The sequence below is a fragment of the Megascapheus bottae genome, chromosome 35 (genome assembly GCF_031878675.1).
Source record: "Megascapheus bottae isolate mThoBot1 chromosome 35, mThoBot2.hap1, whole genome shotgun sequence".
Lineage (NCBI taxonomy): Eukaryota > Metazoa > Chordata > Mammalia > Rodentia > Geomyidae > Megascapheus > Megascapheus bottae.
The window spans coordinates 3712498-3774065 of NC_143543.1; the positions used below are offsets into that span (position 1 = coordinate 3712498).

Sequence of the window (61568 nt, forward strand, 5' to 3'; positions counted from 1 at the left end):
GAGCTGTGGAGCCGCTGTGCAGGGCTGTCTGAATCAAAGCCCGCTCGGGAATGGACTGAAGGCTCCAGGACTCAGCTTCTGTTCTAGAGCGCACTTTGCTATCTTCCTAAGCCAACCCCTCCACTCCATTGCATATCCACCAATCAGAGAGGAGCAATGGGTGGCATTTCTGAGCCATTACACCCTGGTGGGATAGCCACTCCCAGTGAATTCCAACTATTCTCTTCTCCAAAGCTGATCGGGGATTAAAGGTGTGTCCCAAACATTCCACCTTCTCTTTGGAATGTCAATCACGTTGCAACACATCCATTTCCCACTGGGACACCTGCATCACTCCAGACATTCCCATGGATGTTTCCTTTTTCTAAGCATGCAAAGGATCAGCAGAGTTGTTTCAGCCAAACTTTAGAGCATCCCAATGACTTCATGTATCCCTGTCTTCCAGCCTTTGTTTTCTGTGCTGGTCCTTGAACTTTCAGTCGGATCTGGAAAGTGTACCTTCGCTCTGGATAGCCAAGGTTACTGCTTTCCCTCTTGAGGCACAACAGTATCTCTGACTTTTTCCGAGGAGTTTATTCGAGATGAGAGTCTATTAGTGGAAGACAAATGCTGGTTCCTACACAACCTAATCAGTAGAGGAAGAAGTGAATGGGCACAGCCTCTAGAAATGTGGATAGCCTGGTACGATTTCCCAAACACTTCTCAGTCCACACTCTCACTGGGAATTGACTTTACTCTTTACTTAGGTGACATAGATTCAGTAGGAGTGTCAAAGATCCAGATGTAGCCCCCTGATGTCGGCCATACCCTCATGTTTGCATCCAGTAAGAGACACCAGCGATAGACTCCAAATTTCCACGATGCCAAGGTGGCTCAACAGCTGCATTTGGAATCATGGAAAATCACCCAGTCCTCCTGGAGTTGGTCACCCACCCACCCATCAGGTAATGGGGGTGCTCAAATTCTTCCATACTGAGCTGGGTATCTACAAAGCCCGGCTCCCTGTGAGTTCAGTCCCTGGGAACTGGTCTGGACCGACTCCAGTTTCAATGGAGATGGACACACCCTGTGAGCCTGACCCGCCCTGTCTCCTCAGGCCTGCAGTAGCTCCGGGGCCATTAAGCCACACCCCCATCTCACTCTTCCTCACCTGTCTGTACCCCTGGCCCTTTTCTGGTCACACTTGTGACCCCAAGAAACTCTCCCTTGCAGATTAATTGACTTTCACCCAGTGGCTTCTCTGTTCTCTCACCATACACTCTACCAAGAAGAGTTTGTTTTCTCACCTAGTTTTGTTTACAAACTCACCACATGGTTCAACCATGATAGGGCCCACTGATATCACGCCATCCCTAGAATTCCAGGAACCTCATAGCCCATTTGAAGAAAGACAACCTCAAACTTCTGCCCCAAATGACCTTGTCTGTCTGTCTGTCTGTCTGTCTGTCTGTCTGTCTGTCTGTCTGCCTGTCAAACATGTGAAACCTTTTAAATTACTTGCTTTTGAAGGTGTTATACACATAGTTTTCCAGTTTCATGACTCACATGCAATGAAATTGACCCCACAAATTAAGGGCAGTGCCTCAGGCAATCACCTAGATGCCCTTCTCTCTCCAAGGCCACGAAAATGCCTGGGCAGTTCTAAATGCAAAGCCAATCAGATGGGGGAAGAAGTCAAGGTTTGGAAGAGCACATTCAAAAAGAATTCTTAGAGCGTGGGATGTTGGCTACTTGGAACAGTGCTTGCCGTCCCTGCACCAAGACTTCATTTGCTTTCTCAGTAGCACATACAGAGAAAAAGGCTGGAAGTGCTATTGTGTCTCAAGTGGTAGAGTTGTGGAATTGTGAAGGCCCAAAGACAGCAGTCAGGCAATGAGTTCAAGGCCAAGGACTGGGAGAACAAAGAAACACACAAAGAAAACCAAACAAACCCAAACAACACAATTCAAGGCCATCTTGTTACTAGGTGGAACTTGAGCCATCACTTAGAGAGCCCTGGACTTCCCTGCCCAGTGCAGGATTTTGAGTGTGAGGTTTTGGGTGCTCGTGAAGGAATATTTCTTCTAGTACTGCAAAAGAACTGTGATTTGAATGCAGAAGGTGCATGGTTTCAGAGCTCAAGCATGGCACCTTCAGCCACTCAGATTTTCACCACTAAGTATATGGGGGAAAGTGGAAAGCATTCTTTGCTTTCTGCAGTCTATGTTGAGTTTTCCATGACATTAAACACCCACCCCCACAAAGATTTGCTATGTGCCTGTTTGAAAATGATCATGGGTTTAATGGTCTTTCCCTCATGACTCTGTCTCTCTCTCTCTCTCTCTGTCCCTCTCACTGTATCTCTGTCTCCCTGAGTCTGTCTGTCTGTGTGTCTGTCTTTCTCTCCGTGTGTGTGTGTGTGTGTGTGTGTGTGTGTGTGTGTGTGTGTGTGTGTTGGTTGCTGCCAGTATAGGATCATTTGCACCGTCCTTGAATCTTCATGCTCAAGGACAACTGTCTCCTACTGAGCTACAGATTTATTTGTGTCATCTGTGGACGTTTACCATGGATGAGACTCTAAGAGTCTTTACTGCAAAGGATGGCTTGGATGGTGATCTGACAGCTGAGATCTGAGAATATCCGAGTAGCAGGGTTTCCGGGCATGAACAAGACTGGCCCTCTTCAGTGATGAGAAATGACAGCTTTCCACACAATTTTTCCTTTTTCTATTTTTTATTTAGGGGTTGAAACAGTAAAATGATGTTTACACAGGGAGTGTCCATGCGTGGGAGGTTTTCCTCCAGTCAGGTAGGAACAGTTCTTCCCAGGCTGAATTGTCCCTATGCTGATGGACAGTGCACAGGACTCATCGACCACCAAACACACTCTTGGGCTTCCAAAGCCATCATTGAAGTGAAAATTTCAAGAGCAGAGGCTCATTCCCTTTCAACAACACTGTACAGTAGCACTGCTGTTCACGGAAGCATTGACTTCTGACCTTACTTTCGTTGCTGGAGTTCCCCAGACTGTTGCTAAGTGGATTGTGCTGCTACAGAGGCAGAGGTGAAAGGACAGGAAGAGCCTCCTGTGTGAGCACCCAGGAGCCATCAGGTGCCAGGCTGTAGAATTGGCCCCTGTCTGTGCGATGGTCAAAACGGGTACAGATCTGGACCTTGTGGTTTGGCCCCATTTCTCTGAACATCTGTGACAAGCCAGTGCGCACCTGGGCAAATCTCCAAGAGTCAGCGTGGATGTGTCGGTGCCACCAGTCTAGAACGCTGTAGCTCTCCAGCGGGGCAGGATAGATCCCTCGAGTCAAGTGGCTGAGCCGGGCAGTGTGGTTCAGCAGGTTGTGCAGGCTGGCCACGGAGAGGCGGTTTCCATAGAAACTGAAGAAGCCGAGCAGAGAGCAACGGCTCAGGGTAGGCAGGAGAGCTGAGAGCTCGGAGTCAGTGATGTCACAGTCCTCCAGGGCCAGGGTCTCCAAGGTGTGGGTGCCATTCTCCAGGAGGGCTTGCAGGGGCTCAGGACTGAAGTGGAGCATCAACAAACTCCTCAAGCGCAGGTGCTTGAGTTGGCTAGTACAAGAACACAGGGATAAAAACCTTAGGTTGTCTTCTGTGAGCAGACACGAACTCAAAGAGAAGGTCTTGAGTGGCTTCAGGCTTCTGAGGATGGCAGGCATGTTTTCAGAAGAGAAGAGCACGTCATGCAGATGAAGCTCCTGGAGATGGTGCAGCTGCCCCAGATGTGCCGCGAATTTGCAGGAATCCTTGGGGCTGCACGTGTAGCAGCTGGCACTCATCCTGGACAAGCTGAGGAGCTGTAGGTTCTTCATGTAGCCCAGGTAAGGAGCCAAAGTTTTCACGGTTCCTCCACGCGAGAACTTACTCAAGCCCAGTTCCTGGATGGAGTCGAGCCTCAGCAGAAGCAGAGCTTTCTGAATTGTGGAGGCGGAGCCAGTCAGTATCTGCAGCTTCCTTGAGCACAGCTGGACACGTTGTTTCCTCTTCCTGGCCCACTGGACCAGGTAGTCTTGCCATTCATTCTGGAAACGGTCGATGGTCAGGTCCATGAATATCCACAAGGGCTGCTCTCCACTGCTCTGTGAACGGCCGCTGCCTGTCGGCCTGGCATTCAGAAGCCCTGGGTGAGAGATGCGGGCCATGGAGTGGTAGCCCCGTGTCCAGATGTTGGGGTACACCTTCCGTAGTTCCACAACTTGCAATTGCCAGTGACTGGGGCGCTCCTTCGTGGCAAGTAGCATTTCCAGGCCGTCCAAGACAGCTTTCATGGTTCCCAGGTCTGGTGGCCTTGTCAGGTCACCCAAGGGGAGGCAGGGGAATGGCCAGCACTTCACCATGGCCTTCACTACCTCTGTGTGTCCCTGGGCATAGGCCTCCATGAAGAACTCGGGGAAGGAAAGCCTCGGCAAATCCTCCAGGGCAGAGATGGCCAGGGACTGGTTGCTCAGTAGACTTTGCATGGCTACAAGTTGCAGGGAGCACGGGGCCGTGGTGCTCATCCTGATGGCTGAGCTGTGGAGCCGCTGTGCAGGGCTGTCTGAATCAAAGCCCGCTCGGGAATGGACTGAAGGCTCCAGGACTCAGCTTCTGTTCTAGAGCGCACTTTGCTATCTTCCTAAGCCAACCCCTCCACTCCATTGCATATCCACCAATCAGAGAGGAGCAATGGGTGGCATTTCTGAGCCATTACACCCTGGTGGGATAGCCACTCCCAGTGAATTCCAACTATTCTCTTCTCCAAAGCTGATCGGGGATTAAAGGTGTGTCCCAAACATTCCACCTTCTCTTTGGAATGTCAATCACGTTGCAACACATCCATTTCCCACTGGGACACCTGCATCACTCCAGACATTCCCATGGATGTTTCCTTTTTCTAAGCATGCAAAGGATCAGCAGAGTTGTTTCAGCCAAACTTTAGAGCATCCCAATGACTTCATGTATCCCTGTCTTCCAGCCTTTGTTTTCTGTGCTGGTCCTTGAACTTTCAGTCGGATCTGGAAAGTGTACCTTCGCTCTGGATAGCCAAGGTTACTGCTTTCCCTCTTGAGGCACAACAGTATCTCCCACTTTTTCCGAGGAGTTTATTCGAGATGAGAGTCTATTAGTGGAAGACAAATGCTGGTTCCTACACAACCTAATCAGTAGAGGAAGAAGTGAATGGGCACAGCCTCTAGAAATGTGGATAGCCTGGTACGATTTCCCAAACACTTCTCAGTCCACACTCTCACTGGGAATTGACTTTACTCTTTACTTAGGTGACATAGATTCAGTAGGAGTGTCAAAGATCCAGATGTAGCCCCCTGATGTCAGCCATACCCTCATGTTTGCATCCAGTAAGAGACACCAGCGATAGACTCCAAATTTCCACGATGCCAAGGTGGCTCAACAGCTGCATTTGGAATCATGGAAAATCACCCAGTCCTCCTGGAGTTGGTCACCCACCCACCCATCAGGTAATGGGGGTGCTCAAATTCTTCCATACTGAGCTGGGTATCTACAAAGCCCGGCTCCCTGTGAGTTCAGTCCCTGGGAACTGGTCTGGACCGACTCCAGTTTCAATGGAGATGGACACACCCTGTGAGCCTGACCCGCCCTGTCTCCTCAGGCCTGCAGTAGCTCCGGGGCCATTAAGCCACCCCCCCATCTCACTCTTCCTCACCTGTCTGTACCCCTGGCCCTTTTCTGGTCACACTTGTGACCCCAAGAAACTCTCCCTTGCAGATTAATTGACTTTCACCCAGTGGCTTCTCTGTTCTCTCACCATACACTCTACCAAGAAGAGTTTGTTTTCTCACCTAGTTTTGTTTACAAACTCACCACATGGTTCAACCATGATAGGGCCCACTGATATCACGCCATCCCTAGAATTCCAGGAACCTCATAGCCCATTTGAAGAAAGACAACCTCAAACTTCTGCCCCAAATGACCTTGTCTGTCTGTCTGTCTGTCTGTCTGTCTGTCTGTCTGCCTGTCAAACATGTGAAACCTTTTAAATTACTTGCTTTTGAAGGTGTTATACACATAGTTTTCCAGTTTCATGACTCACATGCAATGAAATTGACCCCACAAATTAAGGGCAGTGCCTCAGGCAATCACCTAGATGCCCTTCTCTCTCCAAGGCCACGAAAATGCCTGGGCAGTTCTAAATGCAAAGCCAATCAGATGGGGGAAGAAGTCAAGGTTTGGAAGAGCACATTCAAAAAGAATTCTTAGAGCGTGGGATGTTGGCTACTTGGAACAGTGCTTGCCGTCCCTGCACCAAGACTTCATTTGCTTTCTCAGTAGCACATACAGAGAAAAAGGCTGGAAGTGCTATTGTGTCTCAAGTGGTAGAGTTGTGGAATTGTGAAGGCCCAAAGACAGCAGTCAGGCAATGAGTTCAAGGCCAAGGACTGGGAGAACAAAGAAACACACAAAGAAAACCAAACAAACCCAAACAACACAATTCAAGGCCATCCTGTTACTAGGTGGAACTTGAGCCATCACTTAGAGAGCCCTGGACTTCCCTGCCCAGTGCAGGATTTTGAGTGTGAGGTTTTGGGTGCTCGTGAAGGAATATTTCTTCTAGTACTGCAAAAGAACTGTGATTTGAATGCAGAAGGTGCATGGTTTCAGAGCTCAAGCATGGCACCTTCAGCCACTCAGATTTTCACCACTAAGTATATGGGGGAAAGTGGAAAGCATTCTTTGCTTTCTGCAGTCTATGTTGAGTTTTCCATGACATTAAACACCCACCCCCACAAAGATTTGCTATGTGCCTGTTTGAAAATGATCATGGGTTTAATGGTCTTTCCCTCATGACTCTATCTGTCTCTCTCTCTCTCTGTCCCTCTCACTGTATCTCTGTCTCCCTGAGTCTGTCTGTCTGTCTGTCTGTCTGTCTGTCTGTCTGTCTGTCTGTCTTTCTCTCCGTGTGTGTGTGTGTGTGTGTGTGTGTGTGTGTGTGTTGGTTCCTGCCAGTATAGGATCATTTGCACCGTCCTTGAATCTTCATGCTCAAGGACAACTGTCTCCTACTGAGCTACAGATTTATTTGTGTCATCTGTGGACGTTTACCATGGATGAGACTCTAAGAGTCTTTACTGCAAAGGATGGCTTGGATGGTGATCTGACAGCTGAGATCTGAGAATATCCGAGTAGCAGGGATTCCGGGCATGAACAAGACTGGCCCTCTTCAGTGATGAGAAATGACAGCTTTCCACACAATTTTTCCTTTTTCTATTTTTTATTTAGGGGTTGAAACAGTAAAATGATGTTTACACAGGGATTGTCCATGCGTGGGAGGTTTTCCTCCAGTCAGGTAGGAACAGTTCTTCCCAGGCTGAATTGTCCCTATGCTGATGGACAGTGCACAGGACTCATCGACCACCAAACACACTCTTGGGCTTCCAAAGCCATCATTGAAGTGAAAATTTCAAGAGCAGAGGCTCATTCCCTTTCAACAACACTGTACAGTAGCACTGCTGTTCACGGAAGCATTGACTTCTGACCTTACTTTCGTTGCTGGAGTTCCCCAGACTGTTGCTAAGTGGATTGTGCTGCTACAGAGGCAGAGGTGAAAGGACAGGAAGAGCCTCCTGTGTGAGCACCCAGGAGCCATCAGGTGCCAGGCTGTAGAATTGGCCCCTGTCTGTGCGATGGTCAAAACGGGTACAGATCTGGACCTTGTGGTTTGGCCCCATTTCTCTGAACATCTGTGACAAGCCAGTGCGCACCTGGGCAAATCTCCAAGAGTCAGCGTGGATGTGTCGGTGCCACCAGTCTAGAACGCTGTAGCTCTCCAGCGGGGCAGGATAGATCCCTCGAGTCAAGTGGCTGAGCTGGGCAGTGTGGTTCAGCAGGTTGTGCAGGCTGGCCACGGAGAGGCGGTTTCCATAGAAACTGAAGAAGCCGAGCAGAGAGCAACGGCTCAGGGTAGGCAGGAGAGCCGAGAGCTGGGAGTCAGTGATGTCACAGTCCTCCAGGGCCAGGGTCTCCAAGGTGTGGGTGCCATTCTCCAGGAGGGCTTGCAGGGGCTCAGGACTGAAGTGGAGCATCAACAAACTCCTCAAGCGCAGGTGCTTGAGTTGGCTAGTACAAGAACACAGGGATAAAAACCTTAGGTTGTCTTCTGTGAGCAGACACGAACTCAAAGAGAAGGTCTTGAGTGGCTTCAGGCTTCTGAGGATGGCAGGCATGTTTTCAGAAGAGAAGAGCACGTCATGCAGATGAAGCTCCTGGAGATGGTGCAGCTGCCCCAGATGTGCCGCGAATTTGCAGGAATCCTTGGGGCTGCGCGTGTAGCAGCTGGCACTCATCCTGGACAAGCTGAGGAGCTGTAGGTTCTTCATGTAGCCCAGGTAAGGAGCCAAAGTTTTCACGGTTCCTCCACGCGAGAACTTACTCAAGCCCAGTTCCTGGATGGAGTCGAGCCTCAGCAGAAGCAGAGCTTTCTGAATTGTGGAGGCGGAGCCAGTCAGTATCTGCAGCTTCCTTGAGCACAGCTGGACACGTTGTTTCCTCTTCCTGGCCCACTGGACCAGGTAGTCTTGCCATTCATTCTGGAAACGGTCGATGGTCAGGTCCATGAATATCCACAAGGGCTGCTCTCCACTGCTCTGTGAACGGCCGCTGCCTGTCGGCCTGGCATTCAGAAGCCCTGGGTGAGAGATGCGGGCCATGGAGTGGTAGCCCCGTGTCCAGATGTTGGGGTACACCTTCCGTAGTTCCACAACTTGCAATTGCCAGTGACTGGGGCGCTCCTTCGTGGCAAGTAGCATTTCCAGGCCGTCCAAGACAGCTTTCATGGTTCCCAGGTCTGGTGGCCTTGTCAGGTCACCCAAGGGGAGGCATGGGAATGGCCAGCACTTCACCATGGCCTTCACTACCTCTGTGTGTCCCTGGGCATAGGCCTCCATGAAGAACTCGGGGAAGGAAAGCCTCGGCAAATCCTCCAGGGCAGAGATGGCCAGGGACTGGTTGCTCAGTAGACTTTGCATGGCTACAAGTTGCAGGGAGCACGGGGCCGTGGTGCTCATCCTGATGGCTGAGCTGTGGAGCCGCTGTGCAGGGCTGTCTGAATCAAAGCCCGCTCGGGAATGGACTGAAGGCTCCAGGACTCAGCTTCTGTTCTAGAGCGCACTTTGCTATCTTCCTAAGCCAACCCCTCCACTCCATTGCATATCCACCAATCAGAGAGGAGCAATGGGTGGCATTTCTGAGCCATTACACCCTGGTGGGATAGCCACTCCCAGTGAATTCCAACTATTCTCTTCTCCAAAGCTGATCGGGGATTAAAGGTGTGTCCCAAACATTCCACCTTCTCTTTGGAATGTCAATCACGTTGCAACACATCCATTTCCCACTGGGACACCTGCATCACTCCAGACATTCCCATGGATGTTTCCTTTTTCTAAGCATGCAAAGGATCAGCAGAGTTGTTTCAGCCAAACTTTAGAGCATCCCAATGACTTCATGTATCCCTGTCTTCCAGCCTTTGTTTTCTGTGCTGGTCCTTGAACTTTCAGTCGGATCTGGAAAGTGTACCTTCGCTCTGGATAGCCAAGGTTACTGCTTTCCCTCTTGAGGCACAACAGTATCTCTGACTTTTTCCGAGGAGTTTATTCGAGATGAGAGTCTATTAGTGGAAGACAAATGCTGGTTCCTACACAACCTAATCAGTAGAGGAAGAAGTGAATGGGCACAGCCTCTAGAAATGTGGATAGCCTGGTACGATTTCCCAAACACTTCTCAGTCCACACTCTCACTGGGAATTGACTTTACTCTTTACTTAGGTGACATAGATTCAGTAGGAGTGTCAAAGATCCAGATGTAGCCCCCTGATGTCGGCCATACCCTCATGTTTGCATCCAGTAAGAGACACCAGCGATAGACTCCAAATTTCCACGATGCCAAGGTGGCTCAACAGCTGCATTTGGAATCATGGAAAATCACCCAGTCCTCCTGGAGTTGGTCACCCACCCACCCATCAGGTAATGGGGGTGCTCAAATTCTTCCATACTGAGCTGGGTATCTACAAAGCCCGGCTCCCTGTGAGTTCAGTCCCTGGGAACTGGTCTGGACCGACTCCAGTTTCAATGGAGATGGACACACCCTGTGAGCCTGACCCGCCCTGTCTCCTCAGGCCTGCAGTAGCTCCGGGGCCATTAAGCCACCCCCCCATCTCACTCTTCCTCACCTGTCTGTACCCCTGGCCCTTTTCTGGTCACACTTGTGACCCCAAGAAACTCTCCCTTGCAGATTAATTGACTTTCACCCAGTGGCTTCTCTGTTCTCTCACCATACACTCTACCAAGAAGAGTTTGTTTTCTCACCTAGTTTTGTTTACAAACTCACCACATGGTTCAACCATGATAGGGCCCACTGATATCACGCCATCCCTAGAATTCCAGGAACCTCATAGCCCATTTGAAGAAAGACAACCTCAAACTTCTGCCCCAAATGACCTTGTCTGTCTGTCTGTCTGTCTGTCTGTCTGTCTGTCTGTCTGTCTGTCTGCCTGTCAAACATGTGAAACCTTTTAAATTACTTGCTTTTGAAGGTGTTATACACATAGTTTTCCAGTTTCATGACTCACATGCAATGAAATTGACCCCACAAATTAAGGGCAGTGCCTCAGGCAATCACCTAGATGCCCTTCTCTCTCCAAGGCCACGAAAATGCCTGGGCAGTTCTAAATGCAAAGCCAATCAGATGGGGGAAGAAGTCAAGGTTTGGAAGAGCACATTCAAAAAGAATTCTTAGAGCGTGGGATGTTGGCTACTTGGAACAGTGCTTGCCGTCCCTGCACCAAGACTTCATTTGCTTTCTCAGTAGCACATACAGAGAAAAAGGCTGGAAGTGCTATTGTGTCTCAAGTGGTAGAGTTGTGGAATTGTGAAGGCCCAAAGACAGCAGTCAGGCAATGAGTTCAAGGCCAAGGACTGGGAGAACAAAGAAACACACAAAGAAAACCAAACAAACCCAAACAACACAATTCAAGGCCATCTTGTTACTAGGTGGAACTTGAGCCATCACTTAGAGAGCCCTGGACTTCCCTGCCCAGTGCAGGATTTTGAGTGTGAGGTTTTGGGTGCTCGTGAAGGAATATTTCTTCTAGTACTGCAAAAGAACTGTGATTTGAATGCAGAAGGTGCATGGTTTCAGAGCTCAAGCATGGCACCTTCAGCCACTCAGATTTTCACCACTAAGTATATGGGGGAAAGTGGAAAGCATTCTTTGCTTTCTGCAGTCTATGTTGAGTTTTCCATGACATTAAACACCCACCCCCACAAAGATTTGCTATGTGCCTGTTTGAAAATGATCATGGGTTTAATGGTCTTTCCCTCATGACTCTATCTGTCTCTCTCTCTCTCTGTCCCTCTCACTGTATCTCTGTCTCCCTGAGTCTGTCTGTCTGTCTGTCTGTCTGTCTGTCTGTCTGTCTGTCTTTCTCTCCGTGTGTGTGTGTGTGTGTGTGTGTGTGTGTGTGTGTGTGTGTGTGTTGGTTCCTGCCAGTATAGGATCATTTGCACCGTCCTTGAATCTTCATGCTCAAGGACAACTGTCTCCTACTGAGCTACAGATTTATTTGTGTCATCTGTGGACATTTACCATGGATGAGACTCTAAGAGTCTTTACTGCAAAGGATGGCTTGGATGGTGATCTGACAGCTGAGATCTGAGAATATCCGAGTAGCAGGGTTTCCGGGCATGAACAAGACCGGCCCTCTTCAGTGATGAGAAATGACAGCTTTCCACACAATTTTTCCTTTTTCTATTTTTTATTTAGGGGTTGAAACAGTAAAATGATGTTTACACAGGGATTGTCCATGCGTGGGAGGTTTTCCTCCAGTCAGGTAGGAACAGTTCTTCCCAGGCTGAATTGTCCCTATGCTGATGGACAGTGCACAGGACTCATCGACCACCAAACACACTCTTGGGCTTCCAAAGCCATCATTGAAGTGAAAATTTCAAGAGCAGAGGCTCATTCCCTTTCAACAACACTGTACAGTAGCACTGCTGTTCACGGAAGCATTGACTTCTGACCTTACTTTCGTTGCTGGAGTTCCCCAGACTGTTGCTAAGTGGATTGTGCTGCTACAGAGGCAGAGGTGAAAGGACAGGAAGAGCCTCCTGTGTGAGCACCCAGGAGCCATCAGGTGCCAGGCTGTAGAATTGGCCCCTGTCTGTGCGATGGTCAAAACGGGTACAGATCTGGACCTTGTGGTTTGGCCCCATTTCTCTGAACATCTGTGACAAGCCAGTGCGCACCTGGGCAAATCTCCAAGAGTCAGCGTGGATGTGTCGGTGCCACCAGTCTAGAACGCTGTAGCTCTCCAGCGGGGCAGGATAGATCCCTCGAGTCAAGTGGCTGAGCCGGGCAGTGTGGTTCAGCAGGTTGTGCAGGCTGGCCACGGAGAGGCGGTTTCCATAGAAACTGAAGAAGCCGAGCAGAGAGCAACGGCTCAGGGTAGGCAGGAGAGCCGAGAGCTGGGAGTCAGTGATGTCACAGTCCTCCAGGGCCAGGGTCTCCAAGGTGTGGGTGCCATTCTCCAGGAGGGCTTGCAGGGGCTCAGGACTGAAGTGGAGCATCAACAAACTCCTCAAGCGCAGGTGCTTGAGTTGGCTAGTACAAGAACACAGGGATAAAAACCTTAGGTTGTCTTCTGTGAGCAGACACGAACTCAAAGAGAAGGTCTTGAGTGGCTTCAGGCTTCTGAGGATGGCAGGCATGTTTTCAGAAGAGAAGAGCACGTCATGCAGATGAAGCTCCTGGAGATGGTGCAGCTGCCCCAGATGTGCCGCGAATTTGCAGGAATCCTTGGGGCTGCGCGTGTAGCAGCTGGCACTCATCATGGACAAGCTGAGGAGCTGTAGGTTCTTCATGTAGCCCAGGTAAGGAGCCAAAGTTTTCACGGTTCCTCCACGCGAGAACTTACTCAAGCCCAGTTCCTGGATGGAGTCGAGCTCAGCAGAAGCAGAGCTTTCTGAATTGTGGAGGCGGAGCCAGTCAGTATCTGCAGCTTCCTTGAGCACAGCTGGACACGTTGTTTCCTCTTCCTGGCCCACTGGACCAGGTAGTCTTGCCATTCATTCTGGAAACGGTCGATGGTCAGGTCCATGAATATCCACAAGGGCTGCTCTCCACTGCTCTGTGAACGGCCGCTGCCTGTCGGCCTGGCATTCAGAAGCCCTGGGTGAGAGATGCGGGCCATGGAGTGGTAGCCCCGTTTCCAGATGTTGGGGTACACCTTCCGTAGTTCCACAACTTGCAATTGCCAGTGACTGGGGCGCTCCTTCGTGGCAAGTAGCATTTCCAGGCCGTCCAAGACAGCTTTCATGGTTCCCAGGTCTGGTGGCCTTGTCAGGTCACCCAAGGGGAGGCAGGGGAATGGCCAGCACTTCACCATGGCCTTCACTACCTCTGTGTGTCCCTGGGCATAGGCCTCCATGAAGAACTCGGGGAAGGAAAGCCTCGGCAAATCCTCCAGGGCAGAGATGGCCAGGGACTGGTTGCTCAGTAGACTTTGCATGGCTACAAGTTGCAGGGAGCACGGGGCCGTGGTGCTCATCCTGATGGCTGAGCTGTGGAGCCGCTGTGCAGGGCTGTCTGAATCAAAGCCCGCTCGGGAATGGACTGAAGGCTCCAGGACTCAGCTTCTGTTCTAGAGCGCACTTTGCTATCTTCCTAAGCCAACCCCTCCACTCCATTGCATATCCACCAATCAGAGAGGAGCAATGGGTGGCATTTCTGAGCCATTACACCCTGGTGGGATAGCCACTCCCAGTGAATTCCAACTATTCTCTTCTCCAAAGCTGATCGGGGATTAAAGGTGTGTCCCAAACATTCCACCTTCTCTTTGGAATGTCAATCACGTTGCAACACATCCATTTCCCACTGGGACACCTGCATCACTCCAGACATTCCCATGGATGTTTCCTTTTTCTAAGCATGCAAAGGATCAGCAGAGTTGTTTCAGCCAAACTTTAGAGCATCCCAATGACTTCATGTATCCCTGTCTTCCAGCCTTTGTTTTCTGTGCTGGTCCTTGAACTTTCAGTCGGATCTGGAAAGTGTACCTTCGCTCTGGATAGCCAAGGTTACTGCTTTCCCTCTTGAGGCACAACAGTATCTCTGACTTTTTCCGAGGAGTTTATTCGAGATGAGAGTCTATTAGTGGAAGACAAATGCTGGTTCCTACACAACCTAATCAGTAGAGGAAGAAGTGAATGGGCACAGCCTCTAGAAATGTGGATAGCCTGGTACGATTTCCCAAACACTTCTCAGTCCACACTCTCACTGGGAATTGACTTTACTCTTTACTTAGGTGACATAGATTCAGTAGGAGTGTCAAAGATCCAGATGTAGCCCCCTGATGTCGGCCATACCCTCATGTTTGCATCCAGTAAGAGACACCAGCGATAGACTCCAAATTTCCACGATGCCAAGGTGGCTCAACAGCTGCATTTGGAATCATGGAAAATCACCCAGTCCTCCTGGAGTTGGTCACCCACCCACCCATCAGGTAATGGGGGTGCTCAAATTCTTCCATACTGAGCTGGGTATCTACAAAGCCCGGCTCCCTGTGAGTTCAGTCCCTGGGAACTGGTCTGGACCGACTCCAGTTTCAATGGAGATGGACACACCCTGTGAGCCTGACCCGCCCTGTCTCCTCAGGCCTGCAGTAGCTCCGGGGCCATTAAGCCACACCCCCATCTCACTCTTCCTCACCTGTCTGTACCCCTGGCCCTTTTCTGGTCACACTTGTGACCCCAAGAAACTCTCCCTTGCAGATTAATTGACTTTCACCCAGTGGCTTCTCTGTTCTCTCACCATACACTCTACCAAGAAGAGTTTGTTTTCTCACCTAGTTTTGTTTACAAACTCACCACATGGTTCAACCATGATAGGGCCCACTGATATCACGCCATCCCTAGAATTCCAGGAACCTCATAGCCCATTTGAAGAAAGACAACCTCAAACTTCTGCCCCAAATGACCTTGTCTGTCTGTCTGTCTGTCTGTCTGTCTGTCTGCCTGTCAAACATGTGAAACCTTTTAAATTACTTGCTTTTGAAGGTGTTATACACATAGTTTTCCAGTTTCATGACTCACATGCAATGAAATTGACCCCACAAATTAAGGGCAGTGCCTCAGGCAATCACCTAGATGCCCTTCTCTCTCCAAGGCCACGAAAATGCCTGGGCAGTTCTAAATGCAAAGCCAATCAGATGGGGGAAGAAGTCAAGGTTTGGAAGAGCGCATTCAAAAAGAATTCTTAGAGCGTGGGATGTTGGCTACTTGGAACAGTGCTTGCCGTCCCTGCACCAAGACTTCATTTGCTTTCTCAGTAGCACATACAGAGAAAAAGGCTGGAAGTGCTATTGTGTCTCAAGTGGTAGAGTTGTGGAATTGTGAAGGCCCAAAGACAGCAGTCAGGCAATGAGTTCAAGGCCAAGGACTGGGAGAACAAAGAAACACACAAAGAAAACCAAACAAACCCAAACAACACAATTCAAGGCCATCCTGTTACTAGGTGGAACTTGAGCCATCACTTAGAGAGCCCTGGACTTCCCTGCCCAGTGCAGGATTTTGAGTGTGAGGTTTTGGGTGCTCGTGAAGGAATATTTCTTCTAGTACTGCAAAAGAACTGTGATTTGAATGCAGAAGGTGCATGGTTTCAGAGCTCAAGCATGGCACCTTCAGCCACTCAGATTTTCACCACTAAGTATATGGGGGAAAGTGGAAAGCATTCTTTGCTTTCTGCAGTCTATGTTGAGTTTTCCATGACATTAAACACCCACCCCCACAAAGATTTGCTATGTGCCTGTTTGAAAATGATCATGGGTTTAATGGTCTTTCCCTCATGACTCTATCTGTCTCTCTCTCTCTCTGTCCCTCTCACTGTATCTCTGTCTCCCTGAGTCTGTCTGTCTGTCTGTCTGTCTGTCTGTCTGTCTGTCTGTCTTTCTCTCCGTGTGTGTGTGTGTGTGTGTGTGTGTGTGTGTGTGTGTGTGTGTGTGTTGGTTCCTGCCAGTATAGGATCATTTGCACCGTCCTTGAATCTTCATGCTCAAGGACAACTGTCTCCTACTGAGCTACAGATTTATTTGTGTCATCTGTGGACGTTTACCATGGATGAGACTCTAAGAGTCTTTACTGCAAAGGATGGCTTGGATGGTGATCTGACAGCTGAGATCTGAGAATATCCGAGTAGCAGGGTTTCCGGGCATGAACAAGACCGGCCCTCTTCAGTGATGAGAAATGACAGCTTTCCACACAATTTTTCCTTTTTCTATTTTTTATTTAGGGGTTGAAACAGTAAAATGATGTTTACACAGGGATTGTCCATGCGTGGGAGGTTTTCCTCCAGTCAGGTAGGAACAGTTCTTCCCAGGCTGAATTGTCCCTATGCTGATGGACAGTGCACAGGACTCATCGACCACCAAACACACTCTTGGGCTTCCAAAGCCATCATTGAAGTGAAAATTTCAAGAGCAGAGGCTCATTCCCTTTCAACAACACTGTACAGTAGCACTGGTGTTCACGGAAGCATTGACTTCTGACCTTACTTTCGTTGCTGGAGTTCCCCAGACTGTTGCTAAGTGGATTGTGCTGCTACAGAGGCAGAGGTGAAAGGACAGGAAGAGCCTCCTGTGTGAGCACCCAGGAGCCATCAGGTGCCAGGCTGTAGAATTGGCCCCTGTCTGTGCGATGGTCAAAACGGGTACAGATCTGGACCTTGTGGTTTGGCCCCATTTCTCTGAACATCTGTGACAAGCCAGTGCGCACCTGGGCAAATCTCCAAGAGTCAGCGTGGATGTGTCGGTGCCACCAGTCTAGAACGCTGTAGCTCTCCAGCGGGGCAGGATAGATCCCTCGAGTCAAGTGGCTGAGCCGGGCAGTGTGGTTCAGCAGGTTGTGCAGGCTGGCCACGGAGAGGCGGTTTCCATAGAAACTGAAGAAGCCGAGCAGAGAGCAACGGCTCAGGGTAGGCAGGAGAGCTGAGAGCTGGGAGTCAGTGATGTCACAGTCCTCCAGGGCCAGGGTCTCCAAGGTGTGGGTGCCATTCTCCAGGAGGGCTTGCAGGGGCTCAGGACTGAAGTGGAGCATCAACAAACTCCTCAAGCGCAGGTGCTTGAGTTGGCTAGTACAAGAACACAGGGATAAAAACCTTAGGTTGTCTTCTGTGAGCAGACACGAACTCAAAGAGAAGGTCTTGAGTGGCTTCAGGCTTCTGAGGATGGCAGGCATGTTTTCAGAAGAGAAGAGCACGTCATGCAGATGAAGCTCCTGGAGATGGTGCAGCTGCCCCAGATGTGCCGCGAATTTGCAGGAATCCTTGGGGCTGCACGTGTAGCAGCTGGCACTCATCCTGGACAAGCTGAGGAGCTGTAGGTTCTTCATGTAGCCCAGGTAAGGAGCCAAAGTTTTCACGGTTCCTCCACGCGAGAACTTACTCAAGCCCAGTTCCTGGATGGAGTCGAGCCTCAGCAGAAGCAGAGCTTTCTGAATTGTGGAGGCGGAGCCAGTCAGTATCTGCAGCTTCCTTGAGCACAGCTGGACACGTTGTTTCCTCTTCCTGGCCCACTGGACCAGGTAGTCTTGCCATTCATTCTGGAAACGGTCGATGGTCAGGTCCATGAATATCCACAAGGGCTGCTCTCCACTGCTCTGTGAACGGCCGCTGCCTGTCGGCCTGGCATTCAGAAGCCCTGGGTGAGAGATGCGGGCCATGGAGTGGTAGCCCCGTGTCCAGATGTTGGGGTACACCTTCCGTAGTTCCACAACTTGCAATTGCCAGTGACTGGGGCGCTCCTTCGTGGCAAGTAGCATTTCCAGGCCGTCCAAGACAGCTTTCATGGTTCCCAGGTCTGGTGGCCTTGTCAGGTCACCCAAGGGGAGGCAGGGGAATGGCCAGCACTTCACCATGGCCTTCACTACCTCTGTGTGTCCCTGGGCATAGGCCTCCATGAAGAACTCGGGGAAGGAAAGCCTCGGCAAATCCTCCAGGGCAGAGATGGCCAGGGACTGGTTGCTCAGTAGACTTTGCATGGCTACAAGTTGCAGGGAGCACGGGGCCGTGGTGCTCATCCTGATGGCTGAGCTGTGGAGCCGCTGTGCAGGGCTGTCTGAATCAAAGCCCGCTCGGGAATGGACTGAAGGCTCCAGGACTCAGCTTCTGTTCTAGAGCGCACTTTGCTATCTTCCTAAGCCAACCCCTCCACTCCATTGCATATCCACCAATCAGAGAGGAGCAATGGGTGGCATTTCTGAGCCATTACACCCTGGTGGGATAGCCACTCCCAGTGAATTCCAACTATTCTCTTCTCCAAAGCTGATCGGGGATTAAAGGTGTGTCCCAAACATTCCACCTTCTCTTTGGAATGTCAATCACGTTGCAACACATCCATTTCCCACTGGGACACCTGCATCACTCCAGACATTCCCATGGATGTTTCCTTTTTCTAAGCATGCAAAGGATCAGCAGAGTTGTTTCAGCCAAACTTTAGAGCATCCCAATGACTTCATGTATCCCTGTCTTCCAGCCTTTGTTTTCTGTGCTGGTCCTTGAACTTTCAGTCGGATCTGGAAAGTGTACCTTCGCTCTGGATAGCCAAGGTTACTGCTTTCCCTCTTGAGGCACAACAGTATCTCTGACTTTTTCCGAGGAGTTTATTCGAGATGAGAGTCTATTAGTGGAAGACAAATGCTGGTTCCTACACAACCTAATCAGTAGAGGAAGAAGTGAATGGGCACAGCCTCTAGAAATGTGGATAGCCTGGTACGATTTCCCAAACACTTCTCAGTCCACACTCTCACTGGGAATTGACTTTACTCTTTACTTAGGTGACATAGATTCAGTAGGAGTGTCAAAGATCCAGATGTAGCCCCCTGATGTCGGCCATACCCTCATGTTTGCATCCAGTAAGAGACACCAGCGATAGACTCCAAATTTCCACGATGCCAAGGTGGCTCAACAGCTGCATTTGGAATCATGGAAAATCACCCAGTCCTCCTGGAGTTGGTCACCCACCCACCCATCAGGTAATGGGGGTGCTCAAATTCTTCCATACTGAGCTGGGTATCTACAAAGCCCGGCTCCCTGTGAGTTCAGTCCCTGGGAACTGGTCTGGACTGACTCCAGTTTCAATGGAGATGGACACACCCTGTGAGCCTGACCCGCCCTGTCTCCTCAGGCCTGCAGTAGCTCCGGGGCCATTAAGCCACACCCCCATCTCACTCTTCCTCACCTGTCTGTACCCCTGGCCCTTTTCTGGTCACACTTGTGACCCCAAGAAACTCTCCCTTGCAGATTAATTGACTTTCACCCAGTGGCTTCTCTGTTCTCTCACCATACACTCTACCAAGAAGAGTTTGTTTTCTCACCTAGTTTTGTTTACAAACTCACCACATGGTTCAACCATGATAGGGCCCACTGATATCACGCCATCCCTAGAATTCCAGGAACCTCATAGCCCATTTGAAGAAAGACAACCTCAAACTTCTGCCCCAAATGACCTTGTCTGTCTGTCTGTCTGTCTGTCTGTCTGTCTGTCTGTCTGTCTGCCTGTCAAACATGTGAAACCTTTTAAATTACTTGCTTTTGAAGGTGTTATACACATAGTTTTCCAGTTTCATGACTCACATGCAATGAAATTGACCCCACAAATTAAGGGCAGTGCCTCAGGCAATCACCTAGATGCCCTTCTCTCTCCAAGGCCACGAAAATGCCTGGGCAGTTCTAAATGCAAAGCCAATCAGATGGGGGAAGAAGTCAAGGTTTGGAAGAGCGCATTCAAAAAGAATTCTTAGAGCGTGGGATGTTGGCTACTTGGAACAGTGCTTGCCGTCCCTGCACCAAGACTTCATTTGCTTTCTCAGTAGCACATACAGAGAAAAAGGCTGGAAGTGCTATTGTGTCTCAAGTGGTAGAGTTGTGGAATTGTGAAGGCCCAAAGACAGCAGTCAGGCAATGAGTTCAAGGCCAAGGACTGGGAGAACAAAGAAACACACAAAGAAAACCAAACAAACCCAAACAACACAATTCAAGGCCATCCTGTTACTAGGTGGAACTTGAGCCATCACTTAGAGAGCCCTGGACTTCCCTGCCCAGTGCAGGATTTTGAGTGTGAGGTTTTGGGTGCTCGTGAAGGAATATTTCTTCTAGTACTGCAAAAGAACTGTGATTTGAATGCAGAAGGTGCATGGTTTCAGAGCTCAAGCATGGCACCTTCAGCCACTCAGATTTTCACCACTAAGTATATGGGGGAAAGTGGAAAGCATTCTTTGCTTTCTGCAGTCTATGTTGAGTTTTCCATGACATTAAACACCCACCCCCACAAAGATTTGCTATGTGCCTGTTTGAAAATGATCATGGGTTTAATGGTCTTTCCCTCATGACTCTATCTGTCTCTCTCTCTCTCTGTCCCTCTCACTGTATCTCTGTCTCCCTGAGTCTGTCTGTCTGTCTGTCTGTCTGTCTGTCTGTCTGTCTTTCTCTCCGTGTGTGTGTGTGTGTGTGTGTGTGTGTGTGTGTGTGTGTGTGTGTTGGTTCCTGCCAGTATAGGATCATTTGCACCGTCCTTGAATCTTCATGCTCAAGGACAACTGTCTCCTACTGAGCTACAGATTTATTTGTGTCATCTGTGGACATTTACCATGGATGAGACTCTAAGAGTCTTTACTGCAAAGGATGGCTTGGATGGTGATCTGACAGCTGAGATCTGAGAATATCCGAGTAGCAGGGTTTCCGGGCATGAACAAGACCGGCCCTCTTCAGTGATGAGAAATGACAGCTTTCCACACAATTTTTCCTTTTTCTATTTTTTATTTAGGGGTTGAAACAGTAAAATGATGTTTACACAGGGATTGTCCATGCGTGGGAGGTTTTCCTCCAGTCAGGTAGGAACAGTTCTTCCCAGGCTGAATTGTCCCTATGCTGATGGACAGTGCACAGGACTCATCGACCACCAAACACAGTCTTGGGCTTCCAAAGCCATCATTGAAGTGAAAATTTCAAGAGCAGAGGCTCATTCCCTTTCAACAACACTGTACAGTAGCACTGGTGTTCACGGAAGCATTGACTTCTGACCTTACTTTCGTTGCTGGAGTTCCCCAGACTGTTGCTAAGTGGATTGTGCTGCTACAGAGGCAGAGGTGAAAGGACAGGAAGAGCCTCCTGTGTGAGCACCCAGGAGCCATCAGGTGCCAGGCTGTAGAATTGGCCCCTGTCTGTGCGATGGTCAAAACGGGTACAGATCTGGACCTTGTGGTTTGGCCCCATTTCTCTGAACATCTGTGACAAGCCAGTGCGCACCTGGGCAAATCTCCAAGAGTCAGCGTGGATGTGTCGGTGCCACCAGTCTAGAACGCTGTAGCTCTCCAGCGGGGCAGGATAGATCCCTCGAGTCAAGTGGCTGAGCCGGGCAGTGTGGTTCAGCAGGTTGTGCAGGCTGGCCACGGAGAGGCGGTTTCCATAGAAACTGAAGAAGCCGAGCAGAGAGCAACGGCTCAGGGTAGGCAGGAGAGCCGAGAGCTGGGAGTCAGTGATGTCACAGTCCTCCAGGGCCAGGGTCTCCAAGGTGTGGGTGCCATTCTCCAGGAGGGCTTGCAGGGGCTCAGGACTGAAGTGGAGCATCAACAAACTCCTCAAGCGCAGGTGCTTGAGTTGGCTAGTACAAGAACACAGGGATAAAAACCTTAGGTTGTCTTCTGTGAGCAGACACGAACTCAAAGAGAAGGTCTTGAGTGGCTTCAGGCTTCTGAGGATGGCAGGCATGTTTTCAGAAGAGAAGAGCACGTCATGCAGATGAAGCTCCTGGAGATGGTGCAGCTGCCCCAGATGTGCCGCGAATTTGCAGGAATCCTTGGGGCTGCGCGTGTAGCAGCTGGCACTCATCCTGGACAAGCTGAGGAGCTGTAGGTTCTTCATGTAGCCCAGGTAAGGAGCCAAAGTTTTCACGGTTCCTCCACGCGAGAACTTACTCAAGCCCAGTTCCTGGATGGAGTCGAGCCTCAGCAGAAGCAGAGCTTTCTGAATTGTGGAGGCGGAGCCAGTCAGTATCTGCAGCTTCCTTGAGCACAGCTGGACACGTTGTTTCCTCTTCCTGGCCCACTGGACCAGGTAGTCTTGCCATTCATTCTGGAAACGGTCGATGGTCAGGTCCATGAATATCCACAAGGGCTGCTCTCCACTGCTCTGTGAACGGCCGCTGCCTGTCGGCCTGGCATTCAGAAGCCCTGGGTGAGAGATGCGGGCCATGGAGTGGTAGCCCCGTGTCCAGATGTTGGGGTACACCTTCCGTAGTTCCACAACTTGCAATTGCCAGTGACTGGGGCGCTCCTTCGTGGCAAGTAGCATTTCCAGGCCGTCCAAGACAGCTTTCATGGTTCCCAGGTCTGGTGGCCTTGTCAGGTCACCCAAGGGGAGGCAGGGGAATGGCCAGCACTTCACCATGGCCTTCACTACCTCTGTGTGTCCCTGGGCATAGGCCTCCATGAAGAACTCGGGGAAGGAAAGCCTCGGCAAATCCTCCAGGGCAGAGATGGCCAGGGACTGGTTGCTCAGTAGACTTTGCATGGCTACAAGTTGCAGGGAGCACGGGGCCGTGGTGCTCATCCTGATGGCTGAGCTGTGGAGCCGCTGTGCAGGGCTGTCTGAATCAAAGCCCGCTCGGGAATGGACTGAAGGCTCCAGGACTCAGCTTCTGTTCTAGAGCGCACTTTGCTATCTTCCTAAGCCAACCCCTCCACTCCATTGCATATCCACCAATCAGAGAGGAGCAATGGGTGGCATTTCTGAGCCATTACACCCTGGTGGGATAGCCACTCCCAGTGAATTCCAACTATTCTCTTCTCCAAAGCTGATCGGGGATTAAAGGTGTGTCCCAAACATTCCACCTTCTCTTTGGAATGTCAATCACGTTGCAACACATCCATTTCCCACTGGGACACCTGCATCACTCCAGACATTCCCATGGATGTTTCCTTTTTCTAAGCATGCAAAGGATCAGCAGAGTTGTTTCAGCCAAACTTTAGAGCATCCCAATGACTTCATGTATCCCTGTCTTCCAGCCTTTGTTTTCTGTGCTGGTCCTTGAACTTTCAGTCGGATCTGGAAAGTGTACCTTCGCTCTGGATAGCCAAGGTTACTGCTTTCCCTCTTGAGGCACAACAGTATCTCTGACTTTTTCCGAGGAGTTTATTCGAGATGAGAGTCTATTAGTGGAAGACAAATGCTGGTTCCTACACAACCTAATCAGTAGAGGAAGAAGTGAATGGGCACAGCCTCTAGAAATGTGGATAGCCTGGTACGATTTCCCAAACACTTCTCAGTCCACACTCTCACTGGGAATTGACTTTACTCTTTACTTAGGTGACATAGATTCAGTAGGAGTGTCAAAGATCCAGATGTAGCCCCCTGATGTCGGCCATACCCTCATGTTTGCATCCAGTAAGAGACACCAGCGATAGACTCCAAATTTCCACGATGCCAAGGTGGCTCAACAGCTGCATTTGGAATCATGGAAAATCACCCAGTCCTCCTGGAGTTGGTCACCCACCCACCCATCAGGTAATGGGGGTGCTCAAATTCTTCCATACTGAGCTGGGTATCTACAAAGCCCGGCTCCCTGTGAGTTCAGTCCCTGGGAACTGGTCTGGACCGACTCCAGTTTCAATGGAGATGGACACACCCTGTGAGCCTGACCCGCCCTGTCTCCTCAGGCCTGCAGTAGCTCCGGGGCCATTAAGCCACACCCCCATCTCACTCTTCCTCACCTGTCTGTACCCCTGGCCCTTTTCTGGTCACACTTGTGACCCCAAGAAACTCTCCCTTGCAGATTAATTGACTTTCACCCAGTGGCTTCTCTGTTCTCTCACCATACACTCTACCAAGAAGAGTTTGTTTTCTCACCTAGTTTTGTTTACAAACTCACCACATGGTTCAACCATGATAGGGCCCACTGATATCACGCCATCCCTAGAATTCCAGGAACCTCATAGCCCATTTGAAGAAAGACAACCTCAAACTTCTGCCCCAAATGACCTTGTCTGTCGGTCTGTCTGTCTGTCTGTCTGTCTGTCTGTCTGTCTGCCTGTCAAACATGTGAAACCTTTTAAATTACTTGCTTTTGAAGGTGTTATACACATAGTTTTCCAGTTTCATGACTCACATGCAATGAAATTGACCCCACAAATTAAGGGCAGTGCCTCAGGCAATCACCTAGATGCCCTTCTCTCTCCAAGGCCACGAAAATGCCTGGGCAGTTCTAAATGCAAAGCCAATCAGATGGGGGAAGAAGTCAAGGTTTGGAAGAGCGCATTCAAAAAGAATTCTTAGAGCGTGGGATGTTGGCTACTTGGAACAGTGCTTGCCGTCCCTGCACCAAGACTTCATTTGCTTTCTCAGTAGCACATACAGAGAAAAAGGCTGGAAGTGCTATTGTGTCTCAAGTGGTAGAGTTGTGGAATTGTGAAGGCCCAAAGACAGCAGTCAGGCAATGAGTTCAAGGCCAAGGACTGGGAGAACAAAGAAACACACAAAGAAAACCAAACAAACCCAAACAACACAATTCAAGGCCATCCTGTTACTAGGTGGAACTTGAGCCATCACTTAGAGAGCCCTGGACTTCCCTGCCCAGTGCAGGATTTTGAGTGTGAGGTTTTGGGTGCTCGTGAAGGAATATTTCTTCTAGTACTGCAAAAGAACTGTGATTTGAATGCAGAAGGTGCATGGTTTCAGAGCTCAAGCATGGCACCTTCAGCCACTCAGATTTTCACCACTAAGTATATGGGGGAAAGTGGAAAGCATTCTTTGCTTTCTGCAGTCTATGTTGAGTTTTCCATGACATTAAACACCCACCCCCACAAAGATTTGCTATGTGCCTGTTTGAAAATGATCATGGGTTTAATGGTCTTTCCCTCATGACTCTATCTGTCTCTCTCTCTCTCTGTCCCTCTCACTGTATCTCTGTCTCCCTGAGTCTGTCTGTCTGTCTGTCTGTCTTTCTCTCCGTGTGTGTGTGTGTGTGTGTGTGTGTGTGTGTGTGTGTGTGTGTGTGTTGGTTCCTGCCAGTATAGGATCATTTGCACCGTCCTTGAATCTTCATGCTCAAGGACAACTGTCTCCTACTGAGCTACAGATTTATTTGTGTCATCTGTGGACGTTTACCATGGATGAGACTCTAAGAGTCTTTACTGCAAAGGATGGCTTGGATGGTGATCTGACAGCTGAGATCTGAGAATATCCGAGTAGCAGGGTTTCCGGGCATGAACAAGACCGGCCCTCTTCAGTGATGAGAAATGACAGCTTTCCACACAATTTTTCCTTTTTCTATTTTTTATTTAGGGGTTGAAACAGTAAAATGATGTTTACACAGGGATTGTCCATGCGTGGGAGGTTTTCCTCCAGTCAGGTAGGAACAGTTCTTCCCAGGCTGAATTGTCCCTATGCTGATGGACAGTGCACAGGACTTATCGACCACCAAACACACTCTTGGGCTTCCAAAGCCATCATTGAAGTGAAAATTTCAAGAGCAGAGGCTCATTCCCTTTCAACAACACTGTACAGTAGCACTGGTGTTCACGGAAGCATTGACTTCTGACCTTACTTTCGTTGCTGGAGTTCCCCAGACTGTTGCTAAGTGGATTGTGCTGCTACAGAGGCAGAGGTGAAAGGACAGGAAGAGCCTCCTGTGTGAGCACCCAGGAGCCATCAGGTGCCAGGCTGTAGAATTGGCCCCTGTCTGTGCGATGGTCAAAACGGGTACAGATCTGGACCTTGTGGTTTGGCCCCATTTCTCTGAACATCTGTGACAAGCCAGTGCGCACCTGGGCAAATCTCCAAGAGTCAGCGTGGATGTGTCGGTGCCACCAGTCTAGAACGCTGTAGCTCTCCAGCGGGGCAGGATAGATCCCTCGAGTCAAGTGGCTGAGCCGGGCAGTGTGGTTCAGCAGGTTGTGCAGGCTGGCCACGGAGAGGCGGTTTCCATAGAAACTGAAGAAGCCGAGCAGAGAGCAACGGCTCAGGGTAGGCAGGAGAGCCGAGAGCTGGGAGTCAGTGATGTCACAGTCCTCCAGGGCCAGGGTCTCCAAGGTGTGGGTGCCATTCTCCAGGAGGGCTTGCAGGGGCTCAGGACTGAAGTGGAGCATCAACAAACTCCTCAAGCGCAGGTGCTTGAGTTGGCTAGTACAAGAACACAGGGATAAAAACCTTAGGTTGTCTTCTGTGAGCAGACACGAACTCAAAGAGAAGGTCTTGAGTGGCTTCAGGCTTCTGAGGATGGCAGGCATGTTTTCAGAAGAGAAGAGCACGTCATGCAGATGAAGCTCCTGGAGATGGTGCAGCTGCCCCAGATGTGCCGCGAATTTGCAGGAATCCTTGGGGCTGCGCGTGTAGCAGCTGGCACTCATCCTGGACAAGCTGAGGAGCTGTAGGTTCTTCATGTAGCCCAGGTAAGGAGCCAAAGTTTTCACGGTTCCTCCACGCGAGAACTTACTCAAGCCCAGTTCCTGGATGGAGTCGAGCCTCAGCAGAAGCAGAGCTTTCTGAATTGTGGAGGCGGAGCCAGTCAGTATCTGCAGCTTCCTTGAGCACAGCTGGACACGTTGTTTCCTCTTCCTGGCCCACTGGACCAGGTAGTCTTGCCATTCATTCTGGAAACGGTCGATGGTCAGGTCCATGAATATCCACAAGGGCTGCTCTCCACTGCTCTGTGAACGGCCGCTGCCTGTCGGCCTGGCATTCAGAAGCCCTGGGTGAGAGATGCGGGCCATGGAGTGGTAGCCCCGTGTCCAGATGTTGGGGTACACCTTCCGTAGTTCCACAACTTGCAATTGCCAGTGACTGGGGCGCTCCTTCGTGGCAAGTAGCATTTCCAGGCCGTCCAAGACAGCTTTCATGGTTCCCAGGTCTGGTGGCCTTGTCAGGTCACCCAAGGGGAGGCAGGGGAATGGCCAGCACTTCACCATGGCCTTCACTACCTCTGTGTGTCCCTGGGCATAGGCCTCCATGAAGAACTCGGGGAAGGAAAGCCTCGGCAAATCCTCCAGGGCAGAGATGGCCAGGGACTGGTTGCTCAGTAGACTTTGCATGGCTACAAGTTGCAGGGAGCACGGGGCCGTGGTGCTCATCCTGATGGCTGAGCTGTGGAGCCGCTGTGCAGGGCTGTCTGAATCAAAGCCCGCTCGGGAATGGACTGAAGGCTCCAGGACTCAGCTTCTGTTCTAGAGCGCACTTTGCTATCTTCCTAAGCCAACCCCTCCACTCCATTGCATATCCACCAATCAGAGAGGAGCAATGGGTGGCATTTCTGAGCCATTACACCCTGGTGGGATAGCCACTCCCAGTGAATTCCAACTATTCTCTTCTCCAAAGCTGATCGGGGATTAAAGGTGTGTCCCAAACATTCCACCTTCTCTTTGGAATGTCAATCACGTTGCAACACATCCATTTCCCACTGGGACACCTGCATCACTCCAGACATTCCCATGGATGTTTCCTTTTTCTAAGCATGCAAAGGATCAGCAGAGTTGTTTCAGCCAAACTTTAGAGCATCCCAATGACTTCATGTATCCCTGTCTTCCAGCCTTTGTTTTCTGTGCTGGTCCTTGAACTTTCAGTCGGATCTGGAAAGTGTACCTTCGCTCTGGATAGCCAAGGTTACTGCTTTCCCTCTTGAGGCACAACAGTATCTCCCACTTTTTCCGAGGAGTTTATTCGAGATGAGAGTCTATTAGTGGAAGACAAATGCTGGTTCCTACACAACCTAATCAGTAGAGGAAGAAGTGAATGGGCACAGCCTCTAGAAATGTGGATAGCCTGGTACGATTTCCCAAACACTTCTCAGTCCACACTCTCACTGGGAATTGACTTTACTCTTTACTTAGGTGACATAGATTCAGTAGGAGTGTCAAAGATCCAGATGTAGCCCCCTGATGTCGGCCATACCCTCATGTTTGCATCCAGTAAGAGACACCAGCGATAGACTCCAAATTTCCACGATGCCAAGGTGGCTCAACAGCTGCATTTGGAATCATGGAAAATCACCCAGTCCTCCTGGAGTTGGTCACCCACCCACCCATCAGGTAATGGGGGTGCTCAAATTCTTCCATACTGAGCTGGGTATCTACAAAGCCCGGCTCCCTGTGAGTTCAGTCCCTGGGAACTGGTCTGGACCGACTCCAGTTTCAATGGAGATGGACACACCCTGTGAGCCTGACCCGCCCTGTCTCCTCAGGCCTGCAGTAGCTCCGGGGCCATTAAGCCACACCCCCATCTCACTCTTCCTCACCTGTCTGTACCCCTGGCCCTTTTCTGGTCACACTTGTGACCCCAAGAAACTCTCCCTTGCAGATTAATTGACTTTCACCCAGTGGCTTCTCTGTTCTCTCACCATACACTCTACCAAGAAGAGTTTGTTTTCTCACCTAGTTTTGTTTACAAACTCACCACATGGTTCAACCATGATAGGGCCCACTGATATCACGCCATCCCTAGAATTCCAGGAACCTCATAGCCCATTTGAAGAAAGACAACCTCAAACTTCTGCCCCAAATGACCTTGTCTGTCTGTCTGTCTGTCTGTCTGTCTGTCTGTCTGTCTGTCTGCCTGTCAAACATGTGAAACCTTTTAAATTACTTGCTTTTGAAGGTGTTATACACATAGTTTTCCAGTTTCATGACTCACATGCAATGAAATTGACCCCACAAATTAAGGGCAGTGCCTCAGGCAATCACCTAGATGCCCTTCTCTCTCCAAGGCCACGAAAATGCCTGGGCAGTTCTAAATGCAAAGCCAATCAGATGGGGGAAGAAGTCAAGGTTTGGAAGAGCACATTCAAAAAGAATTCTTAGAGCGTGGGATGTTGGCTACTTGGAACAGTGCTTGCCGTCCCTGCACCAAGACTTCATTTGCTTTCTCAGTAGCACATACAGAGAAAAAGGCTGGAAGTGCTATTGTGTCTCAAGTGGTAGAGTTGTGGAATTGTGAAGGCCCAAAGACAGCAGTCAGGCAATGAGTTCAAGGCCAAGGACTGGGAGAACAAAGAAACACACAAAGAAAACCAAACAAACCCAAACAACACAATTCAAGGCCATCTTGTTACTAGGTGGAACTTGAGCCATCACTTAGAGAGCCCTGGACTTCCCTGCCCAGTGCAGGATTTTGAGTGTGAGGTTTTGGGTGCTCGTGAAGGAATATTTCTTCTAGTACTGCAAAAGAACTGTGATTTGAATGCAGAAGGTGCATGGTTTCAGAGCTCAAGCATGGCACCTTCAGCCACTCAGATTTTCACCACTAAGTATATGGGGGAAAGTGGAAAGCATTCTTTGCTTTCTGCAGTCTATGTTGAGTTTTCCATGACATTAAACACCCACCCCCACAAAGATTTGCTATGTGCCTGTTTGAAAATGATCATGGGTTTAATGGTCTTTCCCTCATGACTCTATCTGTCTCTCTCTCTCTCTGTCCCTCTCACTGTATCTCTGTCTCCCTGAGTCTGTCTGTCTGTCTGTCTGTCTGTCTGTCTTTCTCTCCGTGTGTGTGTGTGTGTGTGTGTGTGTGTGTGTGTGTGTGTTGGTTCCTGCCAGTATAGGATCATTTGCACCGTCCTTGAATCTTCATGCTCAAGGACAACTGTCTCCTACTGAGCTACAGATTTATTTGTGTCATCTGTGGACATTTACCATGGATGAGACTCTAAGAGTCTTTACTGCAAAGGATGGCTTGGATGGTGATCTGACAGCTGAGATCTGAGAATATCCGAGTAGCAGGGTTTCCGGGCATGAACAAGACCGGCCCTCTTCAGTGATGAGAAATGACAGCTTTCCACACAATTTTTCCTTTTTCTATTTTTTATTTAGGGGTTGAAACAGTAAAATGATGTTTACACAGGGATTGTCCATGCGTGGGAGGTTTTCCTCCAGTCAGGTAGGAACAGTTCTTCCCAGGCTGAATTGTCCCTATGCTGATGGACAGTGCACAGGACTCATCGACCACCAAACACAGTCTTGGGCTTCCAAAGCCATCATTGAAGTGAAAATTTCAAGAGCAGAGGCTCATTCCCTTTCAACAACACTGTACAGTAGCACTGGTGTTCACGGAAGCATTGACTTCTGACCTTACTTTCGTTGCTGGAGTTCCCCAGACTGTTGCTAAGTGGATTGTGCTGCTACAGAGGCAGAGGTGAAAGGACAGGAAGAGCCTCCTGTGTGAGCACCCAGGAGCCATCAGGTGCCAGGCTGTAGAATTGGCCCCTGTCTGTGCGATGGTCAAAACGGGTACAGATCTGGACCTTGTGGTTTGGCCCCATTTCTCTGAACATCTGTGACAAGCCAGTGCGCACCTGGGCAAATCTCCAAGAGTCAGCGTGGATGTGTCGGTGCCACCAGTCTAGAACGCTGTAGCTCTCCAGCGGGGCAGGATAGATCCCTCGAGTCAAGTGGCTGAGCCGGGCAGTGTGGTTCAGCAGGTTGTGCAGGCTGGCCACGGAGAGGCGGTTTCCATAGAAACTGAAGAAGCCGAGCAGAGAGCAACGGCTCAGGGTAGGCAGGAGAGCCGAGAGCTGGGAGTCAGTGATGTCACAGTCCTCCAGGGCCAGGGTCTCCAAGGTGTGGGTGCCATTCTCCAGGAGGGCTTGCAGGGGCTCAGGACTGAAGTGGAGCATCAACAAACTCCTCAAGCGCAGGTGCTTGAGTTGGCTAGTACAAGAACACAGGGATAAAAACCTTAGGTTGTCTTCTGTGAGCAGACACGAACTCAAAGAGAAGGTCTTGAGTGGCTTCAGGCTTCTGAGGATGGCAGGCATGTTTTCAGAAGAGAAGAGCACGTCATGCAGATGAAGCTCCTGGAGATGGTGCAGCTGCCCCAGATGTGCCGCGAATTTGCAGGAATCCTTGGGGCTGCGCGTGTAGCAGCTGGCACTCATCCTGGACAAGCTGAGGAGCTGTAGGTTCTTCATGTAGCCCAGGTAAGGAGCCAAAGTTTTCACGGTTCCTCCACGCGAGAACTTACTCAAGCCCAGTTCCTGGATGGAGTCGAGCCTCAGCAGAAGCAGAGCTTTCTGAATTGTGGAGGCGGAGCCAGTCAGTATCTGCAGCTTCCTTGAGCACAGCTGGACACGTTGTTTCCTCTTCCTGGCCCACTGGACCAGGTAGTCTTGCCATTCATTCTGGAAACGGTCGATGGTCAGGTCCATGAATATCCACAAGGGCTGCTCTCCACTGCTCTGTGAACGGCCGCTGCCTGTCGGCCTGGCATTCAGAAGCCCTGGGTGAGAGATGCGGGCCATGGAGTGGTAGCCCCGTGTCCAGATGTTGGGGTACACCTTCCGTAGTTCCACAACTTGCAATTGCCAGTGACTGGGGCGCTCCTTCGTGGCAAGTAGCATTTCCAGGCCGTCCAAGACAGCTTTCATGGTTCCCAGGTCTGGTGGCCTTGTCAGGTCACCCAAGGGGAGGCAGGGGAATGGCCAGCACTTCACCATGGCCTTCACTACCTCTGTGTGTCCCTGGGCATAGGCCTCCATGAAGAACTCGGGGAAGGAAAGCCTCGGCAAATCCTCCAGGGCAGAGATGGCCAGGGACTGGTTGCTCAGTAGACTTTGCATGGCTACAAGTTGCAGGGAGCACGGGGCCGTGGTGCTCATCCTGATGGCTGAGCTGTGGAGCCGCTGTGCAGGGCTGTCTGAATCAAAGCCCGCTCGGGAATGGACTGAAGGCTCCAGGACTCAGCTTCTGTTCTAGAGCGCACTTTGCTATCTTCCTAAGCCAACCCCTCCACTCCATTGCATATCCACCAATCAGAGAGGAGCAATGGGTGGCATTTCTGAGCCATTACACCCTGGTGGGATAGCCACTCCCAGTGAATTCCAACTATTCTCTTCTCCGAAGCTGATCGGGGATTAAAGGTGTGTCCCAAACATTCCACCTTCTCTTTGGAATGTCAATCACGTTGCAACACATCCATTTCCCACTGGGACACCTGCATCACTCCAGACATTCCCATGGATGTTTCCTTTTTCTAAGCATGCAAAGGATCAGCAGAGTTGTTTCAGCCAAACTTTAGAGCATCCCAATGACTTCATGTATCCCTGTCTTCCAGCCTTTGTTTTCTGTGCTGGTCCTTGAACTTTCAGTCGGATCTGGAAAGTGTACCTTCGCTCTGGATAGCCAAGGTTACTGCTTTCCCTCTTGAGGCACAACAGTATCTCTGACTTTTTCCGAGGAGTTTATTCGAGATGAGAGTCTATTAGTGGAAGACAAATGCTGGTTCCTACACAACCTAATCAGTAGAGGAAGAAGTGAATGGGCACAGCCTCTAGAAATGTGGATAGCCTGGTACGATTTCCCAAACACTTCTCAGTCCACACTCTCACTGGGAATTGACTTTACTCTTTACTTAGGTGACATAGATTCAGTAGGAGTGTCAAAGATCCAGATGTAGCCCCCTGATGTCGGCCATACCCTCATGTTTGCATCCAGTAAGAGACACCAGCGATAGACTCCAAATTTCCACGATGCCAAGGTGGCTCAACAGCTGCATTTGGAATCATGGAAAATCACCCAGTCCTCCTGGAGTTGGTCACCCACCCACCCATCAGGTAATGGGGGTGCTCAAATTCTTCCATACTGAGCTGGGTATCTACAAAGCCCGGCTCCCTGTGAGTTCAGTCCCTGGGAACTGGTCTGGACCGACTCCAGTTTCAATGGAGATGGACACACCCTGTGAGCCTGACCCGCCCTGTCTCCTCAGGCCTGCAGTAGCTCCGGGGCCATTAAGCCACACCCCCATCTCACTCTTCCTCACCTGTCTGTACCCCTGGCCCTTTTCTGGTCACACTTGTGACCCCAAGAAACTCTCCCTTGCAGATTAATTGACTTTCACCCAGTGGCTTCTCTGTTCTCTCACCATACACTCTACCAAGAAGAGTTTGTTTTCTCACCTAGTTTTGTTTACAAACTCACCACATGGTTCAACCATGATAGGGCCCACTGATATCACGCCATCCCTAGAATTCCAGGAACCTCATAGCCCATTTGAAGAAAGACAACCTCAAACTTCTGCCCCAAATGACCTTGTCTGTCGGTCTGTCTGTCTGTCTGTCTGTCTGTCTGTCTGTCTGCCTGTCAAACATGTGAAACCTTTTAAATTACTTGCTTTTGAAGGTGTTATACACATAGTTTTCCAGTTTCATGACTCACATGCAATGAAATTGACCCCACAAATTAAGGGCAGTGCCTCAGGCAATCACCTAGATGCCCTTCTCTCTCCAAGGCCACGAAAATGCCTGGGCAGTTCTAAATGCAAAGCCAATCAGATGGGGGAAGAAGTCAAGGTTTGGAAGAGCGCATTCAAAAAGAATTCTTAGAGCGTGGGATGTTGGCTACTTGGAACAGTGCTTGCCGTCCCTGCACCAAGACTTCATTTGCTTTCTCAGTAGCACATACAGAGAAAAAGGCTGGAAGTGCTATTGTGTCTCAAGTGGTAGAGTTGTGGAATTGTGAAGGCCCAAAGACAGCAGTCAGGCAATGAGTTCAAGGCCAAGGACTGGGAGAACAAAGAAACACACAAAGAAAACCAAACAAACCCAAACAACACAATTCAAGGCCATCCTGTTACTAGGTGGAACTTGAGCCATCACTTAGAGAGCCCTGGACTTCCCTGCCCAGTGCAGGATTTTGAGTGTGAGGTTTTGGGTGCTCGTGAAGGAATATTTCTTCTAGTACTGCAAAAGAACTGTGATTTGAATGCAGAAGGTGCATGGTTTCAGAGCTCAAGCATGGCACCTTCAGCCACTCAGATTTTCACCACTAAGTATATGGGGGAAAGTGGAAAGCATTCTTTGCTTTCTGCAGTCTATGTTGAGTTTTCCATGACATTAAACACCCACCCCCACAAAGATTTGCTATGTGCCTGTTTGAAAATGATCATGGGTTTAATGGTCTTTCCCTCATGACTCTATCTGTCTCTCTCTCTCTCTGTCCCTCTCACTGTATCTCTGTCTCCCTGAGTCTGTCTGTCTGTGTGTCTGTCTTTCTCTCCGTGTGTGTGTGTGTGTGTGTGTGTGTGTGTGTGTGTGTGTGTTGGTTCCTGCCAGTATAGGATCATTTGCACCGTCCTTGAATCTTCATGCTCAAGGACAACTGTCTCCTACTGAGCTACAGATTTATTTGTGTCATCTGTGGACGTTTACCATGGATGAGACTCTAAGAGTCTTTACTGCAAAGGATGGCTTGGATGGTGATCTGACAGCTGAGATCTGAGAATATCCGAGTAGCAGGGTTTCCGGGCATGAACAAGACCGGCCCTCTTCAGTGATGAGAAATGACAGCTTTCCACACAATTTTTCCTTTTTCTATTTTTTATTTAGGGGTTGAAACAGTAAAATGATGTTTACACAGGGATTGTCCATGCGTGGGAGGTTTTCCTCCAGTCAGGTAGGAACAGTTCTTCCCAGGCTGAATTGTCCCTATGCTGATGGACAGTGCACAGGACTTATCGACCACCAAACACACTCTTGGGCTTCCAAAGCCATCATTGAAGTGAAAATTTCAAGAGCAGAGGCTCATTCCCTTTCAACAACACTGTACAGTAGCACTGCTGTTCACGGAAGCATTGACTTCTGACCTTACTTTCGTTGCTGGAGTTCCCCAGACTGTTGCTAAGTGGATTGTGCTGCTACAGAGGCAGAGGTGAAAGGACAGGAAGAGCCTCCTGTGTGAGCACCCAGGAGCCATCAGGTGCCAGGCTGTAGAATTGGCCCCTGTCTGTGCGATGGTCAAAACGGGTACAGATCTGGACCTTGTGGTTTGGCCCCATTTCTCTGAACATCTGTGACAAGCCAGTGCGCACCTGGGCAAATCTCCAAGAGTCAGCGTGGATGTGTCGGTGCCACCAGTCTAGAACGCTGTAGCTCTCCAGCGGGGCAGGATAGATCCCTCGAGTCAAGTGGCTGAGCCGGGCAGTGTGGTTCAGCAGGTTGTGCAGGCTGGCCACGGAGAGGCGGTTTCCATAGAAACTGAAGAAGCCGAGCAGAGAGCAACGGCTCAGGGTAGGCAGGAGAGCCGAGAGCTGGGAGTCAGTGATGTCACAGTCCTCCAGGGCCAGGGTCTCCAAGGTGTGGGTGCCATTCTCCAGGAGGGCTTGCAGGGGCTCAGGACTGAAGTGGAGCATCAACAAACTCCTCAAGCGCAGGTGCTTGAGTTGGCTAGTACAAGAACACAGGGATAAAAACCTTAGGTTGTCTTCTGTGAGCAGACACGAACTCAAAGAGAAGGTCTTGAGTGGCTTCAGGCTTCTGAGGATGGCAGGCATGTTTTCAGAAGAGAAGAGCACGTCATGCAGATGAAGCTCCTGGAGATGGTGCAGCTGCCCCAGATGTGCCGCGAATTTGCAGGAATCCTTGGGGCTGCGCGTGTAGCAGCTGGCACTCATCCTGGACAAGCTGAGGAGCTGTAGGTTCTTCATGTAGCCCAGGTAAGGAGCCAAAGTTTTCACGGTTCCTCCACGCGAGAACTTACTCAAGCCCAGTTCCTGGATGGAGTCGAGCCTCAGCAGAAGCAGAGCTTTCTGAATTGTGGAGGCGGAGCCAGTCAGTATCTGCAGCTTCCTTGAGCACAGCTGGACACGTTGTTTCCTCTTCCTGGCCCACTGGACCAGGTAGTCTTGCCATTCATTCTGGAAACGGTCGATGGTCAGGTCCATGAATATCCACAAGGGCTGCTCTCCACTGCTCTGTGAACGGCCGCTGCCTGTCGGCCTGGCATTCAGAAGCCCTGGGTGAGAGATGCGGGCCATGGAGTGGTAGCCCCGTGTCCAGATGTTGGGGTACACCTTCCGTAGTTCCACAACTTGCAATTGCCAGTGACTGGGGCGCTCCTTCGTGGCAAGTAGCATTTCCAGGCCGTCCAAGACAGCTTTCATGGTTCCCAGGTCTGGTGGCCTTGTCAGGTCACCCAAGGGGAGGCAGGGGAATGGCCAGCACTTCACCATGGCCTTCACTACCTCTGTGTGTCCCTGGGCATAGGCCTCCATGAAGAACTCGGGGAAGGAAAGCCTCGGCAAATCCTCCAGGGCAGAGATGGCCAGGGACTGGTTGCTCAGTAGACTTTGCATGGCTACAAGTTGCAGGGAGCACGGGGCCGTGGTGCTCATCCTGATGGCTGAGCTGTGGAGCCGCTGTGCAGGGCTGTCTGAATCAAAGCCCGCTCGGGAATGGACTGAAGGCTCCAGGACTCAGCTTCTGTTCTAGAGCGCACTTTGCTATCTTCCTAAGCCAACCCCTCCACTCCATTGCATATCCACCAATCAGAGAGGAGCAATGGGTGGCATTTCTGAGCCATTACACCCTGGTGGGATAGCCACTCCCAGTGAATTCCAACTATTCTCTTCTCCAAAGCTGATCGGGGATTAAAGGTGTGTCCCAAACATTCCACCTTCTCTTTGGAATGTCAATCACGTTGCAACACATCCATTTCCCACTGGGACACCTGCATCACTCCAGACATTCCCATGGATGTTTCCTTTTTCTAAGCATGCAAAGGATCAGCAGAGTTGTTTCAGCCAAACTTTAGAGCATCCCAATGACTTCATGTATCCCTGTCTTCCAGCCTTTGTTTTCTGTGCTGGTCCTTGAACTTTCAGTCGGATCTGGAAAGTGTACCTTCGCTCTGGATAGCCAAGGTTACTGCTTTCCCTCTTGAGGCACAACAGTATCTCTGACTTTTTCCGAGGAGTTTATTCGAGATGAGAGTCTATTAGTGGAAGACAAATGCTGGTTCCTACACAACCTAATCAGTAGAGGAAGAAGTGAATGGGCACAGCCTCTAGAAATGTGGATAGCCTGGTACGATTTCCCAAACACTTCTCAGTCCACACTCTCACTGGGAATTGACTTTACTCTTTACTTAGGTGACATAGATTCAGTAGGAGTGTCAAAGATCCAGATGTAGCCCCCTGATGTCGGCCATACCCTCATGTTTGCATCCAGTAAGAGACACCAGCGATAGACTCCAAATTTCCACGATGCCAAGGTGGCTCAACAGCTGCATTTGGAATCATGGAAAATCACCCAGTCCTCCTGGAGTTGGTCACCCACCCACCCATCAGGTAATGGGGGTGCTCAAATTCTTCCATACTGAGCTGGGTATCTACAAAGCCCGGCTCCCTGTGAGTTCAGTCCCTGGGAACTGGTCTGGACCGACTCCAGTTTCAATGGAGATGGACACACCCTGTGAGCCTGACCCGCCCTGTCTCCTCAGGCCTGCAGTAGCTCCGGGGCCATTAAGCCACACCCCCATCTCACTCTTCCTCACCTGTCTGTACCCCTGGCCCTTTTCTGGTCACACTTGTGACCCCAAGAAACTCTCCCTTGCAGATTAATTGACTTTCACCCAGTGGCTTCTCTGTTCACTCACCATACACTCTACCAAGAAGAGTTTGTTTTCTCACCTAGTTTTGTTTACAAACTCACCACATGGTTCAACCATGATAGGGCCCACTGATATCACGCCATCCCTAGAATTCCAGGAACCTCATAGCCCATTTGAAGAAAGACAACCTCAAACTTCTGCCCCAAATGACCTTGTCTGTCTGTCTGTCTGTCTGTCTGTCTGTCTGTCTGCCTGTCAAACATGTGAAACCTTTTAAATTACTTGCTTTTGAAGGTGTTATACACATAGTTTTCCAGTTTCATGACTCACATGCAATGAAATTGACCCCACAAATTAAGGGCAGTGCCTCAGGCAATCACCTAGATGCCCTTCTCTCTCCAAGGCCACGAAAATGCCTGGGCAGTTCTAAATGCAAAGCCAATCAGATGGGGGAAGAAGTCAAGGTTTGGAAGAGCACATTCAAAAAGAATTCTTAGAGCGTGGGATGTTGGCTACTTGGAACAGTGCTTGCCGTCCCTGCACCAAGACTTCATTTGCTTTCTCAGTAGCACATACAGAGAAAAAGGCTGGAAGTGCTATTGTGTCTCAAGTGGTAGAGTTGTGGAATTGTGAAGGCCCAAAGACAGCAGTCAGGCAATGAGTTCAAGGCCAAGGACTGGGAGAACAAAGAAACACACAAAGAAAACCAAACAAACCCAAACAACACAATTCAAGGCCATCCTGTTACTAGGTGGAACTTGAGCCATCACTTAGAGAGCCCTGGACTTCCCTGCCCAGTGCAGGATTTTGAGTGTGAGGTTTTGGGTGCTCGTGAAGGAATATTTCTTCTAGTACTGCAAAAGAACTGTGATTTGAATGCAGAAGGTGCATGGTTTCAGAGCTCAAGCATGGCACCTTCAGCCACTCAGATTTTCACCACTAAGTATATGGGGGAAAGTGGAAAGCATTCTTTGCTTTCTGCAGTCTATGTTGAGTTTTCCATGACATTAAACACCCACCCCCACAAAGATTTGCTATGTGCCTGTTTGAAAATGATCATGGGTTTAATGGTCTTTCCCTCATGACTCTATCTGTCTCTCTCTCTCTCTGTCCCTCTCACTGTATCTCTGTCTCCCTGAGTCTGTCTGTCTGTCTGTCTGTCTGTCTTTCTCTCCGTGTGTGTGTGTGTGTGTGTGTGTGTGTGTGTGTGTGTGTGTGTGTGTGTGTGTTGGTTCCTGCCAGTATAGGATCATTTGCACCGTCCTTGAATCTTCATGCTCAAGGACAACTGTCTCCTACTGAGCTACAGATTTATTTGTGTCATCTGTGGACATTTACCATGGATGAGACTCTAAGAGTCTTTACTGCAAAGGATGGCTTGGATGGTGATCTGACAGCTGAGATCTGAGAATATCCGAGTAGCAGGGTTTCCGGGCATGAACAAGACCGGCCCTCTTCAGTGATGAGAAATGACAGCTTTCCACACAATTTTTCCTTTTTCTATTTTTTATTTAGGGGTTGAAACAGTAAAATGATGTTTACACAGGGATTGTCCATGCGTGGGAGGTTTTCCTCCAGTCAGGTAGGAACAGTTCTTCCCAGGCTGAATTGTCCCTATGCTGATGGACAGTGCACAGGACTCATCGACCACCAAACACACTCTTGGGCTTCCAAAGCCATCATTGAAGTGAAAATTTCAAGAGCAGAGGCTCATTCCCTTTCAACAACACTGTACAGTAGCACTGGTGTTCACGGAAGCATTGACTTCTGACCTTACTTTCGTTGCTGGAGTTCCCCAGACTGTTGCTAAGTGGATTGTGCTGCTACAGAGGCAGAGGTGAAAGGACAGGAAGAGCCTCCTGTGTGAGCACCCAGGAGCCATCAGGTGCCAGGCTGTAGAATTGGCCCCTGTCTGTGCGATGGTCAAAACGGGTACAGATCTGGACCTTGTGGTTTGGCCCCATTTCTCTGAACATCTGTGACAAGCCAGTGCGCACCTGGGCAAATCTCCAAGAGTCAGCGTGGATGTGTCGGTGCCACCAGTCTAGAACGCTGTAGCTCTCCAGCGGGGCAGGATAGATCCCTCGAGTCAAGTGGCTGAGCCGGGCAGTGTGGTTCAGCAGGTTGTGCAGGCTGGCCATGGAGAGGCGGTTTCCATAGAAACTGAAGAAGCCGAGCAGAGAGCAACGGCTCAGGGTAGGCAGGAGAGCCGAGAGCTGGGAGTCAGTGATGTCACAGTCCTCCAGGGCCAGGGTCTCCAAGGTGTGGGTGCCATTCTCCAGGAGGGCTTGCAGGGGCTCAGGACTGAAGTGGAGCATCAACAAACTCCTCAAGCGCAGGTGCTTGAGTTGGCTAGTACAAGAACACAGGGATAAAAACCTTAGGTTGTCTTCTGTGAGCAGACACGAACTCAAAGAGAAGGTCTTGAGTGGCTTCAGGCTTCTGAGGATGGCAGGCATGTTTTCAGAAGAGAAGAGCACGTCATGCAGATGAAGCTCCTGGAGATGGTGCAGCTGCCCCAGATGTGCCGCGAATTTGCAGGAATCCTTGGGGCTGCGCGTGTAGCAGCTGGCACTCATCCTGGACAAGCTGAGGAGCTGTAGGTTCTTCATGTAGCCCAGGTAAGGAGCCAAAGTTTTCACGGTTCCTCCACGCGAGAACTTACTCAAGCCCAGTTCCTGGATGGAGTCGAGCCTCAGCAGAAGCAGAGCTTTCTGAATTGTGGAGGCGGAGCCAGTCAGTATCTGCAGCTTCCTTGAGCACAGCTGGACACGTTGTTTCCTCTTCCTGGCCCACTGGACCAGGTAGTCTTGCCATTCATTCTGGAAACGGTCGATGGTCAGGTCCATGAATATCCACAAGGGCTGCTCTCCACTGCTCTGTGAACGGCCGCTGCCTGTCGGCCTGGCATTCAGAAGCCCTGGGTGAGAGATGCGGGCCATGGAGTGGTAGCCCCGTGTCCAGATGTTGGGGTACACCTTCCGTAGTTCCACAACTTGCAATTGCCAGTGACTGGGGCGCTCCTTCGTGGCAAGTAGCATTTCCAGGCCGTCCAAGACAGCTTTCATGGTTCCCAGGTCTGGTGGCCTTGTCAGGTCACCCAAGGGGAGGCAGGGGAATGGCCAGCACTTCACCATGGCCTTCACTACCTCTGTGTGTCCCTGGGCATAGGCCTCCATGAAGAACTCGGGGAAGGAAAGCCTCGGCAAATCCTCCAGGGCAGAGATGGCCAGGGACTGGTTGCTCAGTAGACTTTGCATGGCTACAAGTTGCAGGGAGCACGGGGCCGTGGTGCTCATCCTGATGGCTGAGCTGTGGAGCCGCTGTGCAGGGCTGTCTGAATCAAAGCCCGCTCGGGAATGGACTGAAGGCTCCAGGACTCAGCTTCTGTTCTAGAGCGCACTTTGCTATCTTCCTAAGCCAACCCCTCCACTCCATTGCATATCCACCAATCAGAGAGGAGCAATGGGTGGCATTTCTGAGCCATTACACCCTGGTGGGATAGCCACTCCCAGTGAATTCCAACTATTCTCTTCTCCAAAGCTGATCGGGGATTAAAGGTGTGTCCCAAACATTCCACCTTCTCTTTGGAATGTCAATCACGTTGCAACACATCCATTTCCCACTGGGACACCTGCATCACTCCAGACATTCCCATGGATGTTTCCTTTTTCTAAGCATGCAAAGGATCAGCAGAGTTGTTTCAGCCAAACTTTAGAGCATCCCAATGACTTCATGTATCCCTGTCTTCCAGCCTTTGTTTTCTGTGCTGGTCCTTGAACTTTCAGTCGGATCTGGAAAGTGTACCTTCGCTCTGGATAGCCAAGGTTACTGCTTTCCCTCTTGAGGCACAACAGTATCTCTGACTTTTTCCGAGGAGTTTATTCGAGATGAGAGTCTATTAGTGGAAGACAAATGCTGGTTCCTACACAACCTAATCAGTAGAGGAAGAAGTGAATGGGCACAGCCTCTAGAAATGTGGATAGCCTGGTACGATTTCCCAAACACTTCTCAGTCCACACTCTCACTGGGAATTGACTTTACTCTTTACTTAGGTGACATAGATTCAGTAGGAGTGTCAAAGATCCAGATGTAGCCCCCTGATGTCGGCCATACCCTCATGTTTGCATCCAGTAAGAGACACCAGCGATAGACTCCAAATTTCCACGATGCCAAGGTGGCTCAACAGCTGCATTTGGAATCATGGAAAATCACCCAGTCCTCCTGGAGTTGGTCACCCACCCACCCATCAGGTAATGGGGGTGCTCAAATTCTTCCATACTGAGCTGGGTATCTACAAAGCCCGGCTCCCTGTGAGTTCAGTCCCTGGGAACTGGTCTGGACCGACTCCAGTTTCAATGGAGATGGACACACCCTGTGAGCCTGACCCGCCCTGTCTCCTCAGGCCTGCAGTAGCTCCGGGGCCATTAAGCCACACCCCCATCTCACTCTTCCTCACCTGTCTGTACCCCTGGCCCTTTTCTGGTCACACTTGTGACCCCAAGAAACTCTCCCTTGCAGATTAATTGACTTTCACCCAGTGGCTTCTCTGTTCACTCACCATACACTCTACCAAGAAGAGTTTGTTTTCTCTCCTAGTTTTGTTTACAAACTCACCACATGGTTCAACCATGATAGGGCCCACTGATATCACGCCATCCCTAGAATTCCAGGAACCTCATAGCCCATTTGAAGAAAGACAACCTCAAACTTCTGCCCCAAATGACCTTGTCTGTCGGTCTGTCTGGCTGTCTGTCTGTCTGTCTGCCTGTCAAACATGTGAAACCTTTTAAATTACTTGCTTTTGAAGGTGTTATACACATAGTTTTCCAGTTTCATGACTCACATGCAATGAAATTGACCCCACAAATTAAGGGCAGTGCCTCAGGCAATCACCTAGATGCCCTTCTCTCTCCAAGGCCACGAAAATGCCTGGGCAGTTCTAAATGCAAAGCCAATCAGATGGGGGAAGAAGTCAAGGTTTGGAAGAGCACATTCAAAAAGAATTCTTAGAGCGTGGGATGTTGGCTACTTGGAACAGTGCTTGCCGTCCCTGCACCAAGACTTCATTTGCTTTCTCAGTAGCACATACAGAGAAAAAGGCTGGAAGTGCTATTGTGTCTCAAGTGGTAGAGTTGTGGAATTGTGAAGGCCCAAAGACAGCAGTCAGGCAATGAGTTCAAGGCCAAGGACTGGGAGAACAAAGAAACACACAAAGAAAACCAAACAAACCCAAACAACACAATTCAAGGCCATCCTGTTACTAGGTGGAACTTGAGCCATCACTTAGAGAGCCCTGGACTTCCCTGCCCAGTGCAGGATTTTGAGTGTGAGGTTTTGGGTGCTCGTGAAGGAATATTTCTTCTAGTACTGCAAAAGAACTGTGATTTGAATGCAGAAGGTGCATGGTTTCAGAGCTCAAGCATGGCACCTTCAGCCACTCAGATTTTCACCACTAAGTATATGGGGGAAAGTGGAAAGCATTCTTTGCTTTCTGCAGTCTATGTTGAGTTTTCCATGACATTAAACACCCACCCCCACAAAGATTTGCTATGTGCCTGTTTGAAAATGATCATGGGTTTAATGGTCTTTCCCTCATGACTCTATCTGTCTCTCTCTCTCTCTCTCTGTCCCTCTCACTGTATCTCTGTCTCCCTGAGTCTGTCTGTCTGTCTGTCTGTCTTTCTCTCCGTGTGTGTGTGTGTGTGTGTGTGTGTGTGTGTGTGTGTGTGTGTGTTGGTTCCTGCCAGTATAGGATCATTTGCACCGTCCTTGAATCTTCATGCTCAAGGACAACTGTCTCCTACTGAGCTACAGATTTATTTGTGTCATCTGTGGACATTTACCATGGATGAGACTCTAAGAGTCTTTACTGCAAAGGATGGCTTGGATGGTGATCTGACAGCTGAGATCTGAGAATATCCGAGTAGCAGGGTTTCCGGGCATGAACAAGACCGGCCCTCTTCAGTGATGAGAAATGACAGCTTTCCACACAATTTTTCCTTTTTCTATTTTTTATTTAGGGGTTGAAACAGTAAAATGATGTTTACACAGGGATTGTCCATGCGTGGGAGGTTTTCCTCCAGTCAGGTAGGAACAGTTCTTCCCAGGCTGAATTGTCCCTATGCTGATGGACAGTGCACAGGACTCATCGACCACCAAACACACTCTTGGGCTTCCAAAGCCATCATTGAAGTGAAAATTTCAAGAGCAGAGGCTCATTCCCTTTCAACAACACTGTACAGTAGCACTGGTGTTCACGGAAGCATTGACTTCTGACCTTACTTTCGTTGCTGGAGTTCCCCAGACTGTTGCTAAGTGGATTGTGCTGCTACAGAGGCAGAGGTGAAAGGACAGGAAGAGCCTCCTGTGTGAGCACCCAGGAGCCATCAGGTGCCAGGCTGTAGAATTGGCCCCTGTCTGTGCGATGGTCAAAACGGGTACAGATCTGGACCTTGTGGTTTGGCCCCATTTCTCTGAACATCTGTGACAAGCCAGTGCGCACCTGGGCAAATCTCCAAGAGTCAGCGTGGATGTGTCGGTGCCACCAGTCTAGAACGCTGTAGCTCTCCAGCGGGGCAGGATAGATCCCTCGAGTCAAGTGGCTGAGCCGGGCAGTGTGGTTCAGCAGGTTGTGCAGGCTGGCCACGGAGAGGCGGTTTCCATAGAAACTGAAGAAGCCGAGCAGAGAGCAACGGCTCAGGGTAGGCAGGAGAGCCGAGAGCTGGGAGTCAGTGATGTCACAGTCCTCCAGGGCCAGGGTCTCCAAGGTGTGGGTGCCATTCTCCAGGAGGGCTTGCAGGGGCTCAGGACTGAAGTGGAGCATCAACAAACTCCTCAAGCGCAGGTGCTTGAGTTGGCTAGTACAAGAACACAGGGATAAAAACCTTAGGTTGTCTTCTGTGAGCAGACACGAACTCAAAGAGAAGGTCTTGAGTGGCTTCAGGCTTCTGAGGATGGCAGGCATGTTTTCAGAAGAGAAGAGCACGTCATGCAGATGAAGCTCCTGGAGATGGTGCAGCTGCCCCAGATGTGCCGCGAATTTGCAGGAATCCTTGGGGCTGCGCGTGTAGCAGCTGGCACTCATCCTGGACAAGCTGAGGAGCTGTAGGTTCTTCATGTAGCCCAGGTAAGGAGCCAAAGTTTTCACGGTTCCTCCACGCGAGAACTTACTCAAGCCCAGTTCCTGGATGGAGTCGAGCCTCAGCAGAAGCAGAGCTTTCTGAATTGTGGAGGCGGAGCCAGTCAGTATCTGCAGCTTCCTTGAGCACAGCTGGACACGTTGTTTCCTCTTCCTGGCCCACTGGACCAGGTAGTCTTGCCATTCATTCTGGAAACGGTCGATGGTCAGGTCCATGAATATCCACAAGGGCTGCTCTCCACTGCTCTGTGAACGGCCGCTGCCTGTCGGCCTGGCATTCAGAAGCCCTGGGTGAGAGATGCGGGCCATGGAGTGGTAGCCCCGTGTCCAGATGTTGGGGTACACCTTCCGTAGTTCCACAACTTGCAATTGCCAGTGACTGGGGCGCTCCTTCGTGGCAAGTAGCATTTCCAGGCCGTCCAAGACAGCTTTCATGGTTCCCAGGTCTGGTGGCCTTGTCAGGTCACCCAAGGGGAGGCAGGGGAATGGCCAGCACTTCACCATGGCCTTCACTACCTCTGTGTGTCCCTGGGCATAGGCCTCCATGAAGAACTCGGGGAAGGAAAGCCTCGGCAAATCCTCCAGGGCAGAGATGGCCAGGGACTGGTTGCTCAGTAGACTTTGCATGGCTACAAGTTGCAGGGAGCACGGGGCCGTGGTGCTCATCCTGATGGCTGAGCTGTGGAGCCGCTGTGCAGGGCTGTCTGAATCAAAGCCCGCTCGGGAATGGACTGAAGGCTCCAGGACTCAGCTTCTGTTCTAGAGCGCACTTTGCTATCTTCCTAAGCCAACCCCTCCACTCCATTGCATATCCACCAATCAGAGAGGAGCAATGGGTGGCATTTCTGAGCCATTACACCCTGGTGGGATAGCCACTCCCAGTGAATTCCAACTATTCTCTTCTCCAAAGCTGATCGGGGATTAAAGGTGTGTCCCAAACATTCCACCTTCTCTTTGGAATGTCAATCACGTTGCAACACATCCATTTCCCACTGGGACACCTGCATCACTCCAGACATTCCCATGGATGTTTCCTTTTTCTAAGCATGCAAAGGATCAGCAGAGTTGTTTCAGCCAAACTTTAGAGCATCCCAATGACTTCATGTATCCCTGTCTTCCAGCCTTTGTTTTCTGTGCTGGTCCTTGAACTTTCAGTCGGATCTGGAAAGTGTACTTCCGCTCTGGATAGCCAAGGTTACTGCTGTCCCTCTTGAGGCACAACAGTATCTCTGACTTTTTCCGAGGAGTTTATTCGAGATGAGCGTCTATTAGTGGAAGACAAATGCTGGTTCCTACACAACCTAATCAGTAGAGGAAGAAGTGAATGGGCACAGCCTCTAGAAATGTGGATAGCCTGGTACGATTTCCCAAACACTTCTCAGTCCACACTCTCACTGGGAATTGACTTTACTCTTTACTTAGGTGACATAGATTCAGTAGGAGTGTCAAAGATCCAGATGTAGCCCCCTGATGTCGGCCATACCCTCATGTTTGCATCCAGTAAGAGACACCAGCGATAGACTCCAAATTTCCACGATGCCAAGGTGGCTCAACAGCTGCATTTGGAATCATGGAACATCACCCAGTCCTTCTGGAGGTGGTCACCCACCCACCCATCAGGTAATGGGGGTGCTTAAATTTCTCCATACTGAGCTGGGTATCTACAAAGCCCGGCTCCCTGTGAGTTCAGTCCCTGGGAACTGGTCTGGACCGACTCCAGTTTCAATGGAGATGGACACACCCTGTGAGCCTGACCCGCCCTGTCTCCTCAGGCCTGCAGTAGCTCGGGGCCATTAAGCCACCCCCCCATCTCACTCTTCCTCCCCTGTCTGTACCCCTGGCCCTTTTCTGGTCACACTTGTGACCCCAAGAAACTCTCCCTTGGAGATTAATTGACTTTCACCCAGTGGCTTCTCTGTTCTCTCACCATACACTCTACCAAGAAGAGTTTGTTTTCTCACCTAGTTTTGTTTACAAACTCACCACATGGTTCAACCATGATAGGGCCCACTGATATCACGCCATCCCTAGAATTCCAGGAACCTCATAGCCCATTTGAAGAAAGACAACCTCAAGCTTCTGCCCCAAATGACCTTTGTCTGTCGGTCTGTCTGTCTGTCTGTCTGTCTGTCTGTCTGCCTGTCAAACATGTGAAACCTTTTAAATTACTTGCTTTTGAAGGTGTTATACACATAGTTTTCCAGTTTCATGACTCACATGGAATGAAATTGACCCCACAAATTAAGGGCAGTGCCTCAGGCAATCACCTAGATGCCCTTCTCTCTCCAAGGCCACGAAAATGCCTGGGCAGTTCTAAATGCAAAGCCAATCAGATGGGGGAAGAAGTCAAGGTTTGGAAGAGCACATTCAAAAAGAATTCTTAGAGCGTGGGATGTTGGCTACTTGGAACAGTGCTTGCCGTCCCTGCACCAAGACTTCATTTGCTTTCTCAGTAGCACATACAGAGAAAAAGGCTGGAAGTGCTATTGTGTCTCAAGTGGTAGAGTTGTGGAATTGTGAAGGCCCAAAGACAGCAGTCAGGCAATGAGTTCAAGGCCAAGGACTGGGAGAACAAAGAAACACACAAAGAAAACCAAACAAACCCAAACAACACAATTCAAGGCCATCCTGTTACTAGGTGGAACTTGAGCCATCACTTAGAGAGCCCTGGACTTCCCTGCCCAGTGCAGGATTTTGAGTGTGAGGTTTTGGGTGCTCGTGAAGGAATATTTCTTCTAGTACTGCAAAAGAACTGTGATTTGAATGCAGAAGGTGCATGGTTTCAGAGCTCAAGCATGGCACCTTCAGCCACTCAGATTTTCACCACTAAGTATATGGGGGAAAGTGGAAAGCATTCTTTGCTTTCTGCAGTCTATGTTGAGTTTTCCATGACATTAAACACCCACCCCCACAAAGATTTGCTATGTGCCTGTTTGAAAATGATCATGGGTTTAATGGTCTTTCCCTCCTGACTCTATCTGTCTCACTCTCTCTCTGTCCCTCTCACTGTATCTCTGTCTCTCTGAGTCTGTCTGTCTGTCTGTCTGTCTGTCTTTCTCTCCGTGTGTGTGTGTGTGTGTGTGTGTGTGTGTTGGTTCCTGCCAGTATAGGATCATTTGCACCGTCCTTGAATCTTCATGCTCAAGGACAACTGTCTCCTACTGAGCTACAGATTTATTTGTGTCATCTGTGGACGTTTACCATGGATGAGACTCTAAGAGTCTTTACTGCAAAGGATGGCTTGGATGGTGATCTGACAGCTGAGATCTGAGAATATCCGAGTACCAGGGTTTCCGGGCATGAACAAGACTGGCCCTCTTCAGTGATGAGAAATGACAGCTTTCCACACAATTTTTCCTTTTTCTATTTTTTATTTAGGGGTTGAAACAGTAAAATGATGTTTACACAGGGATTGTCCATGCGTGGGAGGTTTTCCTCCAGTCAGGTAGGAACAGTTCTTCCCAGGCTGAATTGTCCCTATGCTGATGGACAGTGCACAGGACTCATCGACCACCAAACACACTCTTGGGCTTCCAAAGCCATCATTGAAGTGAAAATTTCAAGAGCAGAGGCTCATTCCCTTTCAACAACACTGTACAGTAGCACTGGTGTTCACGGAAGCATTGACTTCTGACCTTACTTTCGTTGCTGGAGTTCCCCAGACTGTTGCTAAGTGGATTGTGCTGCTACAGAGGCAGAGGTGAAAGGACAGGAAGAGCCTCCTGTGTGAGCACCCAGGAGCCATCAGGTGCCAGGCTGTAGAATTGGCCCCTGTCTGTGCGATGGTCAAAACGGGTACAGACCTGGACCTTGTGGTTTGGCCCCATTTCTCTGAACATCTGTGACAAGCCAGTGCGCACCTGGGCAAATCTCCAAGAGTCAGCGTGGATGTGTCGGTGCCACCAGTCTAGAACGCTGTAGCTCTCCAGCGGGGCAGGATAGATCCCTCGAGTCAAGTGGCTGAGCCGGGCAGTGTGGTTCAGCAGGTTGTGCAGGCTGGCCACGGAGAGGCGGTTTCCATAGAAACTGAAGAAGCCGAGCAGAGAGCAACGGCTCAGGGTAGGCAGGAGAGCTGAGAGCTCGGAGTCAGTGATGTCACAGTCCTCCAGGGCCAGGGTCTCCAAGGTGTGGGTGCCATTCTCCAGGAGGGCTTGCAGGGGCTCAGGACTGAAGTGGAGCATCAACAAACTCCTCAAGCGCAGGTGCTTGAGTTGGCTAGTACAAGAACACAGGGATAAAAACCTTAGGTTGTCTTCTGTGAGCAGACACGAACTCAAAGAGAAGGTCTTGAGTGGCTTCAGGCTTCTGAGGATGGCAGGCATGTTTTCAGAAGAGAAGAGCACGTCATGCAGATGAAGCTCCTGGAGATGGTGCAGCTGCCCCAGATGTGCCGCGAATTTGCAGGAATCCTTGGGGCTGCGCGTGTAGCAGCTGGCACTCATCCTGGACAAGCTGAGGAGCTGTAGGTTCTTCATGTAGCCCAGGTAAGGAGCCAAAGTTTTCACGGTTCCTCCACGCGAGAACTTACTCAAGCCCAGTTCCTGGATGGAGTCGAGCCTCAGCAGAAGCAGAGCTTTCTGAATTGTGGAGGCGGAGCCAGTCAGTATCTGCAGCTTCCTTGAGCACAGCTGGACACGTTGTTTCCTCTTCCTGGCCCACTGGACCAGGTAGTCTTGCCATTCATTCTGGAAACGGTCGATGGTCAGGTCCATGAATATCCACAAGGGCTGCTCTCCACTGCTCTGTGAACGGCCGCTGCCTGTCGGCCTGGCATTCAGAAGCCCTGGGTGAGAGATGCGGGCCATGGAGTGGTAGCCCCGTGTCCAGATGTTGGGGTACACCTTCCGTAGTTCCACAACTTGCAATTGCCAGTGACTGGGGCGCTCCTTCGTGGCAAGTAGCATTTCCAGGCCGTCCAAGACAGCTTTCATGGTTCCCAGGTCTGGTGGCCTTGTCAGGTCACCCAAGGGGAGGCAGGGGAATGGCCAGCACTTCACCATGGCCTTCACTACCTCTGTGTGTCCCTGGGCATAGGCCTCCATGAAGAACTCGGGGAAGGAAAGCCTCGGCAAATCCTCCAGGGCAGAGATGGCCAGGGACTGGTTGCTCAGTAGACTTTGCATGGCTACAAGTTGCAGGGAGCACGGGGCCGTGGTGCTCATCCTGATGGCTGAGCTGTGGAGCCGCTGTGCAGGGCTGTCTGAATCAAAGCCCGCTCGGGAATGGACTGAAGGCTCCAGGACTCAGCTTCTGTTCTAGAGCGCACTTTGCTATCTTCCTAAGCCAACCCCTCCACTCCATTGCATATCCACCAATCAGAGAGGAGCAATGGGTGGCATTTCTGAGCCATTACACCCTGGTGGGATAGCCACTCCCAGTGAATTCCAACTATTCTCTTCTCCAAAGCTGATCGGGGATTAAAGGTGTGTCCCAAACATTCCACCTTCTCTTTGGAATGTCAATCACGTTGCAACACATCCATTTCCCACTGGGACACCTGCATCACTCCAGACATTCCCATGGATGTTTCCTTTTTCTAAGCATGCAAAGGATCAGCAGAGTTGTTTCAGCCAAACTTTAGAGCATCCCAATGACTTCATGTATCCCTGTCTTCCAGCCTTTGTTTTCTGTGCTGGTCCTTGAACTTTCAGTCGGATCTGGAAAGTGTACCTTCGCTCTGGATGGCCAAGGTTACTGCTTTCCCTCTTGAGGCACAACAGTATCTCTGACTTTTTCCGAGGAGTTTATTCGAGATGAGAGTCTATTAGTGGAAGACAAATGCTGGTTCCTACACAACCTAATCAGTAGAGGAAGAAGTGAATGGGCACAGCCTCTAGAAATGTGGATAGCCTTGTACGATTTCCCAAACACTTCTCAGTCCACACTCTCACTGGGAATTGACTTTACTCTTTACTTAGGTGACATAGATTCAGTAGGAGTGTCAAAGATCCAGATGTAGCCCCCTGATGTCGGCCATACCCTCATGTTTGCATCCAGTAAGAGACACCAGCGATAGACTCCAAATTTCCACGATGCCAAGGTGGCTCAACAGCTGCATTTGGAATCATGGAAAATCACCCAGTCCTCCTGGAGTTGGTCACCCACCCACCCATCAGGTAATGGGGGTGCTCAAATTCTTCCATACTGAGCTGGGTATCTACAAAGCCCGGCTCCCTGTGAGTTCAGTCCCTGGGAACTGGTCTGGACCGACTCCAGTTTCAATGGAGATGGACACACCCTGTGAGCCTGACCCGCCCTGTCTCCTCAGGCCTGCAGTAGCTCCGGGGCCATTAAGCCACCCCCCCATCTCACTCTTCCTCACCTGTCTGTACCCCTGGCCCTTTTCTGGTCACACTTGTGACCCCAAGAAACTCTCCCTTGCAGATTAATTGACTTTCACCCAGTGGCTTCTCTGTTCTCTCACCATACACTCTACCAAGAAGAGTTTGTTTTCTCACCTAGTTTTGTTTACAAACTCACCACATGGTTCAACCATGATAGGGCCCACTGATATCACGCCATCCCTAGAATTCCAGGAACCTCATAGCCCATTTGAAGAAAGACAACCTCAAACTTCTGCCCCAAATGACCTTGTCTGTCTGTCTGTCTGTCTGTCTGTCTGTCTGTCTGTCTGTCTGCCTGTCAAACATGTGAAACCTTTTAAATTACTTGCTTTTGAAGGTGTTATACACATAGTTTTCCAGTTTCATGACTCACATGCAATGAAATTGACCCCACAAATTAAGGGCAGTGCCTCAGGCAATCACCTAGATGCCCTTCTCTCTCCAAGGCCACGAAAATGCCTGGGCAGTTCTAAATGCAAAGCCAATCAGATGGGGGAAGAAGTCAAGGTTTGGAAGAGCGCATTCAAAAAGAATTCTTAGAGCGTGGGATGTTGGCTACTTGGAACAGTGCTTGCCGTCCCTGCACCAAGACTTCATTTGCTTTCTCAGTAGCACATACAGAGAAAAAGGCTGGAAGTGCTATTGTGTCTCAAGTGGTAGAGTTGTGGAATTGTGAAGGCCCAAAGACAGCAGTCAGGCAATGAGTTCAAGGCCAAGGACTGGGAGAACAAAGAAACACACAAAGAAAACCAAACAAACCCAAACAACACAATTCAAGGCCATCCTGTTACTAGGTGGAACTTGAGCCATCACTTAGAGAGCCCTGGACTTCCCTGCCCAGTGCAGGATTTTGAGTGTGAGGTTTTGGGTGCTCGTGAAGGAATATTTCTTCTAGTACTGCAAAAGAACTGTGATTTGAATGCAGAAGGTGCATGGTTTCAGAGCTCAAGCATGGCACCTTCAGCCACTCAGATTTTCACCACTAAGTATATGGGGGAAAGTGGAAAGCATTCTTTGCTTTCTGCAGTCTATGTTGAGTTTTCCATGACATTAAACACCCACCCCCACAAAGATTTGCTATGTGCCTGTTTGAAAATGATCATGGGTTTAATGGTCTTTCCCTCATGACTCTATCTGTCTCTCTCTCTCTCTGTCCCTCTCACTGTATCTCTGTCTCCCTGAGTCTGTCTGTCTGTCTGTCTGTCTGTCTGTCTGTCTGTCTGTCTTTCTCTCCGTGTGTGTGTGTGTGTGTGTGTGTGTGTGTGTGTGTGTGTGTTGGTTCCTGCCAGTATAGGATCATTTGCACCGTCCTTGAATCTTCATGCTCAAGGACAACTGTCTCCTACTGAGCTACAGATTTATTTGTGTCATCTGTGGACATTTACCATGGATGAGACTCTAAGAGTCTTTACTGCAAAGGATGGCTTGGATGGTGATCTGACAGCTGAGATCTGAGAATATCCGAGTAGCAGGGTTTCCGGGCATGAACAAGACCGGCCCTCTTCAGTGATGAGAAATGACAGCTTTCCACACAATTTTTCCTTTTTCTATTTTTTATTTAGGGGTTGAAACAGTAAAATGATGTTTACACAGGGATTGTCCATGCGTGGGAGGTTTTCCTCCAGTCAGGTAGGAACAGTTCTTCCCAGGCTGAATTGTCCCTATGCTGATGGACAGTGCACAGGACTCATCGACCACCAAACACACTCTTGGGCTTCCAAAGCCATCATTGAAGTGAAAATTTCAAGAGCAGAGGCTCATTCCCTTTCAACAACACTGTACAGTAGCACTGGTGTTCACGGAAGCATTGACTTCTGACCTTACTTTCGTTGCTGGAGTTCCCCAGACTGTTGCTAAGTGGATTGTGCTGCTACAGAGGCAGAGGTGAAAGGACAGGAAGAGCCTCCTGTGTGAGCACCCAGGAGCCATCAGGTGCCAGGCTGTAGAATTGGCCCCTGTCTGTGCGATGGTCAAAACGGGTACAGATCTGGACCTTGTGGTTTGGCCCCATTTCTCTGAACATCTGTGACAAGCCAGTGCGCACCTGGGCAAATCTCCAAGAGTCAGCGTGGATGTGTCGGTGCCACCAGTCTAGAACGCTGTAGCTCTCCAGCGGGGCAGGATAGATCCCTCGAGTCAAGTGGCTGAGCCGGGCAGTGTGGTTCAGCAGGTTGTGCAGGCTGGCCACGGAGAGGCGGTTTCCATAGAAACTGAAGAAGCCGAGCAGAGAGCAACGGCTCAGGGTAGGCAGGAGAGCCGAGAGCTGGGAGTCAGTGATGTCACAGTCCTCCAGGGCCAGGGTCTCCAAGGTGTGGGTGCCATTCTCCAGGAGGGCTTGCAGGGGCTCAGGACTGAAGTGGAGCATCAACAAACTCCTCAAGCGCAGGTGCTTGAGTTGGCTAGTACAAGAACACAGGGATAAAAACCTTAGGTTGTCTTCTGTGAGCAGACACGAACTCAAAGAGAAGGTCTTGAGTGGCTTCAGGCTTCTGAGGATGGCAGGCATGTTTTCAGAAGAGAAGAGCACGTCATGCAGATGAAGCTCCTGGAGATGGTGCAGCTGCCCCAGATGTGCCGCGAATTTGCAGGAATCCTTGGGGCTGCGCGTGTAGCAGCTGGCACTCATCCTGGACAAGCTGAGGAGCTGTAGGTTCTTCATGTAGCCCAGGTAAGGAGCCAAAGTTTTCACGGTTCCTCCACGCGAGAACTTACTCAAGCCCAGTTCCTGGATGGAGTCGAGCCTCAGCAGAAGCAGAGCTTTCTGAATTGTGGAGGCGGAGCCAGTCAGTATCTGCAGCTTCCTTGAGCACAGCTGGACACGTTGTTTCCTCTTCCTGGCCCACTGGACCAGGTAGTCTTGCCATTCATTCTGGAAACGGTCGATGGTCAGGTCCATGAATATCCACAAGGGCTGCTCTCCACTGCTCTGTGAACGGCCGCTGCCTGTCGGCCTGGCATTCAGAAGCCCTGGGTGAGAGATGCGGGCCATGGAGTGGTAGCCCCGTGTCCAGATGTTGGGGTACACCTTCCGTAGTTCCACAACTTGCAATTGCCAGTGACTGGGGCGCTCCTTCGTGGCAAGTAGCATTTCCAGGCCGTCCAAGACAGCTTTCATGGTTCCCAGGTCTGGTGGCCTTGTCAGGTCACCCAAGGGGAGGCAGGGGAATGGCCAGCACTTCACCATGGCCTTCACTACCTCTGTGTGTCCCTGGGCATAGGCCTCCATGAAGAACTCGGGGAAGGAAAGCCTCGGCAAATCCTCCAGGGCAGAGATGGCCAGGGACTGGTTGCTCAGTAGACTTTGCATGGCTACAAGTTGCAGGGAGCACGGGGCCGTGGTGCTCATCCTGATGGCTGAGCTGTGGAGCCGCTGTGCAGGGCTGTCTGAATCAAAGCCCGCTCGGGAATGGACTGAAGGCTCCAGGACTCAGCTTCTGTTCTAGAGCGCACTTTGCTATCTTCCTAAGCCAACCCCTCCACTCCATTGCATATCCACCAATCAGAGAGGAGCAATGGGTGGCATTTCTGAGCCATTACACCCTGGTGGGATAGCCACTCCCAGTGAATTCCAACTATTCTCTTCTCCAAAGCTGATCGGGGATTAAAGGTGTGTCCCAAACATTCCACCTTCTCTTTGGAATGTCAATCACGTTGCAACACATCCATTTCCCACTGGGACACCTGCATCACTCCAGACATTCCCATGGATGTTTCCTTTTTCTAAGCATGCAAAGGATCAGCAGAGTTGTTTCAGCCAAACTTTAGAGCATCCCAATGACTTCATGTATCCCTGTCTTCCAGCCTTTGTTTTCTGTGCTGGTCCTTGAACTTTCAGTCGGATCTGGAAAGTGTACCTTCGCTCTGGATAGCCAAGGTTACTGCTTTCCCTCTTGAGGCACAACAGTATCTCCCACTTTTTCCGAGGAGTTTATTCGAGATGAGAGTCTATTAGTGGAAGACAAATGCTGGTTCCTACACAACCTAATCAGTAGAGGAAGAAGTGAATGGGCACAGCCTCTAGAAATGTGGATAGCCTGGTACGATTTCCCAAACACTTCTCAGTCCACACTCTCACTGGGAATTGACTTTACTCTTTACTTAGGTGACATAGATTCAGTAGGAGTGTCAAAGATCCAGATGTAGCCCCCTGATGTCGGCCATACCCTCATGTTTGCATCCAGTAAGAGACACCAGCGATAGACTCCAAATTTCCACGATGCCAAGGTGGCTCAACAGCTGCATTTGGAATCATGGAAAATCACCCAGTCCTCCTGGAGTTGGTCACCCACCCACCCATCAGGTAATGGGGGTGCTCAAATTCTTCCATACTGAGCTGGGTATCTACAAAGCCCGGCTCCCTGTGAGTTCAGTCCCTGGGAACTGGTCTGGACCGACTCCAGTTTCAATGGAGATGGACACACCCTGTGAGCCTGACCCGCCCTGTCTCCTCAGGCCTGCAGTAGCTCCGGGGCCATTAAGCCACACCCCCATCTCACTCTTCCTCACCTGTCTGTACCCCTGGCCCTTTTCTGGTCACACTTGTGACCCCAAGAAACTCTCCCTTGCAGATTAATTGACTTTCACCCAGTGGCTTCTCTGTTCTCTCACCATACACTCTACCAAGAAGAGTTTGTTTTCTCACCTAGTTTTGTTTACAAACTCACCACATGGTTCAACCATGATAGGGCCCACTGATATCACGCCATCCCTAGAATTCCAGGAACCTCATAGCCCATTTGAAGAAAGACAACCTCAAACTTCTGCCCCAAATGACCTTGTCTGTCGGTCTGTCTGTCTGTCTGTCTGTCTGTCTGTCTGTCTGTCTGTCTGCCTGTCAAACATGTGAAACCTTTTAAATTACTTGCTTTTGAAGGTGTTATACACATAGTTTTCCAGTTTCATGACTCACATGCAATGAAATTGACCCCACAAATTAAGGGCAGTGCCTCAGGCAATCACCTAGATGCCCTTCTCTCTCCAAGGCCACGAAAATGCCTGGGCAGTTCTAAATGCAAAGCCAATCAGATGGGGGAAGAAGTCAAGGTTTGGAAGAGCACATTCAAAAAGAATTCTTAGAGCGTGGGATGTTGGCTACTTGGAACAGTGCTTGCCGTCCCTGCACCAAGACTTCATTTGCTTTCTCAGTAGCACATACAGAGAAAAAGGCTGGAAGTGCTATTGTGTCTCAAGTGGTAGAGTTGTGGAATTGTGAAGGCCCAAAGACAGCAGTCAGGCAATGAGTTCAAGGCCAAGGACTGGGAGAACAAAGAAACACACAAAGAAAACCAAACAAACCCAAACAACACAATTCAAGGCCATCTTGTTACTAGGTGGAACTTGAGCCATCACTTAGAGAGCCCTGGACTTCCCTGCCCAGTGCAGGATTTTGAGTGTGAGGTTTTGGGTGCTCGTGAAGGAATATTTCTTCTAGTACTGCAAAAGAACTGTGATTTGAATGCAGAAGGTGCATGGTTTCAGAGCTCAAGCATGGCACCTTCAGCCACTCAGATTTTCACCACTAAGTATATGGGGGAAAGTGGAAAGCATTCTTTGCTTTCTGCAGTCTATGTTGAGTTTTCCATGACATTAAACACCCACCCCCACAAAGATTTGCTATGTGCCTGTTTGAAAATGATCATGGGTTTAATGGTCTTTCCCTCATGACTCTATCTGTCTCTCTCTCTCTCTGTCCCTCTCACTGTATCTCTGTCTCCCTGAGTCTGTCTGTCTGTCTGTCTGTCTGTCTGTCTGTCTTTCTCTCCGTGTGTGTGTGTGTGTGTGTGTGTGTGTGTGTGTGTGTGTGTGTGTGTTGGTTCCTGCCAGTATAGGATCATTTGCACCGTCCTTGAATCTTCATGCTCAAGGACAACTGTCTCCTACTGAGCTACAGATTTATTTGTGTCATCTGTGGACATTTACCATGGATGAGACTCTAAGAGTCTTTACTGCAAAGGATGGCTTGGATGGTGATCTGACAGCTGAGATCTGAGAATATCCGAGTAGCAGGGTTTCCGGGCATGAACAAGACCGGCCCTCTTCAGTGATGAGAAATGACAGCTTTCCACACAATTTTTCCTTTTTCTATTTTTTATTTAGGGGTTGAAACAGTAAAATGATGTTTACACAGGGATTGTCCATGCGTGGGAGGTTTTCCTCCAGTCAGGTAGGAACAGTTCTTCCCAGGCTGAATTGTCCCTATGCTGATGGACAGTGCACAGGACTCATCGACCACCAAACACACTCTTGGGCTTCCAAAGCCATCATTGAAGTGAAAATTTCAAGAGCAGAGGCTCATTCCCTTTCAACAACACTGTACAGTAGCACTGGTGTTCACGGAAGCATTGACTTCTGACCTTACTTTCGTTGCTGGAGTTCCCCAGACTGTTGCTAAGTGGATTGTGCTGCTACAGAGGCAGAGGTGAAAGGACAGGAAGAGCCTCCTGTGTGAGCACCCAGGAGCCATCAGGTGCCAGGCTGTAGAATTGGCCCCTGTCTGTGCGATGGTCAAAACGGGTACAGATCTGGACCTTGTGGTTTGGCCCCATTTCTCTGAACATCTGTGACAAGCCAGTGCGCACCTGGGCAAATCTCCAAGAGTCAGCGTGGATGTGTCGGTGCCACCAGTCTAGAACGCTGTAGCTCTCCAGCAGGGCAGGATAGATCCCTCGAGTCAAGTGGCTGAGCCGGGCAGTGTGGTTCAGCAGGTTGTGCAGGCTGGCCACGGAGAGGCGGTTTCCATAGAAACTGAAGAAGCCGAGCAGAGAGCAACGGCTCAGGGTAGGCAGGAGAGCCGAGAGCTGGGAGTCAGTGATGTCACAGTCCTCCAGGGCCAGGGTCTCCAAGGTGTGGGTGCCATTCTCCAGGAGGGCTTGCAGGGGCTCAGGACTGAAGTGGAGCATCAACAAACTCCTCAAGCGCAGGTGCTTGAGTTGGCTAGTACAAGAACACAGGGATAAAAACCTTAGGTTGTCTTCTGTGAGCAGACACGAACTCAAAGAGAAGGTCTTGAGTGGCTTCAGGCTTCTGAGGATGGCAGGCATGTTTTCAGAAGAGAAGAGCACGTCATGCAGATGAAGCTCCTGGAGATGGTGCAGCTGCCCCAGATGTGCCGCGAATTTGCAGGAATCCTTGGGGCTGCGCGTGTAGCAGCTGGCACTCATCCTGGACAAGCTGAGGAGCTGTAGGTTCTTCATGTAGCCCAGGTAAGGAGCCAAAGTTTTCACGGTTCCTCCACGCGAGAACTTACTCAAGCCCAGTTCCTGGATGGAGTCGAGCCTCAGCAGAAGCAGAGCTTTCTGAATTGTGGAGGCGGAGCCAGTCAGTATCTGCAGCTTCCTTGAGCACAGCTGGACACGTTGTTTCCTCTTCCTGGCCCACTGGACCAGGTAGTCTTGCCATTCATTCTGGAAACGGTCGATGGTCAGGTCCATGAATATCCACAAGGGCTGCTCTCCACTGCTCTGTGAACGGCCGCTGCCTGTCGGCCTGGCATTCAGAAGCCCTGGGTGAGAGATGCGGGCCATGGAGTGGTAGCCCCGTGTCCAGATGTTGGGGTACACCTTCCGTAGTTCCACAACTTGCAATTGCCAGTGACTGGGGCGCTCCTTCGTGGCAAGTAGCATTTCCAGGCCGTCCAAGACAGCTTTCATGGTTCCCAGGTCTGGTGGCCTTGTCAGGTCACCCAAGGGGAGGCAGGGGAATGGCCAGCACTTCACCATGGCCTTCACTACCTCTGTGTGTCCCTGGGCATAGGCCTCCATGAAGAACTCGGGGAAGGAAAGCCTCGGCAAATCCTCCAGGGCAGAGATGGCCAGGGACTGGTTGCTCAGTAGACTTTGCATGGCTACAAGTTGCAGGGAGCACGGGGCCGTGGTGCTCATCCTGATGGCTGAGCTGTGGAGCCGCTGTGCAGGGCTGTCTGAATCAAAGCCCGCTCGGGAATGGACTGAAGGCTCCAGGACTCAGCTTCTGTTCTAGAGCGCACTTTGCTATCTTCCTAAGCCAACCCCTCCACTCCATTGCATATCCACCAATCAGAGAGGAGCAATGGGTGGCATTTCTGAGCCATTACACCCTGGTGGGATAGCCACTCCCAGTGAATTCCAACTATTCTCTTCTCCAAAGCTGATCGGGGATTAAAGGTGTGTCCCAAACATTCCACCTTCTCTTTGGAATGTCAATCACGTTGCAACACATCCATTTCCCACTGGGACACCTGCATCACTCCAGACATTCCCATGGATGTTTCCTTTTTCTAAGCATGCAAAGGATCAGCAGAGTTGTTTCAGCCAAACTTTAGAGCATCCCAATGACTTCATGTATCCCTGTCTTCCAGCCTTTGTTTTCTGTGCTGGTCCTTGAACTTTCAGTCGGATCTGGAAAGTGTACCTTCGCTCTGGATAGCCAAGGTTACTGCTTTCCCTCTTGAGGCACAACAGTATCTCCCACTTTTTCCGAGGAGTTTATTCGAGATGAGAGTCTATTAGTGGAAGACAAATGCTGGTTCCTACACAACCTAATCAGTAGAGGAAGAAGTGAATGGGCACAGCCTCTAGAAATGTGGATAGCCTGGTACGATTTCCCAAACACTTCTCAGTCCACACTCTCACTGGGAATTGACTTTACTCTTTACTTAGGTGACATAGATTCAGTAGGAGTGTCAAAGATCCAGATGTAGCCCCCTGATGTCGGCCATACCCTCATGTTTGCATCCAGTAAGAGACACCAGCGATAGACTCCAAATTTCCACGATGCCAAGGTGGCTCAACAGCTGCATTTGGAATCATGGAAAATCACCCAGTCCTCCTGGAGTTGGTCACCCACCCACCCATCAGGTAATGGGGGTGCTCAAATTCTTCCATACTGAGCTGGGTATCTACAAAGCCCAGCTCCCTGTGAGTTCAGTCCCTGGGAACTGGTCTGGACCGACTCCAGTTTCAATGGAGATGGACACACCCTGTGAGCCTGACCCGCCCTGTCTCCTCAGGCCTGCAGTAGCTCCGGGGCCATTAAGCCACACCCCCATCTCACTCTTCCTCACCTGTCTGTACCCCTGGCCCTTTTCTGGTCACACTTGTGACCCCAAGAAACTCTCCCTTGCAGATTAATTGACTTTCACCCAGTGGCTTCTCTGTTCTCTCACCATACACTCTACCAAGAAGAGTTTGTTTTCTCACCTAGTTTTGTTTACAAACTCACCACATGGTTCAACCATGATAGGGCCCACTGATATCACGCCATCCCTAGAATTCCAGGAACCTCATAGCCCATTTGAAGAAAGACAACCTCAAACTTCTGCCCCAAATGACCTTGTCTGTCGGTCTGTCTGTCTGTCTGTCTGTCTGTCTGTCTGTCTGCCTGTCAAACATGTGAAACCTTTTAAATTACTTGCTTTTGAAGGTGTTATACACATAGTTTTCCAGTTTCATGACTCACATGCAATGAAATTGACCCCACAAATTAAGGGCAGTGCCTCAGGCAATCACCTAGATGCCCTTCTCTCTCCAAGGCCACGAAAATGCCTGGGCAGTTCTAAATGCAAAGCCAATCAGATGGGGGAAGAAGTCAAGGTTTGGAAGAGCACATTCAAAAAGAATTCTTAGAGCGTGGGATGTTGGCTACTTGGAACAGTGCTTGCCGTCCCTGCACCAAGACTTCATTTGCTTTCTCAGTAGCACATACAGAGAAAAAGGCTGGAAGTGCTATTGTGTCTCAAGTGGTAGAGTTGTGGAATTGTGAAGGCCCAAAGACAGCAGTCAGGCAATGAGTTCAAGGCCAAGGACTGGGAGAACAAAGAAACACACAAAGAAAACCAAACAAACCCAAACAACACAATTCAAGGCCATCTTGTTACTAGGTGGAACTTGAGCCATCACTTAGAGAGCCCTGGACTTCCCTGCCCAGTGCAGGATTTTGAGTGTGAGGTTTTGGGTGCTCGTGAAGGAATATTTCTTCTAGTACTGCAAAAGAACTGTGATTTGAATGCAGAAGGTGCATGGTTTCAGAGCTCAAGCATGGCACCTTCAGCCACTCAGATTTTCACCACTAAGTATATGGGGGAAAGTGGAAAGCATTCTTTGCTTTCTGCAGTCTATGTTGAGTTTTCCATGACATTAAACACCCACCCCCACAAAGATTTGCTATGTGCCTGTTTGAAAATGATCATGGGTTTAATGGTCTTTCCCTCATGACTCTATCTGTCTCTCTCTCTCTCTGTCCCTCTCACTGTATCTCTGTCTCCCTGAGTCTGTCTGTCTGTCTGTCTGTCTGTCTGTCTGTCTTTCTCTCCGTGTGTGTGTGTGTGTGTGTGTGTGTGTGTGTGTGTGTGTGTGTGTGTTGGTTCCTGCCAGTATAGGATCATTTGCACCGTCCTTGAATCTTCATGCTCAAGGACAACTGTCTCCTACTGAGCTACAGATTTATTTGTGTCATCTGTGGACATTTACCATGGATGAGACTCTAAGAGTCTTTACTGCAAAGGATGGCTTGGATGGTGATCTGACAGCTGAGATCTGAGAATATCCGAGTAGCAGGGTTTCCGGGCATGAACAAGACCGGCCCTCTTCAGTGATGAGAAATGACAGCTTTCCACACAATTTTTCCTTTTTCTATTTTTTATTTAGGGGTTGAAACAGTAAAATGATGTTTACACAGGGATTGTCCATGCGTGGGAGGTTTTCCTCCAGTCAGGTAGGAACAGTTCTTCCCAGGCTGAATTGTCCCT

The 61568-nt window shown here is 50.0% G+C and overlaps 3 protein-coding genes and 11 pseudogenes across 3 annotated transcripts; all 14 read right to left on the minus strand.

The window, feature by feature from the left end:
- Positions 1–3028: 3028 nt before the first annotated feature.
- LOC150042514 (PRAME family member 7 pseudogene) lies at positions 3029–4504 on the minus strand (annotated as a pseudogene).
- Positions 4505–7546: 3042 nt separating this feature from the next.
- On the minus strand, positions 7547–9022 carry LOC150042515 (PRAME family member 12 pseudogene; annotated as a pseudogene).
- Positions 9023–12082: 3060 nt separating this feature from the next.
- On the minus strand, positions 12083–12871 carry LOC150042516 (PRAME family member 12-like). The gene has a single exon (XM_090324460.1). The coding sequence runs from the start codon at positions 12869–12871 to the stop codon at positions 12083–12085; it is 789 nt and encodes a 262-aa protein (XP_090180586.1).
- A 53-nt stretch (positions 12872–12924) lies between these two features.
- On the minus strand, positions 12925–13557 carry LOC150042517 (PRAME family member 14 pseudogene; annotated as a pseudogene).
- Positions 13558–16603: 3046 nt separating this feature from the next.
- Positions 16604–18079, minus strand: LOC150042518 (PRAME family member 7 pseudogene; annotated as a pseudogene).
- Positions 18080–21131: 3052 nt separating this feature from the next.
- On the minus strand, positions 21132–22607 carry LOC150042519 (PRAME family member 12 pseudogene; annotated as a pseudogene).
- A 3038-nt stretch (positions 22608–25645) lies between these two features.
- LOC150042520 (PRAME family member 12 pseudogene) lies at positions 25646–27121 on the minus strand (annotated as a pseudogene).
- Positions 27122–30159: 3038 nt separating this feature from the next.
- LOC150042521 (PRAME family member 12 pseudogene) lies at positions 30160–31635 on the minus strand (annotated as a pseudogene).
- A 3032-nt stretch (positions 31636–34667) lies between these two features.
- On the minus strand, positions 34668–36143 carry LOC150042522 (PRAME family member 12 pseudogene; annotated as a pseudogene).
- A 3040-nt stretch (positions 36144–39183) lies between these two features.
- Positions 39184–40659, minus strand: LOC150042523 (PRAME family member 12 pseudogene; annotated as a pseudogene).
- Positions 40660–43691: 3032 nt separating this feature from the next.
- Positions 43692–45167, minus strand: LOC150042524 (PRAME family member 12 pseudogene; annotated as a pseudogene).
- Positions 45168–48187: 3020 nt separating this feature from the next.
- On the minus strand, positions 48188–49663 carry LOC150042525 (PRAME family member 12-like). The gene has a single exon (XM_090324462.1). The coding sequence runs from the start codon at positions 49661–49663 to the stop codon at positions 48188–48190; it is 1476 nt and encodes a 491-aa protein (XP_090180588.1).
- A 3052-nt stretch (positions 49664–52715) lies between these two features.
- Positions 52716–54191, minus strand: LOC150042526 (PRAME family member 12 pseudogene; annotated as a pseudogene).
- A 3058-nt stretch (positions 54192–57249) lies between these two features.
- On the minus strand, positions 57250–58725 carry LOC150042527 (PRAME family member 12-like). Its single transcript, XM_090324463.1, has one exon. The coding sequence runs from the start codon at positions 58723–58725 to the stop codon at positions 57250–57252; it is 1476 nt and encodes a 491-aa protein (XP_090180589.1).
- Positions 58726–61568: the final 2843 nt, after the last annotated feature.

Excerpts from the sequence above, each read along its gene's own strand:
- LOC150042516 (XM_090324460.1), bottom strand. The coding sequence starts at position 12,871 with ATGAAGAACCTACAGCTCCTCAGCTTGTCCATGATGAGTGCCAGCTGC.
- LOC150042525 (XM_090324462.1), bottom strand. The coding sequence starts at position 49,663 with ATGAGCACCACGGCCCCGTGCTCCCTGCAACTTGTAGCCATGCAAAGT.
- LOC150042527 (XM_090324463.1), bottom strand. The coding sequence starts at position 58,725 with ATGAGCACCACGGCCCCGTGCTCCCTGCAACTTGTAGCCATGCAAAGT.